General features: G+C 38.2%; 1 protein-coding gene across 1 annotated transcript; it reads left to right on the top strand.

Annotated features, from left to right (window-relative positions):
- Positions 1-41930: 41930 nt before the first annotated feature.
- On the top strand, positions 41931-47499 carry LOC147913295 (defensin beta 4A-like). The gene is made up of 3 exons (XM_087418236.1): positions 41931-41988; positions 46167-46181; positions 47375-47499. Exons 1-3 carry the CDS (start codon positions 41931-41933, stop codon positions 47497-47499), a joined length of 198 nt encoding a protein of 65 aa, XP_087274362.1.
- Positions 47500-72089: the final 24590 nt, after the last annotated feature.

Below are 72089 nucleotides of genomic sequence, written 5' to 3'. Positions count from 1 at the left end.
TACACATTTTTATATTTATTCACACAAACTCATGGTGCATCTGCCAACTTCCCCTCCCTCAGAGGGCCCCTGGGCTCGATGTCATGTGCAAGGCTCTCATTTCAAGATTGCACTTCGGGTTTGTTAGGCAGAGGTCTGCCCTTAGGCTGAGGTATGGGGCATGCCATCCATGTTCTGTGGTTTCACAGATTCCACAAAGAAGCCTACCCAAATATGCACCTCCCAACACATTTGATAGGGAGTAAAATCTCACCACTGGAATTTTATTCCTGCCGACCAAGTCTGTACTTCATAATGGAGTCACGTTAAGTTTTACCAATCTCTTTCTTATCACACGAAAAATTATTTTATGATAGTTTGAAAGAGATCTTATAGTTCATATTTCCAAATGTTAATTTTCTTAAAACCCTTCAATAGTTATCCTTAGCCGAAGACTTAAATCAAAACTTTGATCTGTTTGTCAATATTTAAGCTTTTCCTTGAGTTCCAAAATCCTTATTCTACTTCTAGTTCAAAATTTTCATTTTTGCTCCCAGTACTCAATTTCTCTTTGCTAACAACAACAAAATTTTCTCTTTTTCATCTCCTTGATTGTATTCTTTATATTAATCTAATACCCCTTATCTCTTCCATCCATTTTATCCTTTATTTTATAATCACTAGAAATTTTTAAATGTGATTTTCTTCTCCTGTTTAGTAGACTTTTATCTTCTTCTTTGTTGGGATTTCCATTTTTAATTTTTGTCTGAAATTTTGAGTATTACCACATAAAATATGTTACTGTTTTATTGTCTAAACTCTCCAAAGTTTCTTATTACGACTATCCCATGGGAAGTATACCTTTCTGACTTAAGTAGCAAAAGGGAGGTGGCTTTTCTAAATGACTCATGAACTACTGGGCTCATGCTCTGATCTCAGGCCCACTTTCCCACTTGGGTCCTGGGTCTCCTTTCTCTAGTTTACTCATGGTGATACTGTCACCCGCACTACCTCTTACCCTGTCCAATGAATCTATGAAAATTAAAACAAACAAAGAGCTCTTCTCCCTGACACTATATCATTGATCAGCTAATACTTCTTGTCTTTGCTGAGTTTTTCAGCAAAAAACTTTGGAAGGAGAGTCTCCATGTCCCCACTTCTTCTCGTCCTTCTCTCAAGGGTTGATACCATTCAGATCTGGCTTGTCCCCATGTTTCCTCAAAATGATTCCTGTCAACATGGGATCATAATGCATCCTCCATCTCCCCACTCATCCCTGCCTCGGCCCATTGTTGATCTGACCCCTAATTATGTGGCATTGGGCAGCCACTTTCAGGCATCTGTACCTGTAGGGACAGGCAGTAGACAACTTGTTAAAGTAGAGGACTCAACTGCAAGGTAGATTTTCAGGAGAGAGGCACCTATGGTTGAAGAAGGGGTAGGAATATATGCATAAGTTTTAGGGAGTCAGTAAAGAGAATTGCTTTGACTGTACAAGTATAGGAGATAGGAGTATGACCAAAGATATCAGTCTATACTTTATTTTCTATTATTATTATTAAAAGTTTTGTTACTGGACCAGGGAAGTAAAACATTCACAGCTACTATGTAGAATTAAGTGTAGTTTATTTAAACAGATTACTTTGAGTGCTTACTCTATTTTTGCATCAATATCACTGAACTAAAAGTGATGTCTACTTAGTGCAACATTCAAAAGCTGATCCTAAGATTTGCAAGTAGATCCTTTCTATTGTGACATTGTGTCTCGACAGAAAGAAACAACCTGAAACATATTTAGTTCATTTAAGATGGAGGAGAGGTGGGTCATGAAGGCTGTGATCAATGACAGATTGAGGGTGGCCAGGGGTTGAGTGCGTGTAGGTGCTCACACAGAAACACTCTGGATAAAGCAAGTTAATGAGTTCTCATCAGACTCTCAAAAACCGGATCACGGCTGGGCGAAAATATCAAAGAATTTATTCATTGATACCTCAAACTTGTTCCAAAAATGATTTGATGTTATCTTAGTGTGATGAGGGTTTTCTAAGAGTTGGTGGATCAGTTTGTATCACCAAGAATGGGAAGGAGGAAATCCCTTTCAAGTTTCCTCTCAGACTCATAAATCTGTTTTGATGCTATCTGTATTAGTATAGCCCTGTGAAAGGTACAGGGTTAGAAGTACGTGTGTGTTTACTCTGAGTGTAAAATCAGCAATGTGTACTAACTAAGTTGACATCACTTCCAAATGTAAAAAGGTAGTGTTATCTTTCCCAATCCCATCCTACCATAATCTCTGGGCTGAGGTAGGCCAATGCAAAAAGGATGAGTTGGAAAGATAAGCCAGTGCCATCGATAATCACCGTGTCCTAGGAGATCCCTGTGTTTGGTCAATGTGCTGTTGGCCATTTCCAGAGTGGCAGAGAGAGAAGGTTGGAGAGAGAATCATCAACTCCAAGGCTTTACCTAACATTCAACATAGAAACTTGTGTTTGTTGAGGAGGAGTTTTACTTAGGGACACGATGGCAATATCTGTCAGATTATCTGCGACAGTCCCAATTTAGGCCTGTTGTTCCAGCATAACTATTAATCATAAGATCACTACATTCTAAAAAGTGTCCAAGTTTGGATGATCAATGAGTTGGTCAACTTGCTCAGGGAGCACCAGGCTTTACTTACATGATTTATGCCACATCGTTTTCCGCTTTGATAGGAAAGGGTAATTTAAAATGCTTTTAATACACAACTCCCCTCTCATTCTCTCACTCTCACACTCTGGTTCTCAAACATGCACACAAACACACACTCAGACACACACAGCTTTTTCTCTCACTATAGCTATATTTCTTCATCCAGCTAATACAGTATTTCTTTTCTCAGCCAGAAAGACTGTAAAATAAGCAAAAGACTTGGTAATGGAAAGACAGAGTTGAAATCTAGGTTCCATCACTTCTAGTACCATCTATATTAACTTGCTTAAGGAATGAAAATACCTATCTCACATGGCCAGTGTGTGAACTAAGACATCATTTTTAAGATCCTGGGACACGACAGGAGTTCAAGAAAAATTTGTCCCAGTCCCTGTTATTAAAGTGAAGGATAAAGGAGGTTCAGTATTATTTAATGAAATTATATAAATTTACTAATCTATCATTGCACTTAATAAGTGAAATTAAATAAGTAATTGTGTGTACATACCTACAACTCTGGGTTCTTTTTGAAGACCATCTTTCTTTCATTCCAAACAACATTCAAAATTTCTCTATTAGCCTCTAGTTACATGGGCACAAAAGCACAATTAGGCCTCATTCGAGTTTTAAATCTCAGCGTTTCTCTGAGCCATTTGGCCCTGATGGAAGAAATTAACCTCTTGGGTGATTTCTGGGGCCCAGATGTTGCCTAGAAAGTCCTTCCTGTGGTTGAGGTTGAAACCCCCAGCAGCGATCCTGGTGAAAACCCAATTGTCTGCAAGGACACGTGTTGGTCATCTACTGTCCCCCTAAGTCCCTTTTCCTGAGACACAGGATAGGAGATTGGTACTCTCTCTGTCAATAAATGTGCAGAAGGAGAAACTGGAGCTTTTAAAGGTTATTGCAGGTCACTTCGATATTGAGTAACAGAGCAGACTTTGAATCATGGTGTATCTGACTCCAAAGCTCCTGAATTATTAAGTGAAATTCCTTTTGTCTCTATTCCCCCAAAGACCACAGCTTATTTCAGGGCTTAGATGATTTATTTGATGTCTGCATCTCAAGACCAATCTCTTTTTTGACTCCCCAACATTAGTCTTGACTATTAATATAGGGAGACCATTGCTACATTAGTAGGGAAGTCTGCTTCCCTGTGTTATCTTCTCGTCTTTCCTTGCCTCTGTCATTCATTTCCTCCATCCATCTTTGGGTCCATTCATACACATATTGACTCTTTCATACAAGTACTTATTCATTTAAGTAAATATTTGAGTTCCTTCTCTATGCTAAGCAATGTTCAAGGTGCTGAGAATGTGAGATAATAAAATGGGACCTGATTCTTTAGAAATACAAGGTATAGTGAAAAAGAGATACACATAAACAATATAAAGCAAAATAGAGAAGGAGAAACAGAATAGACAAACAGAAATGTCAATGTTTTACTTCATATACATCTGTGTTGTATGACTCCGTTACTACAAGAATGCATTGATGTAATGTCTGTATTCAGAAATGTTCTGGTCCCCAAAGTCTCACCTTGTTGTGATCTATGCAAGAAGTCAGCATGGCAAGAGCTTGCCTCGAATGGGTTGAATCTTTCTTTTATATGGGTAGCAAAAAAAAAATAGAGTATTAAAGGAAAGAAGATTCCTTCCATTTACCAAGGTCCTTCTCCTTTTATAGCTTCTAAAAGGAAGGGTTTTCTTTGTATTCCTAAGGGGAAGCTGACCGGCAATAGATTCAGAAACATGCAATACAGGTGTATGATTTCATGGATGATTTACTAGAAAAATTCTATATTTTAATGTTTTTTTTCAAAAAAAAAAAGCAGCAAACCTTAGAGTCATAAGCAGAAGTGAGCTCAACTAGAAAATGCACAATTATTATAAGGCTCTTCCTTTTTGACTGGCAAAAACTCGTATCTATAACCATGTGTCATGGATGAAATACTATCCAATTACACCTTACCCTAACTGAAGACCCTTATTAAGAATAGCAGCTTTTCTCTCTAGCTGAACTTTTCAAATCTTTCTGAGATCACCTGCCTGCATTGACGTGCACTGAAGGAAAAAAAAACATCAGACATGGCCAGTTCTTCCTCTAATCTTGAGAATTCATTTCCCATCGTGAGGCTACTATTTCTTCTCTTTCTCCTCCTAGTATATCTTATCAATATGGCATCAGGTAAGCTGTGGATCCAACTGGGATGATGACATGGTGGATGACCTTAGAGCCTAGAGTAGGGCCAAGTGGATTCATATCCAATGATGCACTGAAATATGTAACAACTGAAAATTATCACAGGTGGAAAAGCATAGCATGTACCACATGCTCCATTTTACAAATAAGAAAAGAGAAGCTTAAAGAAATTAAGAAGATTTTGCCAAGATTGATTTTAACTAGTTGGTAGTAAACCTATAATTAGTAATGGTGATAGGTAACATTTACAGAGGGATTTACAGTTTACAAATCATTTCCATGCAAACAGAAGCATCACTATTAATAAAAGAAAATAATATTGACCATTTCTTATTTACTAAACACAACAAAAAACTTTTAACATACTCCCCCATGCATACTCCAATATTTATGGGGTAGGTTTTTTAGCCGTGTCTTACAGATGAGGCTAAGAAATGAAGTAATTTGTTCAAAGTCAGGCAGATTGTATACAGTGAACCCTTTGACTCAAGCCCAAGTGGGTTTGGATCCAAAGACCATGATTTTATTAAATATGCAACAATCCCAAAAAATGAATTTACTCATTGAATTATATATAAACAATGAATATTTTTATATGAATAAGATCCACGCAATATTTGGAACATATGTATGTTAGACGATATGTTGTTTATCTGAAGTGCAAATTTAACTGAATGGCCTGCATTTTACCTGGCAAGCCTCTGCACGTGTCAGCACGTGCCAGGTTGCACTGAGGGGACAATCACATCCAAATCCTGGCATCTTAGAAGAGCAAAATTTTAATTCTTCCTCAACTGACACTAGTCCATCATGGCCACAGGGCTGCTCTGCTCACCACAGCTGCTCAGACCCAGCAGATGGAGCAGCCACCAGAGTGAATGTTGCTTGTCGCTATGTCAAAGGAAAGAGCTCTGAGGAGTCTCACATTGGCAATTAAGGGCTCCATCCCTGACATGACATATCACTTCTGCTCAATATACAAAACCAAGCAAGTCTTATGGCCCCAACCCATCACACAAAAGGTAAATCCTACTTTGTTTCAAGAAAACAGAGAGCCAGACCTATTTGATGAACAGTCTAATGAAGATAGACAGATAGATATAGATGCAGATGTAGACGTTGATATGGATATGGAGATAGATATAGATATATATGTCGATATGGAATAGATAATATATGTGCAAATATATATGAATTATATATATAATTATTTTTATCTTACATTTTTATGAAAAATTAAGCGAACATGTGGCTCCCAATGATTTGTGTTTAATTACGAACTCCTGTTTATGTGTTCTATTCCTGTGTCGTCAATAACAAGGAAGAATTAATTCAAAAATTGTCTTCCTTGTTGATCATTGATTCATCTGAAGCCTCATATGAAAAGAGTGCTCTTCTCTGTTGACTGTGACTATCTCCATAGGTTTAATTTCTATTTCTAAGCAAAATAATTCTTCACAGAATTCTAAACTCTTAGAAGATGTCTCAAAAGTCCCTGATATGATTTTTTGGCAGGTCCATGTGCACATTCTTATTTTGCAATAATTTATTGACAATAGTTTACTGCCTGAGTGCCTATGGTTCCTGGTTTGGTGCACCAGTCAGGAAGGTAGTATCCGTGCAGATGTGCCAGGAATGCTGACAATGGACAGGCAGAAAGGTCTCAGTGCTGCCTCCACCCAGAGATCCCCCTTTCTCCCAGTGCCCAGGTCACTGCTGCTGTGACTGCCATTATCACAGCCAACTGTGGTCCCTCCCAGCATCCTCAGCCCCAAGGTGCCCAGGCTGATCCAGGGATGTGACTGTTTGCGCAGCTGAGCCAACTGACCCCACACACACTGCCCTCAGTGTCCGTGAGCCTGAGCCCACCACACACCTTGAGCATATCTGCTTTGCCCAGATGTAGGCTCCCTTGTTCCACTTGATTTCACTCACAAAACATGAGTTGAAAGAAAAAACTATTAGGAATATCAGTGGTGGCAAGAGAGCATTAAACCAAGCACAACGCCCTTCTGAAAGCAGGTCCATGCGTGACTGTCACAACCAGTGAAGCTGGCCCTGGCCACAAGAGATGGGAACCAGTAAAAACTGCTTTTGTTAGTTAACAGTGAGGACTCTGTGCTGAGGAACGTTGTTCTGCAAGCTGTAGATAAGAAAGTCCTCACTGTTCAAAAGTGAATCTACAGCAATGGGACACCCCACTCTTTTGTGGGGAGCTGAGCCACTTTGCCACAGAGACACTGCCTCAATTTCCTACTCAGTTACAGGTACAAGGAGTTAAGGACACAACATTTATCTTCGTTTAAGGAACAGGACCACGAACCTCCCTCTCAGCCCAGGCTTGATGGGAACCATTTTATACACAGTTTTGTTTTGCTTTGAGCCTGGGCAAACTACTAACTCGTTTAGATTTTACCTAAACTCAACCCTTCCCTGAATCCTATAATAACTCTGATTTTCAGGGAGGCATCCCATGGTTTCACTCGTGGTCTCCTTGCTGAAGCGAGATAATAACCCTACCTTTAATGGATAAAGGTGTCCGTAGACTTTGTCTCCAGGATGAACATAGCCACAAAAGTCACCCTTAGACCATGCCAATGGAAAAGAAGCAGCTGCAACCATAGGAATTCCTGATGGAAACTCAGCCCCATGTCTTTAGACAACTGTGCTGATGCTACCTACTCCTACCAGTAGTCTTCCCCAGTGACACCTGGGTGATACATTCCACAGTGATTTTCAGATTTCTGGCCAATTTTGCATTCTCATCTAACATGGCCTTCTCAAATACACTAAGGTCTAAGCCGGGAAACAGTTTACTGAAAAAAATGCTATTATCCAAAGGAGATGAAAACACTAACACAAACAGATATCTGCACCCACTTGATCATTGCAGCATTATTCACAGTAGCCAAGATATATAAATAAGTGTCCATGGATGGATGAATGGATAAGAAGATATGGTACATATACACAATGGAATACTACTTAGACATAAAAAAGAAGGAAATCTTGCCATTTTTGACAACGTGGATGGACGTTGAGTGCATTAGTTTGAGTCAAATAATTCAGAGAGAGAATAACCAATACCATATGATCTCACTTATATGTGGAATCTAAAACAAAAACCACAATCAAAAACTGAACTTAAAAATACAGAGAACCCATTGATGGTTGCCAGAAGTGGGTGGTGGGAGAAATGGTTGAAGAGAATCAAAATGTACAAACTTCCAGTTATAAAATAAATAAGTCTTGGTAATATAACATAGAGCATGGTGACTGTGGTTAATAGTACTGGACTGTGTATTTGAGAGTTGCTAAGAGAGTAGGTCTTAAAAGTTCTCATCCCAGGAAAAAAAATTACAACTGTGTGCTGATGGATATTAACTAGAATTACTGTGGTGTTCACTTCACAACATATAGCAATATTGAATCATTAATTAGTACATCTGAAACAAATAGAACTTTATCCATCAATTATACCACTAAATTCTATTGGTCATGCTCTAGAGGTGGAAAAAAATTGCAGGAAAATTCACCCTGTTCTATGGGTGAACTTGCAGATGAGAATGTATTACTTTTATGAAAATAATTTTAACCAGTAAGAGGCGGGATTGATATCAAACATAGAAAAAGATGGGAACAACTAATTTACTTCAGCTTACTTCAAATCCTAACCAAAGTGCGGTATTTCTTTAAGAATGCTTGCTCTAAAGTGACATAACAACCTAACTAGACGTGTGAATCTAGATTGAAAACGAACTAGGAATAAAATCAACACCTAAGAAGCACATTCTTGGAACAGGTGGGAAAATGTGAATATTGACCAGATAGTAAATTATATGAAGGAATTATAGTCATTTGTTAATGTATGTAAATGGTATTGTGATTTATATGCAAATTTTTCCTTCTTCTTAAGAGACGCATGCTGAGATAATTAGGGTGAAGTGCCGTGTAGTTTTCCTTTTCCTTTGAAACATGAAAGAAATATAGCAAATACGTATATATTTTTAAAAAGTTTAATTTAGGCAGAGAATACACACTTGGCCCTGAGTATCCGTGAATGCAGAACCTTGGAGACACAGGGACAACTAAGGGACACAAGCACCATGGATTTTGGTATCTGTGGAGGGTTCTGGAACCAATCCCTCATGGATACAGAGGGACGACTGTTTAGGTGATCTTTCATATTCAGTTTTTCCCTATGCTAACTTCCCCTGGAAGAAACAGTTTTAGGGTCAGGATTGATGACCATGGTCCTCAATGCAAACCTGCTTACCACACAGGGAAACAAAGTGACCACAAGGGATATGACTTACTGGTGATTACACCTAGAGCCTTGGCTGGGAACTCCCTCAGAACTTCCTACAGCCCCCTGGCCCAGCCCTCCTCTTCATACCCCATCAGAAACTTCCTCCTGTGGAAAGTCAGCACTGGTCTTGCCTACACAATAGCATCAACAGCTGCCTTTTGAAAACATCTCTGCCCTGCTGCAAACCATGGGTCTTGAAAATATGACATTTAAATGAAGACATAAAGTAGACCATGACTAGATTCCACTTCTTTCTCCAGTGTTTTATTGTAACACTTATCAAAACTGACCCTGGAAAATAGACTTTTTCCATCAAAGTCCATAAATAACTAAATATATTATCTACAGATAATTACAATATATATAAATAGGTGTTTGTCTCTCTCAAACTTCATTTAGAGCTAAAGAAAAAGGAACTGTGATTAATGCAATTTATATTCCCTCAGAAAAACCCTCGCCCCTGAGCACTGGGCACATTCCATTCCCGGTGATCACCATTTGCTTTGCTGGGTCTCAGAGGAATGGTGAGGGTCCAAGTGGCACCAGGAGACTTCAAACAAGCCTGAAGCCCTGTGGGCTCCTTCAGAACTGGGACCCACCGACAGCAAGGAAAGAGTGTGGTGGACTTGGAGGTCCACTCATTGCTTCATCACAAGATCCAAATGGCAGGTTAGATCCCTAACGTTGACATCTCTGAAAAGCAAATAAACCACCTTCTGTCAAAGCACAGAAGTTATGTAGCTCTGAAGGTAGCTTGAATCACTGAGTAAACTGAGGCTACAAGTGTTGTCCTGTCTTTGTCATTCCTAGATTCTCAGGAGATGCGTCTACTCACAAGTTCATCCTCCCATTCTTTCTCTGATGAAGAGAAACCAAGCCCCTATCTGTCTCATCATCTGTCACATTGGGATGATGGTAAATTTTAGGAGACTTGTCACATGAATGTTAATATCTCGTGATATTCTAGGGAGAGTCAGACTCATTACATCCATCTTCCCTTAGTCCTCAAAGCCCTCTTTTTGCTGTGAAAAACCGTGACTACCTCTAGAGATGCTGGTTCTGAGCAAGACTGTCCCCAGTCTTAGGAAAAACAAAGTTGGCAAATTGAAAGTTTCACAAGGCAGGCAAGTGATTGTCAGGAAGTCTGTCCCCAGATGGAGACAGGCCTGGACCATCACCCCATCCATGCACCACTCCAACTGAGCAAGACAGGAAGAAGTTTCTGGTCCTAAAGGCAGGAGAGGTTTATCTGGGATTTTTCAAGTCCTAATTTATGTAAAGTTGAGTCGGTATGCTTCGTCCTATAAAGGTCATTCCCATGACACATAGGTAAGATGTTCAAGTTAATCCCTGTGATTACCAAAGTTTCAGCCAATTCTAACTTCTGGCAGTAACCTGGAACCTTTATAAGGTGCAAAGCTCAGGTTCATCTTCAGTTTCAGCCTGCTGTTAAGCTCACCAGCCATCAGCATGAGGATCCTGTATCTCCTCCTCGCAGTGCTCATTGTCTTCCTGTTGCCTGTTCCAGGCAAGGTGGGCCAGGGGAACAGAGAGGTGAACAAATGGAAAAGTAGATGAATCTCTTTCTCCCCTCTCTCTCCTTCTCTCTTTCTCCATCTCTTTCTCCCTCTCCTCCTTTTCTCTCCCTCTCCTTCTCTTTCTCCCTCTCTCTCCCTGTTTTATTCCTTCTCTCTCTCCATCCATCTCTCTCTTCCTTTCCATCTCTCTTTCCCACTCCATCTCTCTCATTTTCACGCTCTCTCTCTCCTTCTCTTTCTTCTGTCTTTTACACACATTCTTCAGTCAAATAGAGTATATGGATGGCTTATGAGAACCAGGCACCATATCCTTCCATGTGGAAGGACTTGAAGAATCTTACTGCAGATTTCACAACCTTTTCTCAGCCAATCTGTACAGCCAGATAGCTTTCAAATCTCCTCTCCTTGCTGCTCTTCATGCTAAAACTGCTGCATAACAGAGGATGCCTCTGTTAGGTGACTTTTCTTTTCTCATATAAGCAAGACATTTGATTTTGTCCAAGGACAGAAGTGCAGATGTCACTTTATAAATCTTCTCCTTAAAGGCTGGAGTCTTTGAGTAATGGAGAATCCCAGAGAATAACAAAGCCCAGCCTGCACTTTGGGCTCTGCCCTTGGGGAGCACCCCGTGCCTCTGTCTCTGCAGCTCCGAGGTCCTTGAGGACACAACCATGAGAGCCCTACTCGCGGTTCACAGCTGGGAGACAGACCATCCAGAGCAGTTTTTAAAATTGGATGCCTAACTTTTATTTTATTCTTGACATTACGGAAATAGAATAAAATGGCTGAAGGAAGGAAGGAGAGATGGACAGAGGGATGAAAAGATGGAGAGAGAGAGAAAATGTGAGGCTGGGACCTGAGATAGTTGTTAATTAGAAATTATATTGAAAAATCCTTATTTTATTAATTGTGTTTACAACTATATTGCAACACTTAGAACAGTAGAAGAGAGGGAGGGAAGGAGGAGGGAAAATGACTTAGGAAGACAGGAATACACGGAAGATGAGAAGGCAGAAATGATGGTAGGAAGCAGTGAAGGAGGGGTGAAGGACATGTGAGAGCCAGACCACATCTGAGATGTCTCAGATATTTGAAACAATACTACACAAAGTTTTTTTACCTTTGTGATTTTCCATTATAGGTTACTTAGATATTAAGTTCTCATTAAACAATTCCTACTCTTTAATCTGTATTTTTTTCCCATCTCAGCTGAAATACATAATTGATTAAATGACTTGGAAAACATAACAATAAAGATAGACACCAGCTGGCTGTTTCTGATTCTGAAACCACTGGCCTGTGTGTGAGAACCGACTTCGCACAGCTTTGAGGAGATTGTCTCCCAAGGGGGACCTGAACTAGCACAGAGCCCTTGGCAAACCCCAGTCACTGGGCCACGGAGCACAGCGTTCTGGTTCTAGAAACACGAGGCCCCACTGGAACCCCCATGGTGTCAGTCCCTGTCTGAAAACTGCATGTCTTACTATCCGACAAAATAACCATGCTCTTGGAAAGGAAAGCTCTGAGGATTTCCTTGAGGGGACGCAGTGCGTCTTTCTGACTCTGTGCTTTGATTTCTGATGCTCTTTTGTCTTTTTTATTTTCCGTTTAGGTTCTACAGAAGGCATAGGAAATTTTGTTAGCTGCCATCTGCATGGAGGCAGATGCATGGTCCATCCATGGTTTGGGTGCGGTCCAGGGAGGCGACAGATTGGCACCTGTGGCTGGCCACAGTCAAGATGCTGGAGAAGAAATTAATAAGATAGCAGAGAAACTGCTGTGACAGATGTAGTGTCAAAAACTGTTGAATTTGCAAACACATGTAAAATTTAAACCGGAATAAACCACTTTGTTCAAAGACAAATAATCTTGCCTTCTGATCATTGTGGTTTTTGTGTATTGCTTGATCGCATAGGCTGATCTCCAAAATCTTTGAGGATTCCCTTTAAGCCCTCCATACTTACCCTGGGGCCCACCAAGTGGGACTCTCCTGTGCTCTTCAGGTCACCTGACCCTCCCCAAATACTGCCTGTGCTGTCTTGAACGTGGCTGTTTGCTCTCCCTGCCCTCACCTGCTCCCATCACCCCTCACACATGGGCCTCATTCATCTAGTCCCCACTGGAACACCACCTTCTTCCTTCAGGAAACAATAACTGATCCACACAGGAAGCAGACATTCCATCCTACATGTTCCCGATATAGTCACTTCCTGTGGTTTGAGCTTTTCCCTCAGCCCTGCCTCGTGCACATGGAGGTATACTTCTCATTCTCCTTTTGTCTGTATGACCTCTATGGGTATGGACTTTGTCTTATTCCTTTACATGCTGGTCATTAAGGGGAGACATTGCTTCATAAATTACTGTCAGTTGGATGGCAAAGCTGAGTTGGATAAAGTGTTTCTCTCCATGTGACATCATACGAGGCAAGTACGTGTTGTGGAAAAACAAGTCCTTCTGACAGCAGGATTAAATGAAGACAATATAGCATGAAACATGGGGAGAGGGGACGGAACACCAAAAGAAAGAGACCATAGGTGGCCAGGGAACAAGGGGGATGCTGCCCTTGCCCTGCTGTCTCTTCCTTGGAGGGTTTTGTACTTAATGTTCAAGTTGGTTTGGGGTAGCCTGTATATGTAAGTAGTTGTCTGTGTCTTTACATTAACTCTTCGTTCAATGTGCCTATAATTTACTTCCGGGCAAATGCTCCATGTAGCCAAAATAATTCCTTGGGTTTCCTAAAGGCTCCAGATTGAAAAGAGAAATCAGATCTTGTTTGAATAAAAATACTTTTATCCAGATAGAGACACCTGATAATGGGGTCAAGACTGGGGTGAGGAGAGCAAAGCACTTGGCGTTGGTGTAAAATTTAACAGGCTGCCAAAAAATTCTGTGATTAAGATAAATAATATAATGCAATATTTTTAATTAAAATTAATGCAAAAAACCCATAATCAATAAAACATTAACATTGTAGTTAAGGACAGGATCTGATCCTATAATTGCACAACTCCAATTCACTGGCCTCACCCAAACCTCAGTCTTGTTTTGATTTAATCATTTACTTTTAATAATTTATGACATTTTTATTTATGATAGATGTGTCACTCTCTTGGTGCCTGGAGTATACGTGTTTGACTGCATAGATGAGATGAAGTTTAACACAGTAAATGTGTTACTGAGTGACATCGTAACAATGTCACTCACTCTGTGTTCTAGGGGGATGGAACAATTCCTTCAAGGAGAAACAGCTCTTTTATTTAAGAAAGCACCTTAATAGCTATTTCGGTCTTGAAAGGCAAGACACATGTGTACACTTGTAAACGAGAGACGAAAGCAAATAAGAGCAAAGTAGCTATACCTTTCTAAAAATAAAAGGACTTTTTGTTTTCCCACATAGAATCAGAGATTAAAAACGAAAGGAATTTTTAGTTTCAAAAGGAACATGTGTGTCTATAATATGACAAGACATGGCCTGGAGAGAATAATAATGAAGAATGATCGGAAATCTTTGGCAACATTGTGTTGACCTAAACAAATAAAACAGCCAGTTATTTCACCAGCAAAATAGGTTTATCAGGGAATATTAGAAGAATTGTAATTCTGGATAAACAAGCCATAAAAAAGCCATAGGCAAGTCCAGCAAACAAAATGGAGAAATATTACTTTATACAGAAAAAGGAAGAATTTGAGAGGGATTGTTTTGAACAAAAGGCCACTGGTGGAAACCGGGAGTTCAGGGTAGTGAGGGTTATCATGACTCAGTTGCTGGGGTAGCCCATTTCTTGTTGGGGTGCAGTGTACATCTCTTCCTGTTGGGGTCTGTAACTGACAGTTCTTCCTGTAATCGAGGTTTTCAGTAGTGTGTCAGAAATCCCCATTTTGGCCCACCAGCCTCATTTTCTTTTTTTTTTTTTATTCTTGAGTTCACATTGGTTTATAAAATTACAGAAATTTCAGATGTATACCATTACATTTTGACTTCTGGACAGACTGCATCATGTTCACCACCAAAAAGTCTTATTGCCATCCCCCAACTTCATCTTAAATGAGGTTTCCTTTATTCTGTTTCACAAGTCCATTCTGATTTCCAATTTTATTTTTTAACACTTATCTGTAGTAAGCATATATCATTACCTTCAAATTTTCACAAAATCTTGTTTTACTCAATGTCCTTGTGATTGTGAAATCTTGGGAAATGGGGCAGAGCCTCAGTTATACGTGGTGCAAAGCTATGAACCAAGAGGGTGGTGGCCACAGGAAGTGAGGTGGAATTGGACAGAGAAGGTTGTGGAGAAGCTGGAAGTATGTGATTGGACAAAATATTGTCAGCATAGGCACCAACTGGGATTCCTGAGAAACATTTGGATATTTGCCTGAATTTCTATGGGATGGGAGCTGGAGTTGTTTAATTTGGATATTAAAAAAACAGGATGACCTTCAGAATTTGGGACATTGGCAGACTACTTTCCAACCAAGTCAACTTGCATCTTGCTCAACTCTTTAAACCAGCTAGCTTGTGACTTAAAAGAAGAAAATCTACCTCTCTTATTGCTCTGAAGTATCATGAGAAAAAAAGAAGAGAAAGTATGTTAAACACTGCAGCTGGTTTATCGTTTTTATTGAGCTCATGTGGCTAACTCTAACAAAATTAACACGTGATCTTTTTTCCGACTATGTTTAAGCTGAATGAGGAGACTCTAAGGAAGAGGGTTTTTCTGTGATAAGTCTTGGTACAGTTTTCTTTGTCTATATCCTGTTTGTGGTTTCCAGAGCTTTTTCAATAAATGAATTAATATCCTTCATTAGTGTTAGAACACCTCCACCCATTATGGCTTCAAGAATTCCTGCTGTCTGTCTACTGTCCCCTCTCTTCCTGGGAATAGAATTACATATATATGACACCTTTTCACTGTGCCCTCACATGTTATTTCATACTATTTTCTGAATTTTCCATTATTTTATCTCTCTGTGCTTCTGGATATTTTCCATTGATCTGCGTTCTAATCCTCAGATCTCTTCCTGCTGTAGTCAATGTGCTTTTAAAACCATCCATTGTGATTTTTATTTCAGATATGGTATTTTAAGTTTTAGAATTACCATTTGATATTTTTTAATTCCCCAGGAGGACCTATACAAAAATGGATATTGTCAGCTATTTTGCAGATTCCCCAGCCCTCTTGGCATTATTAGATTTTCCATCCTAATACTTCCCCCTTAATGAATCTAAGATGAAGGAGTACTTGCTTTAAAGGGGATAATTTCAAGTGAAGCACTTGATCAAAGAAAGATAATGACAAACCACTGAAGAAATATGGAAAAGATCTAACTGTAGGGCAATTTGGGTGGTGACAAATCAGGGAACCTTAGCACTTGTTGCAAAAAAAGACCTGTGATATAACCTTACATGTTGTTTCTTATTTTTTGTCTCACAGATGGACAACATAGAATAAAGATGTGTCTGTTTTTATTAATGCTCAATCACTAGGGTTGACAGACCTAGTATGTAAAACTACAGGACACCAGTTAAATGTGAATTTCTGATAAACAATCACTAATTTTTTTGGCATAAAATATCCTATACAATATTTGAGACATAGATATTCTAAAAGATTATTGATGATTTATCTGAAATTTAAATTTAACTAGACATCCTGTATTTTACCTGACTACTCTGTAAATCGTTGGAATGTTTCTCTTTAAAGACAATGTTTTCATCAAAGTATTTATTTATTTCACAATTGAGTTTATTTTTACTGGTTGTGGTAGTAGAATAATGGTCTCCCAAATACATCCATGTCCTAATTCCTAGAACCTGTGAATATGTAATCTTACATGGTGCAGTGGACTAAATGTTTATATCCCTCTCCCCCCATTAAATTCATATTTTGAAAACCTAATTCCCAACATGATAGTATTAGGAAGTGGGTGCCTTTTGGAGGTGGTTAGTTCATGAGGGTGGGACCATCATGAGTGGGATTAGTGCTCTTATTAATAGGACTCTATAAAGCTAGCTTGTCCCTTCTTCCCTGTAGGGTTACAGTGAGAAGACACAGTCCATGAGGAAGCAGACTCTCACCAGACACCTGACCTGCCAGTGTCTTCTTCTTGGACTTCTCAGCCTCCAGAACTATGAGAAATAAATTTCTGTTGTTTATCAGCCACCTAGTCTATGGTATGTATTTTATAATAGCCTGAATGGACTAAGAAACATCTCAAATGAAAATTAAAGTAACAGATGGAATAAGATTGCTTCTCAGCTGAACTTAAAATAGGGAGAGTATCTGGTTGAGCCCAATGTAATCACAAGGAACCTTGAATGTGGAAGAGGAAGACAGAAGAGTCAGTGTCAGAGTGATGTGATATGAGACAGAGTCAACCATCCACTGCTGGCTTTGAAGATGGAAGAAAAGGTCAGAAGCCAAAGAATGTGGGCAGCTTCCAAAGCTTGAAAAGGGAAAAACACAAATCCTCCCTTAGATCTTCCAGAAAAAACATAGTGCTGCCAAAACCTTGATATTAGCCCAGTGGGAACCATTGTGGACTTTTGATCTTACAACTGCAAGGTAATAAAGGTGTGTTGTTTAAAGCCACTAAGCTTGTGACAATTTGTTATAGCAGCAAGAGGAAACTAATATGCTATTAGTTTAAAACAATGCACTGAGAATAAAAGTAACAGCAGAAGAGATGCAAAACTGCATTGTTTAATGGAGGAAAAAATGATAAAAGCTGTCAACGTTGCACTCAACATTACATAGCTTTTTTCATAGAAATGCTGAGGGTTGATATGTCAACTTTCCCTCCCTTAGTGGGGACCTTGAGATCCCTATTACAAGAAGGATCTATGTAGTTCAGATTTGTAGTTTGGATTTATTGTGAACAGGTCCATCCTTGGGTGGAGGTGGAGGGCTTGCTATTGTGCTCTGTGATTTCACATCTCTGGGAAGATCTTTACTTCAAAATGCATTTCCACATAGAATTGACAAGGAATAAATTTATGCTATTGAAGGCTTATTCTTATGGTTCAAGGTTTAATTCTTTGTTAACCCATCACATACCCCCCAAGAGCTGTCTTAAGAAAACAAAGCAAAGTGCAGCCACACAAAACATTGAGATGCCTTTAATACCTACACGTGACACTTGAGTTCTGAGCATGACTTATCGTAAACCATGAATAACCTGACATCACAAAGGTACATTCCTAGAATCCTCATTTACATAAGAAGTCTCATGCACTCTAAGAGGATGACAATCTGTTTAGTTACTTTAACTCAACATTCTCTTTCTCTGAAGACAAGAAATGAGATAGCATCCTAACACATCATCTCTATAGTATTTAGTTAATGGTAAATTTATGAGGATGTTCACATGAATTTTAATACTACAGGAAAACTCAAGAGTCATAGGGTCATTTACCTGTTGAATGTTACTCACTTTTTCTCTCTTCTGTCAGCACCCAAAATTATCCTATTCTCTCCAAACACCAAGAGAACCTATGGAGATTCTTGGTCTAAATTCTGATTCATGTCCGTGCCTGAATATGCCCCGGGCACATTGAATTGAAAACCATTTTGGCCTCATTATGTCTCCTGCCTCTTGGAGGAGGACAGGAAATTGGGAGCATAAAAGTACCACAGTGAGAACAGATTAAACTCAGGCTACATGTTCTAAGATTGCTACTAAATGGAGACAAATTCAACCTAGCTCCACCCCAACCACATCCACTACATGAAGGAATTCATTTGTGGATAAGCTTTCTTTATCCCTAATGGAAGTGGCATAGCAATTTCTGAGGCATATGCCCCTAAGCTCAGTGTTATATGTTCTAAGAACAACTCATGAGAGCCAGGAAGAAAGATGCTACATTTTCACTGTTCTATGATCTTACCAGAATTGGAAACATAACTTCTGCAAGTAACCATGGTGACTTATCTTTACAAAAACTGGAAAAAAAAATCACCTTTCTCTTCATCCTTGGCTAGTCACTGAGTTTGTCAGCCAGCAGCTATGAGGCTCCATTATGTTTTCTTCACTTTGCCATTTTTATTCTTGTTCCTGCTCCAGGTAGGATGGATCTGAGAAATAAGAGGCTTGAAATAATTTAAGGGTAAACTGAAGTTTCTTACTCATTCTTTCTCTAGGCTAAATAGAATATTTGAGCTCCTCCTTAAAATTAAACACCCTTTTTGGGTCTGCCTGGTGGCACAATGGTTAAGTTTGCATGCTCTGCTTTGGTGGCCTGAAGTTTGCAAGTTCAGATCCCGGGCTCAGACCTATGCACCACTTATCAAGCCATGCTGTGGCAGGCATCCCACATATAAAGTAGAGGAAGATGGGCATGGGTGTTAGCCCAGGGCCAATATTCCCCAGCAACAAAGGAGGATTGGCAACAGGTGTTAGCTCAGGGCTAATCTTCCTCACACACAAACACACACACACACACACACACATTAAACACCCTCTCTTTAACATTGAAGGTGTATAAGATGTTAGAGAAGTTTTCAGAGATTTGTTTTTTCTTAACCCAACCTAACAAACTAAATAACTGTTGAAATCCCACGGCTTTTTCATGGCAATAAACTGTAATACCTATACTTGAGGTGGAAATTAAGTACCTTTCTAAATAGAAATAAGAGAATTCACATTATTCCAGGAATAGAAATTCAGGCTATCCATTTATAATTAAAGGGTGGAGTCTTTGGCCACCTAAGAAACTCATAACATGACTAGCCTCCCATCTTACACTTTGGAAACCTTTCCCATGTGTGTCCCTTGAAGTCTCTTCATTTTGGAAATCATCTGGAGTATATTGTTCTCTCTTGGGTTTGCAGGTGAACTTGAGCTTCATTTACTTCATTGCATTCTTTCACTTTGTCTTGGCATTTACAGTAATTGAAGTATAAAAAAAAAAGAAGAGGAACTGAAAAAGAGATAAAGAAAAAGGGAGGAAGGAAGGAAAGAAGGGTGTGAGGGAAGAGAAGAGAGAAGGAATTTGAGAAAACTGCATAAATAAGAAATATTATTGTCGGGCCGGCCCCGTGGCTTGGTGGTTAAGTGAGCGCACTCCACTGCTGGCGACCCGGGTTCGGATACCGGGCTCGCACCGACGTGCTGCTTCTCTGGCCATGCTGAGGCCGCGTCCCACATACAGCAACTAGAAGGATGTGCAGCTATGACACACAACTATCTACTGGGGCTTTGGGGGAAAAATAAATAAATAAAATCTTAAAAAAAAAAAAAAAAAGAAATATTATTGTCAATCTCTTGTCCGTGTGACTGTATTATTAAGTTCACATGATAGCATTCAGATGATTAAATGTTTATAAAACAATGAAGATTTCTTCCCACTTATACTCAAATACTCAATTAACCAGATGATATGGGAGAAAGAAAAACAAACAAATGGACACTTGTTTGCCTTTTTTTAATTAAGACCTGTGTTTGCTAAGTGTTGACTTTCAGTAGCCTCTAGGTGACTTTCCTGCAGTGGAGACAGATTTGCACGAAATTGTCCAGAAGCTTCTACCTGACCTCGGTCACAGACGAGAACCTTTAGCAATCTGTTTCTTCCAGAACAAGCATCTGGTTCCATTGAAAGAAAATCTTCTACAAGAATTCAGAGTCCCATGTCAAAATCATCTGGATCGTGTAGTCCCATCCTTGGCAAAGAAGCACTTCCCTCAAGGATTTACAAAGAAGGATAATGACTCATGTTTGAGTCTTCCTGAAATGGAGCTGGAACTTCTCTTTGTGCTCTCCTTTCTTTCCAGACTTCTCCAAAAGAGTCCTATTTCCTTTATTTTGCATTGGGAGCAAGGGCTTTTGTTTTCTCTTGAGATTCCCTCATAACTGAGAAAAGATCAGCAGGTGTCTCCTACCCACACAACAAAGCTGTAGAGAGGGAAATAGGAATAAAGAAACCCAGCTGCCGAGACCACTGTGCAGAGAGAAACTGCTCCTGTGAGATAAACTTATAAAATATAAACCCAATTAAATACCTTTGTTCCAAATCAGAGAACCTGACCTCTTGTAATTCTGGCTGCTGTGCAGTGTTTCACTCAGGGCAGTCAAAGCGATCCCTAATGATTCCTCGTTTATCTCCGAATTAAACACGCTTCACACTAGCATTCAACTGCTCCACAGCACACCACAACTTACTTTGTGGGGTTACCATTTAAGCTCCAGGCAAATTGGACCCCTGATATCTCGTACGTGCCCTCCTTTCCTATCACCTACGCATTGCTCTTGCTATTCCAGCTGCTTCGCATGTCATTTCCTAGGGTCATCTAGATCACTACAAACCTGACCCGTCCCTCAAGACCCAGCTCAGATCCCATGCCCTTCATGAAACCATTCCCAATTCACCAATAAATAAATTCTCTTCACCCTCTGGGCAGAACGTAGTTCTGTTCCTTTTAATGGATGCCACTTATTCTACCTTGATTGTGTTCCTGAGTTTGTTTTAGATATTCCAGTTAGTTGCAAGGTTTTTGTAGATGAGGACTATTTATATTTCAACAAATTACCATAGAATTACATAAAATTGAATTGGACACATTACAGTATAATTATTTAGTTTTTTTTTGTTTTCTGAATACAAATGTAGTAGACCTCAAACAAATGTTGAGAAGAAAACCCCATAATGAAGACACAATAAAATAAAAGTATGTCATGGGACTCTGAAAGAGGGCAACAAAGTCAAGAGGAAAGAGTTGAGAACGTGCCTTGCTCTCTCTCAGTTGAGAGAATTTAATAGTAACAAGAACCACATTGACACAGTTTTACATATTTGGCTGTTTCTATTTACACAGCTTTTTAATATATATATCACATATATAATATAATCAAATCTAATACAATAGAATATATTCTGACACAGAAATGCCTCATCTGGGTGGACCTATGTAATCAAATTGTTACTCTCCTGGAGCCCAGGCAACAAATGTCCTCGATTGGTCAGCTGAGAGAAAATACAGCATAGAAAATGAGAGAATTACTTTTATCATCAGAGAGATTTGCCTTAGAAGTCACTTGCCTACTCAGAGAACTTAGATAAACATTTGACCCTAAAATTTATTTCCTTGCCTGCAATATGGAATAATAATGGCTCTATAACGGGTCAAAAGGAAAAAAAAATACTGAAAAGTAAACAGAATTTAAAGTTCAGATCCTCAGTCACACCAGCCACATTTCAAGTTCTCAATAGCCACGTGTGGCCAATGGCTGCCATATTGGACGTCACAGATGTAGAATGTTTCCATCATTGTACAAAGTGCTACGGGACAGCATTGGTACCATTAGTCTCATTGCAATATTCACCCAATGAGACAAAATAGTGAGGCAGAGTTACATAACATAAGGAAAATGGAGACTTAGCCCTGTTTTAGAGAAAGGCCTGCACTGCGGTCTTAAATATTTATAACTAAGCAGCTTTCCCTATTTGGGGAAGAGTTTCCTGGAATAAACGGTTTTGATTCTCTAAGCTACATTACTGAGATGTTTCCTTATGTCCTTCTATTGCTTTTCTTGTTATTGTTAAGGTATTCATTTCTTATACTCTGCTGTCTTATTTTACTACTTAAAAACTACATGCTGTGAGTGTAAAGGGTGCAGAACCAAAGATCCAAAACTTCAATTTGTTTAATGAGCTATATCCAAAATAATGAAAAACTGCCAACATCGTCGAAGATTGTACACATTTTTATATTTATTCATACAACAGCTCGTGGTGCATCTGCCAACTTCCCTTTACTCAGATGGTTCCTGGGCTCAATGTCATGTGAAAGGCTCTCATTTCAAGAGTGCACTTTCGGGTTTATTTGGCAAAGGTCAGCTCTTAGGCTGAGGTGCAGGACCTGCCATCCATGTTCTGTGGTTTCACAGGTTCCACAGAGGCATTTGGCCAAAACTGCACCTCCCAACGCATTTGATAGGGACTAAAATATCACTATTGGAATTTTATTCCTGTGGCCCAAGGCTTCATTGTCTGACAGTATTGCCTTAATTTTTACCCATATCTTCCTTATCCACATGAAAAATTCATTTTCATAGGTTGAAAGAGATCTTGCAATTCATATTTCCAAATGCTAATTTTCTTAAAACCCTTCAATAGTTTCCCTTAGCCCAAGAATTAAATCAAAACTTTGACTTGTTTCCCAAGATTCAAGCTTTTCCTTGAGTTCCAAAATCCTTATTCTACTTCTCCTGGTTTATATTTTTCATTTTTGCTCCCAGTTCTGATTTTCTGTTCATTAACAACAACAAGCGTTTTCTTCTTTTCATCTGATTTGTTGTATTTTTTATCTTAATAATACCTCTTATCTCTTCCATCCTTTTTATTCTTTATTTTTAGTTTTTTTTATTATTACTCAAACTTTTTAAAAATGATTTAGTTCCAGTGTTTACTAGATTCTTATCATGTTCTTTATTGAGATTTCAATTTTTAATTGTTTTCTAAAATTTTAAGTTTTACCCTGTAAAATCTGTTAATGTTTTATTGTCAAAACATTCCTAAGTGTCTTACTATGACTCTAACATGGGAAGAATACCTTTCTGATTTGAGTAGCAAAAAGAAGGTGGCTTTTATGAGGGATTCATGATCTACTCGGCTCATGCTCTGGTCTAAGGCCAAACTTTCGTCTTGGTTCCTGAATGTCCTTTCTCTAGCTTACTCATGGCGACACTCTCTACTGCTTTATCTCTTATCTCCCTCCACTGCATCTATAAAAACTGAAACCAAACAAACAGCACTTCTCTAACACTATGTCATTGATGAAGTAATACTTCTTTTCTTCACTTAATTTTCCAGCAAAACCCTTTGGAAGGAATGTCTACACAGTCCCCACTTCTCTCATCCTACTCTCAGAGGTGGAACCATTCAAATCTGGCTTGTCCCTAATCTGTCCCTAAATTATTCCTGTCCATAGGAGATCATAATGCATCCTGAATCTCCCCACTCAGCCCTCCCTCTGCCCATGGTTGATCTGACCCCTAATTACAAGGCAATGGGCAGCTGCTCTCAGGCATCCCTGCCTGAATAGACAGGTAGTAGACAACCTGTTAAGGTAGAGGAAATAACTGCAAGGTCAGTTTCATGAGAGAGCCACCTGTGGTTGAAGAATGGGTGGGAATATATGTACAATATTCAGGGGGCCAGTAGAGAAAATTGCTTTCAGTGCATAAGTATAGGAGATAGGAATGTAGACCACACTTTCAGTTTATACTTTCTTTACTATTATTATTATTATGTATTATTATTTTTATCAAAGGTACTATTAGTCAGGGAAGTAAAATTCTCACAGCTACTGTATAGAAGTAAGTGTGGTTTATTTAATCAGATTGCTAAAAGTGCTTACTCTATTTTTATGTCCATATCAGCAAACTATAATAGAGTTCTACTTAGTGTAAGATTCAAATGCTGACCCTGAGATTCAAAAGCAGATCCATTTTATTACTAAGTTGTGTCTGGACAAAGAGAAAATGTCAGAAACATATTTAGTTGATTTAAGATGGAAGAGAGCTGGCTAGGGGAAGGGTAGATCAATGGCAGACTGAGGGTGGGGAGGAGTGAGTGGGTGTAGGTGCTCACACAGAAACACTCTAGGATAAAGCAAGTTACTGAATTCTCACCAGACCCTCAAAACCCAGAAGGTCATAGCTGGGCCAAAATATTAAAGAAGTTATTTGTTAATACCTCAAGCTTGTTCTGAAAATGATTTCATGTTATCTTAGCGTGATGAGTATTTTCTAAGAGTTGGTGGATCAGTTTGTACCATCAAGAATGGGAAGCAGGAAAACCCTCTTGGATTTCCTCCTAGGTTCATAAATCGGTCATAGCGTTATCTTATGTTAGTATAGGATTGTGAATGGTACATGGTTAGAAGAGTGTGTTTACCCTTAGTGTAAAATCAGCAGTGTGTACTAATTAAGTTGATGAGACTTCCAAATGTAAGAAGGTAGTGCTACCTTTCCCAGTCCCAGCCTGTCATAATCTCTGGGCTGAGAGAGGAAAATGGGCAAAGAAGAGTTGGAAAGATAAGCGAGTGCCGTTGATAATCACGTGTCCTAGGAGACCCTTGTGCTCAGACTATGTGCTGTTGGACATTTCCAGAGTGGCAGTGGAGAGAGCTTTGGAGAGAATGACAACTCCAAGGCTTTGCCTAACCTTCAGCAAAGAAACTTGTGCTTGCTGAGGAGGAGGTTTTCTTAGGAACAGGATGGCAATATCTCTCAGATTGTCTGAGACAGTCCCAGTCGATGCCTGTTGTTCTAGCATAACTATTAATAATAAGTCCCTTACATTCTCAAAAGTATCCCAGTCTGGATGGTAAATGCTTTGGTCAACTTGCTCAGGGAGCACCAGCCGTTACTCATATGATTTATACCACATCTTTTCCTTCTTTGATAAGAAAGGGTAATTTAGAATACTTATAATACACAACTCCCCACTCATTCTCTTACATACAGTCTGGTTCCCACACATGCACATAAACCCGCACGTGCACACACACACACACACATACACACACTTGTTTATCTCACTATGGCTGTATTCCTTCATCCAGACAAAGCCATCTTTCTTTTTGCAGCAGGAAAGACTGTAAAGTAAGTAAATCTTTAGACAATGGAAAAACAGTGTTCAAATCTAGGTTCCATCACTAGTTGTACAACGTGCATTTACTTACTTAAAGAATGAGAATCCCTATCTCACATGGCAATTGTGTCAACTAAGATATGGTTTTTAAGATTCCTGGGACGTGAAAGGAGGTCAAGAAAAATTTGTCCCAGTCCCTCTTACTGAAGCGAAGCTTAAAGGAGGCTCAATGTTATTTAATTAAATTATGTAAACTTATTAAGGTATGGTTGCATTCAATAATTGAAATTCAATGGGGAATTGTGTGTACATACTTACAATTCTAGGCTATTTTTAAGACCGTCTTTTTTTCATTCCAAACAATATTCAAAGTTTTTCTGCCAGCCTCTAGTTCCATGGGCTCAAAAGAGCACACTTTGGTCTCATTCGAGTTTTAAATTTCAGTGTTTTCTTAACCATTCAGCCTTGATGGAAGAAACTACCCTCTGGTGTGATTTCTGGGACCCAGATGTTGCCGAGAGAGATCTTCCCACAGTTGACGCTGAAACCCCCAGCAGTGATCCCAGTTAAAACACAGCTCTCTGCATAGAGAGGTATTGGTCAGCCACTGACTTCTCCTAAATCTCTTTTCCTGAGACAGAGCATAGGAGATTGGTGCTCTCTCCATCATCAAATGTACAGAAGGAGAAGCTAGAGCTTTAAACGGTTACTTCAAGATCACTCGGCTAATGAGTGACAGAGCAGAGACTTTGAACTAAGGTCTAACTGACTCTAGAGCCCTTTCTTGATTAAGTGAAATTCTTTTGTCTCTATTCCCCCAAAAACCACAGCTTATTTCTGGGCTTGGATGATTTCTTTGATGTCTGCATCTCAGGAACAATCTAACTTTTCACTCCCCAACATTAGTATTGATTATTAATTGGGGGTAAGTATTATTAGATCAATAGGGAAATCTGCTTCTCTGTGTCCTCTTCTCTTCCTTCCTCTTTTTCTTCCTTCTTTCCTTCTCTCTGTTGTGTATTTCCTCCATCCATCCGTTTATTCACTTATACATGTATTGGTTCTTCCATATAAGTACTTATTCATTTAAAAAATATTTCAGTTCCTTCTCTATGCAAGGCAATGTTCAAGGTGCTCAGAATGTGAGAGAATAAAACATGACCTAATTCTTTAGAAATTCAAGGTATAGTGAAAAAGAGAGACATATAAACAACATAAAGCAAAACTGAGAAGGAGAGAGGGTAGAAATGTCAATGTTTTACCCCCTATACGTCTGTGTTATAAACTCCTTTATCACAGGAATGCATCGACGTAATACCAGTATTCAGAAAAGCCTGCCCCCCAAAGTCTCACCTGGTTGCAATCTAGGCAAGATCTCTCTGTGGTGAGAGCTTGCCAATACTGGATTGAATCTTTCTTTTAAATGGGTAGCAAAACAAATGGAAACTTAATGAGTGTCAAAAAGGAGAGAAGATCATTTCCACTTACAAAAGTCCTTCTTTGTTAACTTCTATAAAGAAGGATTTTCTTTGTATTCCTTTGGCAAAGCTGGCAGGAAATAGAGTCAGAGACATACAGTAAAGGTAAATGAATAAAATGGATGATTTGCGAGAAAAACTCATTTTTTTAGTGATATTTGTCTCAAAGAAAAAAAGGGCTCCAAACCTCAGAGTCATAAAGAGAAGTAAGAACTTAATAGAAAATGCTGACTTTCTATAAGTCTCTTCCTTTTTGACTGGTGCAAACTTGGATCTGTAACCATGTGTCCATGGATGAAGCACTCTCAAATTACACCCAGGCCCTAACTTGAGCACGTTTATTATCAATGAGAGACTTTTATCTCTCCCTAAACTTTTCAAATATTTCCCAGATCACCTCCCACCACTGATGTGCCCTGAAGAAAGAACCACTGTCAGACAATGCTAGTTCTTCCTAGAATCCAGACAATTCATTTCCCATCATTAGGTTACTGTTCCTTCTCTTTTTCTTCCTTGTATGTCTTATCCAGACGGCATCAGGTAAGCTGTGGATCCAACTGGTAGGATGACATGGTGGATGACCTTGGAGTCTAGAGTAGAGCCAAGTGGATTCATATCCAATGATGCACTGAAATATATATCAACTGAAAAATATCACAGGTGAAAGAAGCATTGTGTGAGCAACATACTCCACTTTACAGAGAAGAAAAGAGAAGCTTAAAGAAATTAAAAAGATTTTTCAAAGATTGACCTTAAATAGTTGGTGATAAACCCATAATTAGTAATTATTAAAGATAATATTTATAGGTGGATTTACAATTTAAAAATCATTTCCATGCAGGGCCGGCCCAGTGGCTTAGCAGTTAAGTGTGCACGCTCTGCTGCTGGCAGCCCGGGTTTGGATCCCGGGCGCTCACCGACGCACTGCTTCTCCAGCCGTGCTGAGGCCGTGTCCCATGTACAGCAACTAGAAGAATGTGCATCTATGACATACAACTCTCTACTGGGGCTTTGGGGGAAAAATATAAATAAATAAAATTATAAAAAAAAATCATTTCCATGCAAACAACACTAATAGTAATAGCAAATGATATCAACCAATTCCTCTTTACCAAAGACCACAACAAAACTTTCAGAATCTAAAGGAAAAGGGCAGAGGGAGATTCTCTCTCTTCTCCCAACAGTTTTGGCGTAATCACCAGGAGCCACACTGGCTGGCAAGTTGCCTTCTCTGGCTGGAAGACCTGCCTTCTCCCTGGACTACTGCAGATGATGAGATACGGGAACGCCTGACAAAAGCCGGCAAAAAGGTAAGACTTCTTACCATATCAGCCTCCCGGAATCTCTATCTGCGGAGTCCGGCAGAAGGAAATGGTGAGAATTTTTTCTCTTTCTAAATTTAGATTGGCAGGAGAAAATATTTGGGAAACTAGTTTCTTGTGCTTTTAGTGACTCTTGGTTTAAATTTGGTAGAGTACTCTTGGTTTTGATCTTGATCCCTTTTCCTCCCAGAGTAGTCTCTGTCTTGTTCTGTGTCCTGAGAAAACTTGGCTTTGTGACCAGTGAGAATCTTCTCCTTGGTCTCCACCATACGGAAGGTGCATTTACCGGGGTGCCCCTTGGTGGCCAGTCGAGAAGACTGGGGTTCCGAACTGTCTCTTTGTCTGGCTGCGCCAAGCTCTCGGAGGAGTTTGTCATAAAGGGCCCAGTCCATAAGGGCTTTTGTCGTCTTAACCTTCGTTGCTTGTTAGTGCTAGAAAAATCCCATTCCAGTATCACCTGACCCGTGTCACAGATTAGCGGGTCTGTGACTGGAGGCGTCCCACACTGTTGTGGGAGACCGGAGACTACACCATCCTTACCGCCTGTGCAACGAAGGTCTTTACTTTCTCTGAATATCTTTGGGAGTGAATTCTGTGGATCATGGGGGCTACATCATCTGCGCCCTCACCAGGGATGCCTCTTGCGTCCATGGTAAAGATTTATTCTAAGCGTGGAAAGTTACCTCCGGGTCTTTCCTTAAAAAGGCTTATTGGTTCGAGTCACTATTGGAATAAATATACAAATGAAGATCCTACTCGTCAATGGCCAGACGACGGATCCTTTGAATTAGAAAAACTTCTAAACTGGGGGGGAAAAAAAATGTTTTGAGAGCTCTCACATAATTATTTATTTGGTACCTAAGAAAAGGTCAGAAAAAGGAAGGAAAAAATTTGACTAGCCTTAAGACCTTGACTCAGGTTACAATTGAATTGAGAACATGTAAAAGTGTAAGTGTTGATAAGATTATAAAGGTTGGAATGTTTGAGCTAATCTTATATAAAGAGGTTACATCAACTTTGCCTGAGTATGTTTTAAAATGTCTGACTGGGAATGCTTCTCTCGTCCAAAATTAGGAGACCAAGACCTATTGATAGAAATCTTAATGATAACTATGTTTAAAGGTATAAGAGGTGATGAAATTTACATAAAATTTTGTAGAAAAAAAACTGACGTTATTTCTATTACAGAACTGGTTAACAAAAATAGTAATTTAAATGATGGCTAATTTTATCTAATGTCTTATGAAGTCTTGTAGGCAATCTAAATAATTATTGGGAATAAGTAACTAAATAGTTGTGAAAAAGATGAATGTTGGGTGAACTTTAAACAATAATTATGTGTTATGGTGGTTACAGCTTCCAAACTCTTTTTGGTGACTTTTAGAGTTTTGCTAAATTTTATGATAAAAATTCACTGAGTATCATCATTTCCAAATAAGATATTAGACATTGATTGCTAAATGTACATTTGTCTACTTTTTGCTTTTCATTACAGGAAAACTAAAAGGTGTTTTGGGTCTATTGGTAAACATGTGTTTTATTAAAAGATTGTACTATAAAGTAACATATTTCTAAAAGTTATGAAGTGTTAATAAATTTTCCAAGCCACAAGATACTAATGTAAAGAAAGTTTATAATTGTTTACTTAGTTTTTACTTACAAATTAAGGTTTCTAAGGGTTAAAATTTCTAATTAGTATATGTGATTGAAGCTACAAAATATTAAGAAAAATATGTCTGTGTACAAGGAAAGTAAGATGTATAAAGGTACAAAGAATGGAAATGTTTTGTTTGGTTGATTAAGAAAGATAAATTTATCCTCAAGTACTAGGAGGGAAAAGAAAGACATGGGACAAATTCTGAATGTAAAAAGAAAGTTATAGAAGGTTTGTGGAAGAGGAATTCTGGAAAAGGAGTTTTTGCATGGTCAAATTGGCCAAGATTGAAATGAGTTTAATTAAGTAAATGAGTTTTAATAGCAGAAGTAAGCTGGTGCAAAATTAAAATTTGGTCTTATTTCTCTTAAAAGGATAATTTGCTTAAACTTGATAAAGAGGTTATAAAAGATTTTTCTTTACCTTTGGGTAAGTCTACCTAAAAGAAAAAAAAAAAACTGTTAAAATAATTTCCTACGTTCAAAAGACTGAGGTCTCTCTATTAAGGCTTTTTGGACTGTTAATGCTCTGTTTGCTTTGATTGTTTATATTTTTGACAAGCTCCACCAAAATTCATATCTTAAAATAAGTCTTTTTTTCTTTGAGAATTTTCAAAGGGCCCTGGAACTTCTCAAAGAAATTTGCTTTCTTCCTATAAGGGGAAAGATACTAAACTTATTAGGCTTATTCAGTATGTTAAATTACATGGAAAACATTGTCAGACAAGTGACGATAAGCCTGCTTAAGTGGTATTTTGTGGGTTAATGTTATTGATATAGGCGTTTTAAAATTGTATAACATTACTGAAATTCTGATCTGTCCTGGTTATCAGTAATAATTCTGGTTATTATTATTTTAAAATGTCGTATGTCACAAAATTAACCAAATTTCTTTGTCAATTGCCATTTTGAGGTCTTGTTGTTTACAGACTTATTTCATTGCTCTAATGCTTTTGCAAAATATGTTTTAACTTCAGAAAAATTCATGGAAAGGACTCTGACATTTACACTGGAGTACAGGTTTCTGACAAACTTTCTGATCATAAAATTGAACTGGGTAAAAAATTATAAAAATCTGATGGAGAGACTGATAACTTCATGAAGCTGCTAACAAAAAGATTGGGATCAAGAATGGATTACACAGGACTGAACCAACTGATAAGGATGATTATAATTTTTATGATTTTTCATTTGAAGTATTGCTGAATTTTTAATGTTTTGTTTTTTCAGATTTAAGGAAAATTTTTTCTCTTTTCTCCTGAGCTAGCTATGACATAACAATTTGGTAAATGATACTTTTGTAAGCAAAATTGAAATATTTATCTTTTTCTCTCTATCTGATCCCTCGAATTTGGAAACTCTTAGTGAGTGAGTATTGTTGTTTTCATGGCAATATAGTTATTTGCATAAGTTCAGTAAGAATCTGTTCTCCTTATAACAGGACACAATTGGAAACTCTGGTTATATTACCAAGGTTGTGACTGGAACATCATATTTGCGATATAACCATACAGCTTTTGAGGAATGAAGATTGGCCTTTATGGAATAAAGCCACGTGGAAGTATTGGCCTGGTACCTTATGTTCCAAGCAGCACTTACCAGGATAAGTAAAGAATGTCACTTATCTGGCAGGTACAAGGAACCTCGAAATATTTTGGGGGAACCTCGGAAGAGAGGAATTCACCCAAATCTGTAGGTATTGCAGGCGAAGTCTGATGACAAAATCCTTGGCTTGGCTTTCCTGGCCTCGAGAAGCCTTTGAAGTTCAATCTGAAATTCCTTATAAAAAGTTCCAGCAAAGCAGATTTAAAAGAGCTTATGTGATCAACTGCTATTCTTGCTGTACTTATGTAAATAATTGGGACAACTCTATTGGAACTAGACTTATTTTGCAAACTAGTTAGTTTTAATTGGCTATCTTAATAAAAATGAGGGTGATTTTAGAGAGAAAAATTATATTTCAGTAAAAACTATAGTATACATTTGGGGATATTAGATCCTAGTTTTGTTAATTGTCTTTTGAGGTTTTTGTTTTATATCTGTTGACTAGGCTGGATCCTGATTTCTTCTAGTCTCCTGAAATATCTGGCTACAGATCTCCAAACTAACGTTTTTGATTTTTTCCATCATTTTCATTTGGAATCACTGAGAACTGAACCTGCCCTTTTTCCTGAAGCCTTACAAACTGAAGCTGATGGACTTGATATAAACTTAAGAGATGACCTGATGACACTATCAGAGACATTTTAAACTGCAAAAGATACTTTGACGCTGACATCTAAAAATCATCTTAACTGGCTGTCCTCTGACCTCAGAAACTGGTTTACAATTTGCTCCAACCATTAACCTTGTTTTTCTTTTGTTTCCATAGAAATGCTTCTATTAAATAATTGATTGCTTGTTTCCACAATATAGGCGTAACCTTGAGAGCCCACCTGCATCACCACCTTCTGAAATGAACTTAATTGAACTGATCTACTATCAGGACTAAGAAATGTGTTCAGTGAGATGAAACAATCTACCAACTCAGCTTCTGGACTATGAAACTTCTTTAAGTTTCAAAAGGACTGTGAAACTTTTAGTTTCAAAGGCGGGACTGTGGGAGATCAAGATTTGGCCACCCTGAAATATATCTCTTTACCTTGATTGTTTTCTCTGAAGGACATTTGACCTCCCCCACTAACTGCCTAAAGAATTTGACATGGTGGCTCCTTCCTGGAACAGATCTTCTATCATGATGGCTGTAAAGATAATGTAGGATAGAGGTTATAATAGGAAAGGCACCAAGCCTCTTTTATCAAAAACTTTGTCTCTCCCTGACCACATTATCTATAGATGACCCTGAAAAGAATTGTCCTCCTGCCCTCTGAAGTCCCAGGCCACTACCCACCCCCAACACGCTCCTCGCCTTTAGCTGCAATACTTAAGCAAGCAGCTTAGACAGAGGGACGAGTTGCTCATTTCTGAGTTTCTCCCATGTATACATGTTATTAAACTTGGTATTATTTTCTCCTGCTAACCTGTCTTGTTGATTATTTGGCCAGCCATAAGAACCTTAAGGAAAAGGGCAGAGGGAGATTCTCCCTCTTCCCCCGACAATACTATGCCATACTTATTCCTCGTAACAATATTTATGGGGTAGATATTTTTGACCTGGTCTTACAGATGAAGCTAAAAAGTTAAGTAACTTGTTCAAAGCCAGGCTGATTGTATACAGCGAACCATTTGACTCAAGCCCAAGTGTGTTTGGATCCAAAGACCATGCTTTTATTAAATATATAACAATCCCAGAAAATAAATTTACTCATTGAATTATATATAAACAATGAATATTTTTTTTTTTTTTTTTTTTTTTTTTGTGAGGCGATCAGCCCTGTGCTAACATCCACCAATCCTCCTCTTTTTTTGCTGAGGAAGACGGCCCTGGGCTAACATCTGTGCCCATCTTCCTCCACTTTATATGGGACGCCGCCACAGCATGGCTTGCCAAGCAGTGCGTCGGTGCGCGCCCAGGATCCGAACCAGCGAACCCCGGGCCGCAGCAGCAGAGCGCGCGCACTTAACCGCTTGCGCCACCGGGCCGGCCCCAACAATGAATATTTTTATATGAGTATGATCCATTCAGAACTTGGAACATACTTATGCTAAAAGATTATATATTGTTTATCTGAAATTCAAATTTAACTGAGTGGCATGCATCTTCGGCAATCCTATGGGTATGTCAGCACATGCCAGGTTGTACTGTGCTGACAACCACAGCCAACTTGTGGCACCTTAAAAGAGTAAAGGTTCAATTCTTGCTCAAGTCATAGAGCCCATCATAGCCACAGGGCTGCTCTGCTCACCACAGCTGCTCAGACCCAGTAGATGGAGCAGCCACCACGGTGAACGTTGCTGGTCACTGTGTCAAAAGAAAGAGATCTGAAGAGTCTCATGTTTGCAATTAAGGGCTTCAGCCCTGAAATGACACGTCATTTCTGCCCAAAACTCCTTAGCCAATCAAGTCTTATGGCCCCACCCCATCACACAATAGGTAAATCCATCTTTGTTTCAAGAAAACAGAGAGCCAGACCTATTTGTTGAACAGCCTAATGAAGATAGATATAGATGCAGACGTAGATGTGTGGATGTGGATATAGATATGGATGTAGATGTAAATATGGAATAGAAAATATAAATGTAAATATATATGACTTACCAGTGTAGCTATTTTTATCTTTCCTTCTTATGAAAAATTAGCAGAATCTGCACCACCCAAAGGAAAACTATTGTTGTGCTGGAGCAAGGATTAGAAGCCAGGTCTCATAATTCCTGGTTGAGTGCACTTTCCAGGAGAACATAATGCCTTTACAAGCCATCACCTCTGATGGACACTCTTGTTATTCATTGCGTCCTCATGGCTGTTTTTTCTTCTCTCTCTTCCTCTCTTGACTTTAGACAGTATTCAGGTTCTCTCTAGTCTCATGTTGCTTTCTGAGTTGCTATCATCGACCTTCTTAATCTCTTATCACTTTCTTTCCAGCTTAACTCACAAGAGCATGAGAAGATTGGTGCTCACTACGTCCCATGGCTTTGGCATTTAAAATATCACAATTTGTGAAACAACTCTCCTTGCATGGGATATAGGTGACACAGGATTCAGGAAAGAATCCTCAGTCCAATATTTATTGTCTACTTTCTGCTCTATACTTTTAAGATTTGCTCTTTTGAAGAAGAGGAAGATATTTTAGGAAGCTTTTATGAAGAGCATGTAAAGTGAAGTATATCCCTGATCTCATGGCACTTTATTTTGTCATTTCCCTTGCTGTGCATGGTCAACAGGTATACGAAAGATGCTTAAGATAACTTATTATCAGGGAAATGCAAATCAAAACCACAATGTGATATCACTTCACACCTGTTAGGATGGCTATTATAAAAAAATAAAATATCACAGATGTTTGCAAAGACTTGGAGAAAAGGGAATATTTTACTCTGAGATCAATTTACTCTGAGAATGTAATTTGATACAGTCATTATGGAAAACATGATCCAGCTTCCACAAAAACTGAAAACAGAAAAACCATATGATCTAGTAATCCTTCTTCTGAGAGTACACCCAAAGAAAATGAAACCAGAATCTCAAGGTGATATCTGCAATCCCATGTTCATTGAGGTATTATGTACTATAGCCAAAACATGGAAACAACCTAAGTCTCCCTTGATGGATGAATGTATAAAGAAAATGTATATCTATACAATGGAATATTATTTAGGCTTAAAAATTGAGATCCTGCCATTTTGACAATATGGCTGCACCTGGAGGACATTATACTAAGTGAAATGAGACGGTCGGAAAAAGGAAAAAAAAACTGCCTACTGTCACTTATATGTGGAATCTTAAAGAGGTGAATACAGAGAAGCAAAGTGTAGAACAGTGGTTACCAGTTGCAAGGAGGTGGGGAAATTGGGAGATGTTGGTTAAAGGGTACAAAGTTGTAGTTATGCAGAATGAATAAGTCTAGAAATCTAATGTATAGCATTACGAATATAGTTAATAACACTTACTGAATACTGGAAATTTACTAAGCGCGTAGATTTCAGCTGTTCCCATTAAACACACAAAAGATGGTAACAATGTAAGGAAAAGATATTTAATGAGCTTGACTATAGTAATCATTTCACTATGTATAGGTTGTCAAATCATCATTTTGTACACTTTAAACATATATAATTTTTATTATATAATAGAATAAAATAAACAGATTTGAGAAGTATCAAACAGTGTTAACAAATGCAGATTTCCAAACTTAATGAAAAATATGTTCTGAATCATTAAGGGGTGCTTTTATGGTCAAATTCGTATTCAGGTTTTTTCCAGCTTTATCAAGTGCATGCTAGTGAGGAATTTAGCTTGCTTCAGGGTATTATTTCTTTTCCTATGAAAAATATGAGTTAAACTTAAAAAGATACTCTAAAATAATACAAAGACATTTTTCACAGATATAGAAAAAAAAAATCCTAAAATGTGTACGGAACCTTGAAAGACCCTGAACAGCCAAAGCAAACTTGAGCAAGAAGGACAAAACTGGAACATCACACTTCCTGATTTCAAATTACATTACAGAGCTATAAACAAAAAAGAATGGTTCTGACATGTACACAGACACATAGACCAATGGAACAGAAACAAGAGCCCAGATATAAGACCACGCGTATATGGTCAACTGATCTTCGACAACAGTGCCAAGAATGCACAATGGGAAAAGATTGCCTCTTCAACAAATGCTGTTGGGAAAACTGGATTTCCACATGCTGAAGAATGAAATTGCACCTTTATCTTACACCATACACAAAAATCAACTCAAAAAAGATTACAGACTTAAAGATAAGACCCCAAACCATGAAACTCCTAGAAGAAAACACAGGAGAAAAGCTCTTTCACAACGGTCTTGGCAATGACGTTTTTGAATTTAATGCCAAAAGCACAGGCAACAAAATCAAAGATAAATAAGTGGGACTACCTCTGACTGAAACGTGTCTACACAGCAAACACTGAACAAACAGGAAAGGTCATGCTCATTTAATTCTCCAATCTTCACCCAAGGCTGAGAGGATGACAGTAGCAGCACAGGAGGCTGCCCTTGACAGAGCATTAGACTATCTGGGGCTGTGAGAGAAGGTCTGGGCATGTTCTCAGAACCCCTGGTAAGGGTGTGGGGATTGTTAGGAGCATGGTCTTTGAGGAGAGGCTCATTTTGTTCCAAGTTACATCTGTTCCCCTTGGTGGCTTGTGGCTTTGGACAGGACTTTTAACCCATCAAGCTCCCAGGATCAATTTTGTAAAATTGGATAACGCCTTTCTGGCCAGTGTGTTTATGAGAATTAAATGAGATAATTTGTATAAAACTGGCCATAAGCATTGCCAGCTGCTGAGCACAGCTCAGTGCAAAATAAAAATGTGGGATACCTCATTCAAAGGGCAGGAAAAGAGAAGTGTTGTTAAAAGGCACAGAGATATAAAGCTTTCTTTAAAAAACATTTTATTATTTACAAAGTGTAATAGGAATAATAGTTATACAGAAATAACGTACATTTGCATATCGCAAAAAGAATTCTCAGTGCCCAGATTTTAATATAATAAATAATAAACTTGACAAATGGGATATCTTGATTGATCATAAATTTTTTCCGGATCATTTTTCTGCAAATTCATTTTAGATCATGAGAATTTATACTTTATGCAACTTCATTTTTACTGTGAAAAGACTCTGCTGATGCAGCTGTTCTTGGAGTTGAGTGTTCTGTAAACTAGGACAACATTGGGAGACATTATTTGGAAATATAAATTTTGTACATCCAGAGCTGGTGATTCTGTTTTTATTTCAAACTTTTTTTGCAGTCTATAGAGCTGGTGATTCCTGTGAGACAATTTTTACAAAATGATTGAATTCTTTACAACCATCCGTTTCCGGTAAGTTTGAATTTAATTTTAAATGTAAATTTATGCAATGGAATTTTGATGTTTTTTCTGACATTTCCTGTAACTCATGGAGGCCCACAAGAAAATGAAGGTGGTTTCATGATTTATATTTAATTAAGAACTCCTGTTTATGCATTCGACTGCTGTCATCAATAACAAGGAGAAATTAATAGAAAATTTCTCTTCCTTGTTGATCACTGATTCATCTGGAGCTTCATATGTAAAGACTGCTCTTCTCTGTTGAATGTAACTATCTTTGAATATTTAATTTCTATTTCTAATCCTGATAACACCTTAAAGAATTCAGAACTCTTGGAAGATGTCTAAAAAGTGCCTGGGATGCTTTCTTGCAATGTCCAAGTGCACGTTCTTATTTTGCAATAATTTATTGACAATAGTTTACTGCCAGAGTGCCTACAGTTCCTGATCCAGAGCACCAGGCCTGTAGGTTATATCCATGCTGATGTGCCAGGAATGGCTCTGAGGATGGACGGGCACAGATGTCTCCACATGGAGACTATCCTGTCTCCCACCTCCCAGGCCACTGCTGCTGTGGTTGTGATCATCTCTGTCAGTACTGATCAAACCCCTGTCCCTCAGCCCCGAGGTGCCCAGGCTGATCCAAGGATGTGGGTGTCTGGACAGCTGGCCCAACGGTCCCCACACACACTGCCCTCGCTGTCCGTGTGCCTGAGCCCAAGAACCCTGAGCATCTGCTCTGCCCAGCTGCAGGCTGCCTTGTTCCCCTGGACTTCACTCACAAAACACAAGCTCAAAGAAAAAGCTATTAGGAATGTCAGTCATGGCAGCAGAGCATTAAACCAAGTACTGGGCCCTTCTGAGAGCAGGTCCCTGTGCGATTGCCACAACCTGTGAAGCGTGTCCTGGCCACAAGAGATGGGAACCAGTAAAAACTGCTTTTGTTAATTAACATTGAGGACTCCATGCTGAGAAACCTTGTTTTGTAAAGTTGTAGATGAGAAAGATTTCACTGTTCAAAATTGTATCTATAGGAATGGGACACGCCACTCTTTCCTGGGGAACTGAGCCACTTTGCCACAGAGACACTGTCTCAATTTTGTACTCGGTTATGGGTAAAAGGGGTTTGGGGACACAGCAATTCTTTTTCTTTAAGGAACAAGGCTATAAGTTTCCCTCTCAGCCCAGGCTTGATGGTAATCATTTGATACACAGTCTTGCTTTGCTTTGAGCCTGTAAAAACTACTAATTCATTTGTATTTTATCTAAACTCAACACTTCCCTGAAACCTATAGTATCTACATCTCTGGATTTCTGTGAGGCATCCCATGGTTTCACTGGCATGCATTCTCCTGTTGAAGCAAGATGATAACCCTACCTTTGATGGATATAGGTGCCCCTAGGCTTTGTCTCCAGGAAAAAACATAGTCATAAAGGATTCACCCTTAGAACATGCCCATGGAAAAGAAGAAGCTGCAATCTCAGGAATTTATGTTGGGAAAACTCAGCCCTATGTCCTTAGGCAACCATGCTGATGCTAACTACAGCTTTGGATAGTCTTCCCCAGTGACACATGGGTGATATGTTCCACAATGATTTTCATATTTCTGGTGAATTTTACATTCTTATCTAACAGGGCCTTCATAAATGCACTGAGATCTGAAAAGCGCAAGAAGTATACAGAAAAAAATGCTATTATCCAAAGGAAATGTAAACACTAACTCAAAAAGATATCTGCACCCCATGACAATTGCAGCATTGTTCACAGTAGCCAAGATACAGAAACAACCTAAGTGTCCATGGATGGATGAATGGATAAAGAAGGTGTTGTATATATTGCCAATGGAATACCACTAAGCTGTAAAAAAAGAAGGAAATCTTGCCATTTGTGACAACATGGATGGACTGTGAGGGCATTGTTCTATGTGAAATAAGTCAGACAAAGAATGACAAATACAGTCTTTTCTCACTTATATGTGGAATGTAAAACAAAAAGAAAAATCGAGAACTCAACTCAGAAATACAGAGAACAGACTGATGGATGCCAGAGGTGGGGGGTGGGAGAAATGGTTGAAGAGGGTCAAAAGGCACAAACTTCTAGTTATAAAATAAATAAGTCACAGGGATGTAATGTACAGCATGGTCACTGTAGTTAATAATAATGAATTGTGTATATGAAAGTTGCTAAGAGAGGAGGTCTTAAAATTTGTCCTCATGAGAAAAAAAATACGTAACTATCTGGTAATGGATGTTAACTAGACTTACTAGTGTGATCATTTCACAACATATACAAACATTGAATCATTTTATTGTACACCTGAAACTAACAGAATTTGTCTGTCAATAATATTTATAAAAAATATTATTGGTAGTTTTCTGGAGTTGGAAAATGATTGTGGGAAAATTAACCCTCATCTGTGGGTGAACTTTCAAATGACGATGTATTACTTCTATAGCAATAATTTTAACCAGTAAGAATCGGGATTGCTATCAAACATTGAAAAGGATGGAGACTGCTAACTTACTTCAACTTCTTCAAAGTGCCTTGCCAAAGTGTGGTATTTCTGTAACAATGCTTACCCAAAAGAGACCTAACAACCTAACTCAATGTGTGAATCTATTTCAAAAATGAACTAGGAATAAAATCAACAGCTATAAAGGACATTCATGGAGCAAGTGGGGAAATGTGCATACTGACTAGATACTAAATGATATTATGTAATTATTGTCATTTTTAAATATATGTAAACGGCATTTTGACATATGTGGGAACTTTTGCTTCTTCCTAAGAAAGCATGCTGAGATAATTGGGTTGAAGTGCCATAATGCTTTCTTCTTCCTTTAAAAGGTGAAAGAAATACAGCAAATATATTTATATATTTTTTAAAAACGATTTTTAAGCAGAGTGTATACAGTTGGCCCCCTGTATCCGTGGATGTGCAACCGTGGATTCAGAGGGCTGGCTAAGGGATTTAAGCACCCATGGATTTTGGTATCTGTGGTCGGCTCTGGAACCAATCCCCCGTGATACCAAGTGATGTCTATTTACGCTATCTTTCACATTCAGTTTTTCCCTATGCTTACTTCCCCTGGAAGACACAGTTTTAAGGTCAGGATTGATGAACATGCTCCTCAATGCAAGTCTGCTTGCCACACAGGGAAACAAAGTCATGACAAGGAACATGACCCACTGGTGAGTACACCTAGAGCCTTGGATGGGAAACCCTTTAGAACTTCCTCCAGCATCCTGGCCCAGCCCTCCTCCTCACACCCCATCAGAAACTTCCTCCTGTGGAAAGTCCTCACTGGTCTTGCCTACACAATAGCATCAATAGCTGTCATTTAAAAATTCTCTTCCCTGCTACAAGCCACGGATATTGAAAATATGACATTGAAATGAAGAAATACGGTAGACCATGACTAAATTCTGCTTCTTTCTCCAGTGTTGTATTATAGCACTTATCAAAACTGACGCTGTCTTACAGGGGTTTTTTGCTACAAAGATCTTAAATAACTAAATATGTTATCTACAGATAATTATAATATATATATATAAATGGATGTAAATCTCTCTCAAATGTCATTTAGAGCTAAAGAGAAAGGAATCACGATTAATTCAATTAATTTTCCCTCAGAAAACCCTCCTCTCTGTGCACTGGGCACAGGGCTCTGTCAATTCCCACTGTATGTTTTGCTGGGTTTCAGAGGAGTGGCGAGGGTCTGAGTGACACTGGGAAACCTCACACAAGCCTGAAGTTCTATGGGCTCCTTCAAAACTGGGATCCGCAGACAACAGGGAAAGAGTGTGGAGGACTTGGAGGTCCACTCAGTGCTTCAGCATAAGATCCAAATGGCAAGCTAGATCTTTAACTTTGACATCTCTGGAAAGGAAATCAACTCCCGGCTCTCAAAGCACGGGAGTTATGTAGCCCTGAATGCTGCCTGAGTTACTGAGTAAAGTGAGGCTACAAGTGTTGTCCTTGCTTTCTGTTTCCTAGACTCTGAGGAGACGCATCTAGTCACAAGTTCATCCTCCCATTCTTTCTCTGATGAAGATTAATAGAACACCTATCTTTCTCATCATCAGTCACATTGGCATGATGATAAATTTTAGGAGACTTTTCTCATGAATGTTACCATCTCGTGATAAACTGGGGAGGATCAGGCCCACAATGTCCATCTTCCCTTAGTGCCCAAAGCCCTCCTTGTGCTGTGAAAAACCATGACTGCCTCTAGGAATGTTGGGTTTAAGCAAGCCCTGCTTCATCCCCAGACCTGAATATGTCCAGGTGTGATGGACTTAGATGAACTAGTTCCTAGTTTGGCCTGAGACTGTCCTCAGACTCAGGAAAAACAAAGATAGCAGATTCAAAGCTCTACAGGGCAGGCAAATGAGTGCTGGGAAATCTGTCCCCACAAGTAGACAAGCCTGGCCCCTCACCCCAGCGATGCCACACCTCAACTGAGCACGACAGGAAGAAGTTCCTGGTGACAAAGGCAGGAGAGATTTTTCTGGGAGTTTAAACATCCTAATTTGAGTGTGAGTGACAGCGTGTGCTTTCTGCTCCAAAGGCTATTCCAAAGCCACACCAGGTAAGATGTTCAAGTTAATCCTGTAATTACTAACACTGTAGCCAATAATAAATTCTACTGGTAACTTGAAACCTTTATAAGGTACAAATCTCAGCTTCCTCTCCATTGTCAGCTTGCTGTTAAGCTCGCCAGCCATCAACATGAGGATCATTTATCTCCTCTTTGGATTCCTCTTTGTCTTCCTGTTGCCTGGTCCAGGTAACATGGACCAGGGGAACCGAGGGCAGAACAAATGGAAAGAATAGGACAGAGTCTCTCTCTCTCCTTCTTGCTCTCCTTCTCTGACTCCTTTCTCTTCTTTCTCTCCTTCTCCTTCTCCTTCTCCCTATCTCCATCCCTTCTCCCTCTTCTGTGTTTTACATACATTCTTAGACCAAATAGATTGTATGGATGGCTTATGAGAAGCAAGTACCCTGTCCTTTAATATGAAAGAACTTCAAGAAGCTTACTGCGCAGTTCACAACCTTTTCTCAGAGAACCTGAAGGAGCCAGATAGCTTGTAAATCTCATCTCCTTGATGCTCTACATGCTAAAACTGCTGGATAACAGAGGACAATTCTGTTAGGTGACTCTTCTTTTTTCATAAAAGCAAGAAATTTGATGTTCTTCAAGGACAGAAGTGCAGAATGTCACTGTATAAATATCTATAGTTCAAGGCTTGAGGCTCTGGGTAATGGAGAATCCCAGAGAATAACAAAGCCCAGCCTGCACTTTGGAATCTACCCTTGGAGTTCACCCCTGTGCCTCTGTCTTTGCGGCCAGGAGATCCTCCACAGCACACCCCTGAGAGCCCTACTCTCAGTTCACAGCTGGGAGACAGTCTCTTTTAAAATTGGATGCCTAAAATAAAATAAAATTTTATTTTATCCTTGGCATTATGGATCTAGAATAAAAATAATGAAGGAAGGAAGGAGAGAGGAAGAAAGAAGTGGAGAGAGGGATGGAGAGATGGAGGGAGAGAGGAAATGTGAGGCTGGGACCTGAGATAGCAGTTAATTAGAAATTATATTGAAAACCTTCTTTTTATCAATTTTGTTTACAGCTATATTCCAACACTTAGAACGGTAGCAGCAAGAGAGGGAAGGAGGGAAAATGAATTAGGAAGACAGGACTACAAGGAAGATGAGAAGGCAGAAATGATGATGGAAGGAAACAATGAAGGGGGCTGAAGGATATATGAGGCTGTGAATGCAAATAATCCATAATAAATCTATAAATCAAAATTTGAGTCAGTTTATTATGAGCCAGACCTGAGGAAGCATTTCACAGGTTACATAATTTTAGGTTGTTGTATAAACATTATACACGTGCTTTTACATAACTCATTATACTCACATTGTCTACAATTATAAAAGATTCATTTAAGACATTTACCTGCTTTTTCATGTGCTTTAGCAGATGCAGTTAAAATATATAATCCCATTCTATTTTGAAGGGGAGCCCTTGCCTTAAAGAAACTTCAGTATTTAATAAGGCTATTCCTGTTTGACTGTTGTTGAGGACTTGTTGAGTAAATTTAGTTAGGTCTTCTATACATGATCATGACATCTTCTACCCCAAGGAAGAAACAAATATAGCTTCTAGGTGGCCATACCAGTGGAACACTGAAGGAACCCACCTGGCCTTAAAGAGAAGAAGATTGGCAACTGGTGTTAGCTCAGTGTGAATCCTTCCCTGCTTCCAAGGGAAGCTCAGGGTGCAGTGTTGTTGCCATCCAGACAGTAGCCAAGGCCAGAGATGTGTTGCACATGGTGATTGAGTTCCATTAGGAACCTCCTACTAAATCCCTGGTCCTCGAAAACTGTCTGTTCCAAATCGATCACTTTATTTAACTTTGATAGTATTCTGAAACCTTAAATGGAACAATTATATAATAGGTATACAGTTAAAGCATTACAAAGGTTTAAATGAGGAGATATAAGTTTGGGAATACAGGTCTGCTCTGGAGTTTTGGGAAAGCTGTCTACAACAGATGCCTTCTACCTCTCATCCTTGTTTGGAGATATTTGCATTGGTCACTTGAAGTCAGGTATCGGAAATAGGAGCTGAAACCCACTCAGGCGAAGAAATTTTTCTTTTTTTTTTTAAATGAGAAACGTCAATTCACGAGACTATGCCTTGTGATTTTCCAGCACATGAATTGGTTAAAAGTACCTGGTATGGTCCTTTCCAACAGGGCTGCAGAAAGTCTTTTATTTGATGCCTCTTCCAATAAATAATTCTTCCAGGTTATAGTCCATGTCCTTAAGGTCTTTGTCCCCAAGAAGCTCACTGTGAGAAGAATCAGCTACCAACCTCTCATTTCTTTTAAATGTCTCAATGAGACCTCGCCAGTAATTAAGATACCTCATTTAAGCAAAGTTGGTTCATACATTTCTTCATCTAATTGCATAGGCCATCCAGTTATCATCTCAAAATGGGATAGCCAATATTACCAAAGGGTATAGATCTAAGCTTGAGGAGCACTAGCAGAATAACTTTTGGCCAGGAGAGATTAAATGCTTCTGAAAGCTTTGTCAATTGAGTTTTGATCATGCCATTAGTTAAAATGATGTATTATTGGCCAAACATCACAAATAAATTTAATTATTTTTCCAGTGAAAGGAGTTCCTTGGTCACTGTGTAACTTGGTAGAAATTCCCCAAGCAGGAATTATCCTTTCCAATAATAATTTACCTAAAGCCATTGTTCTTCTGCAAAGAAAGGCTTCAACCCAATATGAGAACATATAGGTCATGATCAAGATATATTTGTATGCTTGAGATGGTGGCATTTGGACAAAGTCCAATTGCCATAACTCAAAGTGTCCCTTAGGAAGGGGAAAGTGGCATTATGATCCATGAAATAGTTTCCCTAGATTATATTTTGTGCATATAGCTTGAGTATAGGCTTTATGAGCAACTGTGGGGAAAAGTTTCCAAACATATTGTTTTCTCCCTTTTGTTGCCACCTTTATTTCTTTTCTTCCCTGGAAATTTCTTGAGCCTATAGAATGAAATGATTTTTGGTTTGGCAGTGTTAATAGAAAGTGGCAGGCATTCTTGAGGCTGGACAGCCTATCCAGCTTGATAATGTCCTTGCTTATCATTTAAGTAAGACACATCTATAAACAGAATTATATTACAGAATGCAGTCATTGTCTTTCCTCTTGTGATGTTGGAAGCAAGGTCAAAATAGTGAATAACATTTACCTACTCAATATAACCTAAGAAGGTTTATCATCATTTACTTGACCATGCTTCCCGTGCAATTTAGCATACCAAACAAACCTAATTAGTATCTCTCTCTTTATAGGAAGAGAGAACAAATTTATTTGAGAAGTCCCAGGGGCCCTCTGACAATTCTCAGAGAAATTTTTCCTTTTTCTTTTTTCCTAAGTCCATAGAAAGACTTCATTTAGGATCTGAATTTGGAGGAACTTGTCAAAAATATCAAAAGGTTTTAAAACATTTGGTCAAACATGATCAAGGGAGTGGTGATCTTGTCACTGGGAAGCAACGGTCGCTGTGAAACAGTGCTTAGTTATCCATTCAATCAAAGTCATAACTGAAACAGTCAAAAACCTTCATAGAGAGGCCTCTGTCTTTTTGAACATAGGAAATTATTTCAACAAAACACAGATTTTCTGTCTTTTAGGTAGACTTACTCGAAGGTAAAGAAAACTCTTTTATAAGCTCTTTCTCCTCTAAAATCAAGAGCAGACTAAAAGTTTAAGAAAACTATCCCTTTTAAGAGAGAAAGCCAAATTCTAATTTTTGTACCAGCTGACTTCTGATATTAAAACTTATTTATACAATTAAATTGATTTTAATCTTAGCCAATTTGACCATGTACAAAACTCCTCATGGTTTTACATCCATCAACCTTCTGTAACTTTTGTTTTACATTTAGAATTTGTGCCTTGCCTTCCTTTTTCCATTCCAATACTTTAGGATGAATTTATCTTTCTTTACAAAACAAACAAAAATATTTCCATTCTTTATAATATCTTTACTGAAAACATACATCTTACTTTCCTTGAATACAAAGATGCTTTCCTTATTAATTTTAGTTGTTTCAATCACATATACTGATTAGAATTTTTAAGCCTTACAGACCTTAACTTTTAGTAAAAACTAAGAAGTAAGTAATTATAAACAGGATGCTTAGTTTTATTTTAACTTATGGAAAAAGGCCTGGAAAGAAAACTCCTATCAGACTCTGAACATCAGCTTCCCGTTTGGCTCAATTTCTGATCATAAATTGCTAAATCCTTTGAAATATCTTATCAGGTTTCAGTCAGGACAAACAGTAACTACCTGGAGTTACTGAACAGTTTCAGTCATCCTTAAAGTAGCAGTTTCCCAGAAAAACTCTCAAGGTCTCATTATCTCTAGGAGTAGATTATGGGGGTTTCTTTAAAGTCAGGATCTAGTATATTTTTTCTTTAAGTACCTTGTATAACTTACTTTTCACTGGCTTTTTTGCAATAAAACTTTCAATGAGGTTATTTTGGAATTTTGAAGTTTTTGCTTTTAAGTGCACTTCTTTAAATGATCTTATCTAACCATAATTTTCATTTTAATGGCCAATGTAATTCCCCTGAGGCTGGTGGCAGCTTGGCAGGACCCTTAGCTGCCTGAGTGCAATCCACATTTCTCTCTGACCCGCAATCGCATTTTGTCTGACCATATTTTGGGACCTCCAATCTGACAATTATTAAGCCAAGCCCTCAGGACATGAAACAAGCTTGCTAAAATATTTGAGAATAAAGAGAATGAAGGAAGGAAGGATAGAGGATGGGAGAGATGGAAAGAGGGGTGGAGAGATGGAGGGAGAGAGAAAATGTGAGGCTGGTAATTGAGATAGCTGTTAATTAGAAATTATATTGAAAACCTTCACTTTATCACTTTTGTTTAGAGCTATATTTCAACACTCAGAGTAGTAGTAGAAGGGAGGGAAGGAGAAGTGAAAATGAGACAGGGCAACAGGAAAATGAAGAAGACGGAAATGACAGAACGAAGCAATGAAGGGAGTGAGGGAATGATGTGTGAGACCCAGAGCACATCTGAGATAATTCTCCGATATTAGAAAAAAATATTACAGAAGGTTTTTTTAACCATTGTTATTTTCCACTGTGTTACTTAGATATTAATTTCTCATTAAATAATTCCTACCCTTTAAGCTGCATTTTATTCTCCCTTCTGACCTGAGATACTTCATTGATTAAATGATTTCAAAAAGAAAACAATAAAAATAGACACCAGCTGTAACCATTGGCCTGTGTGTGGGAACCAACTTAGCACAGTGTTGAGGAGATTTTTTCCCTTGGAGGAGCTGAACTTGCACAGACCCCTCAGCAAATCTCAGTCACTAGGCCACAGAGCACAGCATTCTGGTTCTAGAAATGCAATGCCACACTGGAACCTCTGTGGCCTGTCTTTGCCTGAAAACTGCACGTCTTACTACCTGACAGAATAACCACAGCCTTGAGGAGGAAAGCCCTGAGGATTTGCTCAAGGGGATGCAGTGCATCTTTCTGACTCGGTGCTTTGGTTTCTGACACTCTTTTGTCTTTTTAATTTTCCTTTTAGCTTATATTAAGGCATAGGAAATCTTATTAGGTGCCTTAGGAATGGAGGCTTCTACTTGTTACATAGGTGCCTTTCAGGGATGAAACAAATTGGCACCTGTGGATTCCCTGGGGCAGTATGCTGCAGTAGAAAGTAACAAGAAAGTGGAGAAACTGCTGTGACAGATGTGGAGTCAGAAACTGCTCCCTTCACAAAGACATGTAAAATTTAAACCATTAAACTGCTTTATTCAAAGACAAAGAACCTCATCTTCTGGTCATTGTGGTTGTTGAGCTGTGTTTGATCAAACAGGCTGTTCTCCAAAATCCTTGAGGATGCCCCTTTAAGCTTCCCATGAAGACCATCAGGGCCAACATGATGGGACCCTCTTGTGCCCTTCACGGTTATGGTCACCTGACTTTCTCCAATTATGGCCTGTGGTGTCCTATAAGGTGCACTCTGCTCTTCCTGCCCTCACCAGCCCCCATCACTCATCATTCATGCACCTCCTTCCTCCAGTCCCCACAGGAACACCACGTCCTGCCTTCAGGAAACCATAAGTGATCCTCACAAGGAGGAGCACCTCCTCCTTTTTGTTAGCCACTTCCTCACTTCCTATGGTTTGGGCTTCTTTTTCAGCCCTGCCTTGTGCACATGAGCACAAACTTCCCATTCTCTTTGGGGCTGTAGAACCTCTATGGTGCAGACTCTGTATTACTCATTTATGTCCTGGTCTTTGAGGGGAGACACTGCTTCATAAATTACTATCAGTTGGATGACAAAGCTGAGTTGGATGAAACATTTCTCTCCATGTGGATATAATGCAATGCAAGTACCTGCTGTGGGAAAACAAGTCCTTACTGAAAGCATGATTAGATGAAGACAATATTGCATGGAACACAGGGAGAGAGGACTGAACACCAAAGAAAGAGACCACAGGTGGCCAGGCAACAATGGGGATGCTGCCCTCTACCTGCTGTCTCTTCCTTGGGAGAGTTTGGTAGTTAAATATAGTGTTTGTTGGGGTAGCCTGTATATGGAAGCAGCTCTTTGTCTCTCTACAATAAGTCTTCACTCAAAGTACCTATAATTTACTTCTTGGTAAATCTCTATAGCTCCAAAATAATCCCTTCGGGATTCCTTGAGAATCCAAAGTGAAAAGAGATATAACACCTTGTTTGAATAAAGGTATCTTTATCCAGAAAGAGACACCTGATAATGGGGCCAAGACTAGGATTAGGAGAGCAAAGGACTTGCCTCACTGGCAAAATGTAAAGGCCTGCCAAAAAATTCTGTAATTGAGAAAAATAATACAATGCAATATTTTTAAATTAAAATAAATGGGAAAAAATCCCATAAACAAACAAAAAAATACACATTTTAAACAAGGACAGGATCTGATCCTCTAATTGACAATTCCAATTCACTGGCCTCGCAGTAACCTCAGTCTTGTCTTGATGTAATCATTTACTTTTAATAATGTATGACATTTTTATTAATGATAGACGTATCACCCTCTTGATGCCTAGAAGTATATGTCTTTGACTGTATAGATGAGATGAAGTTTTTCATAGTAAGTGTGTTACTTACTCATTTCTGTGTTCTAGGGGGATGGCATGATTCGTTAGGGAGAAACTGCTCTTCTATTTAAGAAAATATCTTAATGGAAATTTTGGCTTGAAAGGCAAGATACCTGTGTACATCTGCAAAACACAGATGAAAGCAAGTAAGAGCAAAGTAGCTCTACATTTCTAAAAGTAATAAGACTTTTTGCTTTTCCACCTGGAATCAAAGATTAAAAATGAGAGGAGTTTTTGGTCCCAAAAGGAATATGTGTGTCTATAGTATGATAAGACATGGCCTGGAGAGATTAATAACTAAGAATGGCTGGAAATCTTTAACAAGAGTGTGTTGACATAAACAAATAAAACAGCCAGTTATTTCACCAAAAAAATGGATTTATTAGGGAATAGCAGAAGAATTGTAATTTGGGATAAGCAAGCTATAGCAAAAGCCGTAGGCAAGTCCAGCAGACAAAGGAGAGAAATGTTAATTTATAGAGAAAAAGAGAGAGGTGAGAGGGATTGTTTTGAACAAAAGTCCACTGGTTGAAAGTGAGAGATCAGGGTAGTGATGGATCTCATTGGTTGAGGTGCTGGGGTAGTCCATTTCTTTTGGGGAAGCAATGTACATCTCTTCACGTTGGGGTCTGTATCTGACAGTTCCTCCTGTAACTGTGTGTGAAAGCTCCCCCTTCTGGCTGCTCAACCTCATTTTCTTTTTTTTTTCTTTCTTTTTTCTTTTTATTTGAGTATCATTCGTTTATAACATTATAGAAATTGCAGTTGTACATCATTTTATGTTGGCTTCTGTAAGGACTGCATCATGTTCACCACCAAAAGTCTAGTTACTAACCCTCAACCTCATTTTAAATCAGGTTCCCTTTATTCTATTTCACAATTGCATTCAGATTTCCAATTTTATTCTTTGCCACTTCTACATAGTAATCACATATCACTACCTTCAAATGTTGACACAATCTTGATTTGCTCAGTGACTATGTGATTGTGAAATCTTGGGAAATAGGCGAGAGCCTCAGTCATACTTGGTACAAAACTATGAAGCAACAGGGCAACGACCACAGGGAGTGTGGTGGAATTGGCCAGAGAAGGCTATGGAAAAGCCGTAAGTAGGTGGTTAGACAAAATATATTGAACATATGCTCCGTGACTCCTGAAAAGCATCTGAATATTTATCTGAATGTATAAGGGATGGGAGATGGAGTTATTTAATTTGGATGTTAAAAAAAGCAGGATAAACTCAGAATTTGGGGTACTGGCAGACTGCTTTCCAACCAAGTCAACCTGCCTCTCACTCTAACTCTTTAAACCTACTAACTTATGACTTAAAAGAAGAAAATCACACCTATCCTGTTGTACTGAAGTATGATGAGAAAAAAAGAGACAGTATGCTAAACACTGCAGCTAGTTCATTTTGTTTATTGAGTTAAACTGGCTAACTCTTACAAAATTAGCACATAATGTTTTTTCAACTATGTCTAAACAAATGATGAGATTCTCCAAGGAACAGGGTTTTTCTGTGATAAGTCTTGGTATAGTTTTCTTTGTCTATATCCTGTTTGTACTTTGCAGAGCTTTTTGGTTACATGGGCTAGCGTATTTCATTGGTTTTAGAACGTCTTCAGCCATTATTCCTTCAAGAATTCTTGCTGTCTGTCTTCTGTCTTCTCTCCTCCTTGGAATAGAATTGCATATAAATGATATCTCTTCACCAAGCCCTTACATGTATTTTAGGCTAGTTTCTGTGTTTTCCATTGTTTTATTTCTCTGTGCTTTGATCTGGAAATTTTCTGTTGATCTGTATTCTAATCCTCAGCTCTCCTCCTGCTATAGCCAATCTACTGTTAAAACCATTGATTGTGATTTTTATTTCAGATATTGTATTTTAAGTTCTAGAGGTACCATTTGATATTTTTTAATTCCTCAAGAGGACCTATACAAAAATGGATATTGTCAGCTACTTTGCATAAATCTCCACCCTCTTGGGATTATAGGATTTTTCTTCCCAACATCTGCCACTTGGGGAATCTAAGACAGAGGCATAGTTGCTTTAAAGAGAATTGCAAGAGAAACACTTGATCACAGAAAGATAATGACAAACAACTGAAGAAATACTGTAAAGATCTAACTATAGGACAATTTGGGGTGGTGACACATCAAGACACGTGAGCACTTCTTTTAAAAAAGACTTGTGGAGACATCAGTAACATGGCTAGTGAACTGTTCCCTTTGTCTCTCCCCTTTTTGAACTACAATTAAGTGGATGTTCATTGGCCAACAGAGGAAGCCCACACAGCACAACAGGATGCCTGAGAGATATACACAGCTATACATCTGAGGAGGGATTGACTGGCCCTCCAGGAAGTTGTGGAGATAGGTGAGCACTCCTTCCGCTCCCCCAGCAGCCCTGTGTACATGCACAAACACTTTCCAGCCTGGCATGAGTGCCCTGGAAGTGGGAACGTGCCCCAGGGTGACCGTAGAAAGAGGCAATGGTGGCCCTTAGCCTGCTCGTGACTGCTTTCCTGGCAGGGGATGCCCACTATGCCCTGCAGCCCAAAGGAGTGGCTCTGGCTTAGTCCCTGTGAGGAAGCCTTGCCCACCAAGCACAGCCCATACAAGCACCTGAATTCTCTCCAGGCTGACACAAGCATCCAGAGTAACCCCACAACTTCCAGCAGACTATATGGGACCAAAAACTCTGCTTCTGCATCCCCCGAGGTGTAGCAGGTAGAATCTGCAACCTAATACTATCACAAGTGCCTTGACAAAAGATTAGTTCATTAAACACCCTGAGAAACTGCAGCAACAATTCAGACCAGAAGGAAAATGACAATATCCGGAAACGCATCCCGAAGGCAGAGAAATTTACACTATAAATGACAGAGAATTCAAAATAGCCATCATAAAGAAACTCAACGAGTTACAAGAGAAAACATAAAGACAGTTCAATGAGTTCAGGAATAAAATGAATCTTTTCACCCAAAATATTGAAACTATAAAATAAAAATCAAACATAAATTCTGGATATGAATAACAAAATTAATGAAATAAAAAATATTCTAGAATCCTTAAAGAATAGAGCTCATGCTATGGAGGAAAGAATTAGTCATTTACAGGAAAAAAATATGGAAATGCTACAGGTGGAGGAGGAGACAGAATTAAGATTTTTAAAAAAAGACAGAATTCTTCAACAAATATCTGACTCAATAAGGAGAAGCAACATAAGGATTATAGGTATTCCAGAGGGACAAGACAGGGAGAAAGGAGCAGAGAGCTTGTTCAAAGAAACAATAGCTGAAAGCTTCCCAGACCTGGAGAAGGAACCAGATTTACAAATGCATGAAGCTAATAGAAAACCTAATTACATCAATGCTAAAAGACTTTCTTGAAGGCATATATTAGTAAATCCGGCAAACATGAAGGACAAAGAAAATATATTAAGGGCAGCAAGGTAGAAGAAAATAATCTACAATTGAACCCCAATCAGGCTTTCAGTGGATTTCTCAGGAGAAACCCTATAGGCCAGGAGAGAATGGAATGATATATTCAAAATACTGAAAGACAAAAACTTTCAGCCAAGAATACTCTATCCAGTGAAACTTTCCTTCAGATACAATGGAGAAATAAAAGCTTTCCCAGATAAACAAATAGGTGAAGTGATTTCATTGCCAATAGACTTCCCATATAAGAAATAATTAAAGATACCTTCACACCAGAAAAAAAAGGCAAAGATCCACAAAGCTTTGAGAAATGAGAAAATAGACAGACAAAATCATAAAACTGTAGCTCTCTGTCAGAACAGGGAACTTAAAAGATAAAGGGCAGGAAAGCATCATAAGTATAAACACTTCAACTTAGTCACAAACTCACAACATTAAAAATAGAATAATTTGTAACAACAATAACTCAGAAGGGGAAGAGGAAGGGGATGCAACCTGCTTAGGTTAATGGAGAAAAGAGGCTCTTAGAAAATGGACTCTTTCATCTACGAGATCTTGTATACAAACCTCACAGTAACTCCTAAACAAAAAATCGGAGCAGAGCCACAATTCATAAAAAGAGAGAAAACTGAGAAAACTCCCTCAGAAAACCACCAGAATGAAATGATAGTCAGAAATATAAAGGAAGAGAAACAGTGGAATCATAGATCAAGCAGACAACAAGAGATAAAATGATAATATTAAGCCCTCCTATATCAATAATCACTCTAAATGTATTTGGATTGAATTTTCCAATCAAAAGACACAGTGTAACTGGATGGATTAAAAAAACAAGACCCAACAATGTGCTGCCTCCAGGAAACACATCTCAGCTCTAAATACAAACATAGGCTTAAAGTGAAGGCATGGAAGACAATACTCCAAGCTAATGGTAAAGAATAGAAAGCAGGTGTTGTCATATTTATATCAGACAAAGCAGACTTAAAGTTAAAAATGGCAATGAGAGACAAAGAGGGGCGGTATATAACAATAACAGAGACATTTCACCAAGAGGACATAGCATTTATTAATATATATGCACCTAACACGGGGCACCAAAATACATACAGCAACTATTAACAAACCTAAAAGGAGACATTAACAGCAACACAATAATAGTAGGGGACCTCAACACCCCATTTACATCAATGAATAGATCATCCAGACAAAAAGTCAACAAGGAAATAGTAGATTTAAATGAAACACTTGATCAGATAGACTTAACAGATATATACAGAGCATTCCGTCAAAAAACAGCAGAATACACATTCTTTTCAAGTGTACACAGATCATTCTCAAACATAGACAACATGTTGAGAAAGAAGGCAAGTCTCAATAAACTTCACAAGATTGAAATCATCTTAAGCATCTTTTCTGACCAGAACGCTGTGAAACTAGAAATCAACTACAAGAAAAAAACTGGCAAAGTCAGAAATATGTGGAGACTAAACAACATGCTACTGAACAACAACTGGATCAATGAAGAAATCAAAGGAGAAATTAAAAAATACGTGGATACAAATGAATATGAAAATACAACATACCAATTCATATGGGATGCAGCAAAAGCAATCAAAAGAGGGAAATTCATAGCAATACAGGCCCACCTCAACAAACAAGAAAAATCCCAAATAATTAATCTTAAACAGCACCTAACAGAACTGGAAAAAGAAGAACAAACAAGCTCAAAGTCAGCAAAAGGAGGGAAATAGAAATCAGACCAGAAATTAATGAAATAGAGACTAAAAAAACAGTAGAAAGGATTAACAAAACTAAGAGCTGGTTCTTTGAGAAGATAAACAAAATTGACAAACCATTAGCCAGACTCACCAAGAAAAAAAGAGAGAAGGCTCAAATAAATAAAATTAGAAATGAAAGAGGAGAAATTACAACAGATACTGCAGAAATACAAAGGATTATAAGAGAATACTATGAAAAACTATATGTCCACATATTGGAAAACCTAGAAGAAATAGATAAATTCTTAGACTCATACAACCTCCCAAAACTGAATAAATAGAGAAACTGAATAGACCAATCACAAGTAAAGAGATTGAAACAGTAATCAAAAACCTCCCAAAAAACAAAAGTAGAAGACCAGATGGCTTCTCTGGAGAATTTTACCAAACATTCAAAGAAAATTTAATACTTATCCTTCTCAAACTATTCCAGGAAATTGAAGAAGATGGAATGCTTTCTAACTCATTCTATGAGGCCAACATAACCCTGATAGCAAAACCAGATAAGGATAATACAAAGAAGGAAAATTACAGACCAACATCGCTGATGAATATGAATGTAAAAATCCTCAACAAAATATTGGCAAACTGAATACAGCAAGACATTAAAAGGATCATGCACCACGATCAAGTGGGATTTATACCAGAGACACAAAACTGGTTCAACATCTGCAAATCAACCAATGTGATACACCACATTAACAAAATGAGGAATAAGAATCACACAATCATCTCAATAGATACAGAGAAAGCATTTGACAAGAACCAACATCGCTTTATGATAAAAACCCTCAATAAAATGAGTATAGCAGGAAAGTACTTCAACATAATAAAGGCCATATATGACAAACCCACAGCCAACATCATACTCAATGGTGAAAAACTGAATGCTATCCGTTGAGAACAGGAACAACACAAGGGTGCCCACTCTCACCACTCCTATTCAACACAGTACTGGAGATTTTGTCCAGAGCATTGGGCAAGAAAAAGAAATACAAGGAATCAAACTGGAAAGGAAGAAATGAAACTCTCGCTGTTTTCAGATGACATGATTCTATATATAGAAAACCCTAAAGAATCCATCAGAAAACTATTAGAAATAATCAACAACTACAGCAAAGTTGCAGGGTACAAAATCAACTTACAAAAATCAGTTGCATTTCCATAAACTAACAACGAACTAGCAGAAAGAGAAATCAAGTATACAATCCCATTTACAGTCACAACAAAAGGAATAAAGTAGCTACGGATAAACTTAACCAAAGAGGTGAAAGACCTAAACACTGATAACTCTAAGACATTCAAATTGAAAAAGACATAAAGAAATGGAAAGATATTCCATACTGATGGGTCAGAAGAATCAACATAGTTAAAACGTGCGTACTACCTAAAGCTAGCTACAGATTCATTGCAATCCCTATTAGAATCCCAATGACTTTCGTCATGGAAAAAGAACAAAGAATCCTAAAATTTATATGGAAGAAAAGACCCTGAACAGCCAAACCAATCCTGAGAAAAAAGAACAAAGCTGGAGACATCACAATCCCTGACTTCAAAATATACTACAAAGCTATGGTAAGCAAAACATCATGGTACTGGCACAAAAACAGACACACAGATCAATGGAACAGAATTGAAAGCCCAGAAATAAGACCACACATCTATGGACTGTTAATCTTAGACAAAGAAGTCAAGAACATGCAATGAGAAAGGAAATCCTCTTCAATAAATGGTGCTGGGAAAACTGGACAGCCACAGGCAAAAGAATGAATGTAGACCATTATATTCCACTATACACAAAAATTAACTCAAAATTGATGAAAGACTTGAATGTCAGACTTGAAACCATAAAACTCTTATAAAAAAATATAGGCAGTACACTATTTGACATTGGTCTTAGCAGCATCTTTTCAAATACCATGTCTACTCCAGCAAGGGAAACAAAAGAAAAAGTTAACCAATAGGATTACATCAGACTAAAAAGCTTTCACAAAGCACTGGAAACTATGAACAAAATGAAAAGACAATCCACCAACTGGGAGAAAATATTTGTAAATCATTTATCAAGCAAGGGGTTGATCTCCAAAATATACAAAAAACTCATACAACTGAACGGCAAAAGCACAAATAACCCAATCAAAAATGGACAGAGGATATGAACAGATATTTTTCCAAAAAGGTATACAGATGGCTAACAGACACATGAAACAATTTTCAACATCACTAATTATTAGGGAAATCCAAATCAAATCTACAATGAGATATCACCTTACACTGGTCTGAATAGCTATAATTACCAAGACAAAAAACAACAAATGTTGGAGAGGATGTGGAGAAAAGGGAACCCTCCCACACTGCTGGTGGGAATGCAAACTGGGGTAGCCACTATGGAAAACAGTATGGAGATTTCTCAAAGAATAAAAAATAGAAATACCGTATGCTCCAGCTCTCCCACTACTGGGTATTTATCCAAGGAACTTGAAATCAATGATCCAAAGAGGCTTATGCACCCCTATGTTCACTGCAGCATTATTCACAATAACCAAGACATGGAAGCAAACCAAGTGCCCTTCTAAAGATGAATAGATAAAGAAGTTGTGGTATATATATGCAATGGAATACTACACAGTCATAGAAAAAACAAAATTGTCCCATTTACAACAACATGGATGGACCTTGAGGGTATGATGTTAAGTGAAATAAGCCAGACAGAGAAAGAAAAATACTGCACGATTTCATTCATATGTGGAAGATAACAAACACGGATAAAGGGAACAGATTAGTTGTTACCAGAGGGAAGGGGATTGCGGGGAGGAGTGAGAGGGGTAAAGGGGCACATATGTACAGTGACAGACAAAAATTACACTACTAGTGGTGAGCATGATGAAGTCTATTCAGAAATTGATACATACTAATGTACACTCGGAAATTACACAATGTTGTAAATCATTGAGATCTCAATAAATTTACTGGGAAAAAAGCCTTGATTTAAAAATAAATAAATAAAAAAAGACCTGTGATATAAACGTAAATGTGTTTTCTTTTTTTATATTTGTTCTCAGAGATGGGCAACTTAGAATAAACATGTGTATGTTTTTATTAATGCTAAATCACGAGGGTTGACAGACTTTATAAGTAAAAATACAGGATACCCGGTCAAATATGAATTTCTGATAAAAAATCACTAATTGATTTTGGCTTAATATATCCTATAAAATGTTTAGGATGTACATATTCTATTAGATTATTCACGTTTTTTCCGAAATTTATGTCTCACTAGACATTCTCTATTTTCTCTGACAACCCTGTAAAGCATTGTAATGTTTCTTGTTAAAGACAGTGTTTTGACCAAAGTATTTATTTATTACATAATTGATTTTTATTATATTCTAAGTGTTGTAGGCAGAATAATGGTCCCCCCAACAAGTCCATGTCCTAACCCCTGGAATCTGTGAATATGTTATCTTATATAGTGCAATAGACTAAATGTTTTTACCCCCACCCCCTTGAAATTCACATCTTGAAAACCTACAGCCCAATGTGATAGAGTTAGGAGGTAGTGCCTTTGGGAGGTGAGGCTGGAGCCATCATGAATGAGATTAGTGCCTTCTAAAAAGGACCCTAGAATGCTAGCTTGTGCCTTCTCTCATGTGGGATTACAGTGAGAAGATGGCAGTCCATAAGGAAGCAGAGTCTCACAAGACACCTGATCCTCTAGTGTCTTGATTTTAGAATTCACAGCCTCCAGAGCTCCTCAACTGAACTTAAAATAGAAAGATTATCTCACTGGGCCCAATGTGGAAGTAACTTTACATGTGGAAGAGGGAGGCAGAACAGTCAGTGTTAGAGTGATATGATGTGAGACAGACTCAACCAGCCACTGCTGGCTTGGAAGGTGGAGAAAGGGGCCATAAGCCAAGGAATATGGGCAGCTTTTAAAGGTTGAAAAGGGAAAAAGACAGATTATCCCTTAGATCTTCCAGAAGGAACACAGTCCTGCCAACACATTGATATTAGCCCAGTGAGATGACTTTTGGAATTATCATCCTCAGAACCGAAAGAAAATAAATGTGTTTTTTTTTTTTTTTTTGAAGACACTGTGATTGTGGCAATTTGTTATAGCAGCAATAGGAAACTACTGTGCTGGTAGTTTAAAATCAAACACTGAGCTTAAAATGTTTTTAAAAATGATCAAAACTGTCAACATTTTACTTAAATTTACATATCTTTTTTCCTAGAAATGCTGAGGGTAGATATGTCAACTTTCCCTCCCTTAGTGGGGACCCTGAGATCCCTATTACAAGAGGGATCCATTTAGTTCAGATTTGTAGTTTGGATTTATTGTGAACAGGTCCAGCCTTGGGTGGAGGTGGAGGGCTTGCTGTCTGTGTTCTATGATTTCACATCTCCAGGAAGATCCCTACCTCAAAAAGCATTTCCTCATAGAGTAGACAAGGAAATAAATTGATACCATTGAAGGTTTCTTCTTGTGATTCAAGGTTCAAGTCTTTATTATTCCATCACATATCACCATAGGGACTGTCTTAAGAAAAACAAAGCAAGCTGTAGCCACAGAAACCAATGAGTTGCCTTCAACGCCTTCAAGTGTCACCTGAGTTTTGGACATGAATGATCATAAACTATGAATAACTTGATGTCACAAAGGTACATACCTAGAATCCTGGAAGTGTCACAGACTCTAAGAGAGTGACAACCGATTCAGTTATTTTAGCCCAACATTCTCTTTCTCTGAAGACAAGAAATGAGAATTCATCTCAACTCATCATCTCTATAGTATTTAGTTAATGGTAATTTTAAGAGGTTGTTCACATGGATTTTAATATTACATTAAAATTCAAGCATTATGTGGTCATTTAATTTCTGAAAGTGACCCACATTTTCTCTCTTCTCTCAGCGCCAAAAATTAAGCTATTCTGTTCTATCCAAACTCCAAGAGCACCTATGGAGAGTCTTGGTCTGACCAAGTCCAGATTCATGTCCAGGCTTGGATATGACCCAAGCATATTGAATTGAAAACCATTTTGGCCTCTTTCTGTTTCCTGTCTCTTTGGGGAAGGCAAAAAACAGGAAGCATAAGAGTACCAAAATTGGCAAAGATTAAACCTAGGCTACATGTTGTAACATTTCTACCAAATGGAGACCCCATCCATATCCATGACCAGAAGGAAATCATTTGTGGACAAGTTTTCTCTACCCCAAATGGAAGCAGGATCAATTTCTGAGCCATATGCCCCTAAGCTCAGTGTTAAATGTTCTAAGAGCAAGTTGTGAGAGCCAGGAGGAAAGATGATACATTTTCATCATTATGTAATTTTACTAGAATTGAAAACACCACTTCTTCAAGTAACCATGTTGCCTTAATCTTCATCAAAGTTGAAAAAAAACCCACCTTGCTCTTCATCCTTGGCTAGTCCCTGAGTCCGTAAGCCATCAGCTATGAGGCTCCATTATCGTTTCTTCACATCGCCATTTTTATTCTCGTTCCTGCTCCAGGTAGGATGGATCTGAGAAAAAGAGGCTTGAAATAATTTGAGGATAAACTGAGTTTTCTTACTCATTCTTTCTCGAGACTAAATAAATTATTTGAACTGCTCATAAAATAAAGCACCTTCTCTTTAACGTTAAAGGTATAGACATTAAAGGACTTTTCAGACTTTTGGTTTTTCTTAACCTAATTTAACAAACTGTTAAAATTATACTGCTTTTTCACGGCAAGAGACTGCAATATCTATGCGTGAAGCATAAGTTAAGAGCCATTCTAAATAGGAATAGGACAATTAATTTTATTCCAAGAATAAAAATTTAGGAAATGCTTTTATAATTATATCCGTTTATAATTAAACGGTGGAGAATATGGCCACCTAGAGAAACACATAATATGACTAAGGCTCCCATCCTGCATTTTGGAAACCTTTGCCGTATAAGTCCCTGTAGTCTCTTCTCACTGGAAATTATCTGGAGTATATTGTTCTCTCTTGGGTTTGCAGGTGAACTTGAGCTTCATTTATTTGGTTGCCTTCCTTTATTTTGTCCTGGCATTTACAGTAATTGTAGTAAAAAAAGAAAAAGAAAAAGAAAAAAAGGAGAAGGAACTGAAAAAGAGATAAAAAAAAAAGGAAGGATGGAAGGGGTGGGAGGGAAGAAGAGAGAGAAGGAACTTGAGAAAACTGCAAAATAAGAAATATTGTTGTAAATCTCTTGTTCCTATAACTGTATTATTGAGCTCATGTGTTAGCACACAGATGGTTAAATGTTGATAAAACAGTAAGGGTTTCTTCCCCTCTAAGCTCAAAATTAACCAGATGTTTTGGGAAAAAGTACAAACAAATGGACTCCTATTCACCTTTTCTGAATGGAGATCTGCCGACCTGTGTTTGGTAACTGCTGACTTTCAGCAGCCTCTAGTTGACATTCTTGCAGTGGGGACAGATGTTCAGGAAACCTTTGACAAGCTTCTATGTGAACTCACCTAGTGGCCCAAGTCAGTCACACACAAATCAGAAGATTTAGCAATCTGTTTCTTCAAGAGTAAGTATCTGGACCCCTAGACAGAAAATTTTCTACAAGAAATCAAATACCATGTCAAAATCATCCAGATCACGTAGCCCCCTCCTTGGAAAAGAAGCTCTTCCCCCAAGGTTTACAAAGAAGGATAACGACTCATGTTTTGAGTCCTCCTGAAATGGTGCTGGAACTTCTCTTGTGCTCTTTTTTCTTTCCAGTCTTCTCCAGAAGAGTCCTATTTCCTTTATCTTGCATTAGGAGCAGGGGCTTTTGTTTTACATTCAGGTGCCCTCCTAAGTGGGAAGAGACTGGCAGGTGTCTCCTACCCACACAAAAAAGCTGCAGAAGAGGGAAATAGCAACAAAGAAAGCCAGCTGCTGAGGGAGCAGCTGTTCCCCTAAGAAATATTTATGAAATATAAACCCAATTATATCACTTTGTTCCAAATCAGAGAACTTGACCTCTTGTAATTCTGGCTATCATGTGGTGTTTCACTCAGGGCAGTCAAGGAGATCCCTAACGATTTCTCATTTACCTCTTAGTTAAGTACTCCTGATGCTAGCATTCAACAGCTCCATAGCGCACCACAACTTACTTTGTGGGGTTACCATTTAAGCTCCAGACAAACTGGAACCCTGTTTTCCCATACATGCCCTCTTTTCCTTTCATCTATGCATTGCTCTTGCTATTCCAGCTGCTTCACATGTCACCTCCTACAGCCAACTAGGTCACTACAAATCTGACCCATCCATCAAGACCCAGCTCAGATCCCTTGACCTTCATGAAACCATTCCCAACACACCAAGGAATAAATTCTCTCCACTCTCTGAGCATCACATGGTTCTGCTCCTTTTAATGGATGCCTCTTACTTGACCTTGATTATGTTCCTGTGTTTGTTTTAGATATTCCATTTAGCTTCAAGGACTTCGTAGACAAGGGTCTTTTTTATTTCAAGGAATTTCCATAGAATTATGTGAAATTGAATTGGACAAATTCCAGTATAATTGTTTAGTTTTTTTTTTTTTCTGAATACAGATATAGTATAACTCAAATAAATGTTGGGAGGAAACATCGTAATGAAGATACAATTAAATAAAAATATTCCCTGGGACTGAGGAAGAGGGCAACAGAGCTCACGAGGAAAGAGAGAAGAGAATGGACATTGGTCTCTCTCACTTGAGGGAATTTAACTGTAACAAGATCCACATCTATGCAATTTTTATGTATTGGCCGTATATTTTTACACAGCTCTTTAATATATATTTTACTAATATAATGTAATATGATATAGTATGATATGATATGATATGATATATGATATGATGTATTATATTCCAACACAATTAGACTAGAAACACCTTGCCTACGTCGACGTATGTAATCAAAGGGTTGCTCTCCTGTTGCCCGGGCAGCAAGTGTCCTTCATTGGTCAGCTGAGAGAAAATACAGCACAGAAAACAGGGGAATTACTTTTTATCATCAGATAGATTTGCGTTGGAAGAAGCTTAGATACTCAGTGAAATTAGATGAAGATTTTACTCTAAAACTTATTACCTCACCTGCATATGGAATAATAATGTCTCTATAATGGGTCAAAAGGAAAAAAATAATGCTGAAAAGTAAATAGAATATAAAATTCCGATCCTCAGTCACACCAGCCACAATTCAGGTGCTCCATAGACACGTGTGGTCAATGGCTACCATAGTGGACATCACAGATTTCCATCATTGCAGAAAGTCCTATGGATAGCACTGATCCCACTGATCTCATTGCAATATTCCCCCAATGAGACAACATAATGGGACAGAGTTACATATCGTAAAGACGATGGAAACTTTGTGCTGTTTTTGAGAAAGGCCTGCATTGTGGCCTTAAATATTTATACTTAAGTAGCAGCTTACTTTCCCTATTTGGTGTAGAGTATCCTAGAATAAATGGTTTTGATTCTCTAAGCAACATCACTCCATTTTTTTATGACCTTCTGTCGGTTTCGTTGTTGCTATTAGGGTATTTATTTCTTAAACTCTGCAGTGTTATTTTACTACTTAAAAACTGTATGCTGTGAGCATAAAGGTTACAGCACCAAAGATCCAAAACCTACATTTGTTTAATGAGCCATATACAAAATAATGAATAACTGCCAACATTGTTGAAGATTGTACACATTTTTATATTTATTCACACAAAAGCTCATGGTACATCTGCCAACTTCCCCTCCCTCAGAGTGTCCCTGGGCTCAATGTCTTGTGAAAGGCTCTCATTTCAAGAGTGCACTATGAGGTTTATTTGGCAAAGATCGGCCCTTATGCTGAGGTGCCGGGCGTGCTATCCATGGTCTGTGGTTTCATGGGTTCCACGAAGACGCTGGCCCAAATATGCACCTCCCATCACATTTGAAAGGGAGTAAAATGTCACCACTGGAATTATATTCCTGTTGCCCAAGACTTCATTGTCTGATGGGGTCACATTGAGTTTTACCAATCTCTTCCTCATCCACATGAGAAATTATTTTGTGATAGCTTGAAAGAGATCTTACAGTTCATATTTTCAAATAGTAATTTTCTTAAAACACTTGAACAGTTTTCCTGAGCCCAGGAATTAAACCAAAACTTTGATCTGTTTGCCAACATTCAGTCAAGTTTCTCTTTGACTTCCAAAATCCTTATTCTACTTCTTCTAGTTGCAATTTTTCATTTTTGCTCCCAGTTCTGAATTTCTGTCCTTTAATAACAACAAGTTGTTTCTCCATTTTCATCTCATTTGTTGTATTCTTCGTCTTAATCTATCTCATAATCTTCCATTCTTTTTATTCTTTATTTTTAGTTTGTTTCATTATCACTCAAAATTTTTAAACGTGATTTTATTCTACTGTGTACTAGACCCTTATAACGTTTGTTGGAATTTCAATTTTTAATTGTTTTCTAAAATTTTACATTTTACAGTATAAAATCTCTGAGCGTTTTCTTGTCAAAAAAGTCCTAAGTATCTTATTACGACTCTTGCATGGGAGGGACACCTTTCTGATTTCAGGAGGAGGAAGAGCTGGTTTTTCTAAGTGATCCATGAACTACGGGGCTCATGCTCCAGTCTAGGACCAGCCTTTCCACTTGGGTCCTGGATCTCCTTTCTCTAGCTTACTCATGGCGAGACGCTCACCTGCTCTTCCATATACCCCCGTCCACTGAATCTGTAAAGAGTAAAAACAAACCCCTCTTCTTTGACACTCTATTGTTGATCAGCTAATACTTCTTGTCTTTTCTTTGTTTTTCAGCAAAACACTTTGGAAGGAGTGTCTACACAGTTCCCACTTCCTCTCAACGCTTCTCTCAGGAAGTTGATATGACTCAAATCAGGCTTGTCCCCCATGTCTCCCCAAAATGATTCTTGTCAATAAAGGTTATAATGCATCCTGCATCACCCTATTCAGCCACCCATGCTCCCTTTGTTGATCTGACCCCTAATTACGTGGTAATGGGCAGCTGTTTTCAGGCAATCCTGCCTAAAGGGACTGGAAGCAGACAGCCTGTTAAGGTGCAGGAACCAACTGCAAGGTAGATTTCAGAAGAGAGCCATCTGTGATTGAAGAATGGGTGGGAATATGAGCATAAGATTTAGGGAGTCGATAAGGAAGATTGCTTTCACTGTACAAGTATAGGAGATAGGAATATGACCAAAGCTTTAAAGCTATACATCCATTCTATTATTACTGTTATTATTTATTAGTAGTAGTAGTAGTATTAATATCATAATTATTAAAGATAGGGTTACTGGGCAAGGAAAGTAAAACCCTCACAACTACCATGTAGAATTAATTGTGGTTTATTTAAACAGATTACAAGTGCTTACTCTATTCTTGTATCAATATCACTGAACTAAAATAGATGTCTACTTAGTGCAAGATTCAAATGCTGATCCTAAGATCCAAAAACAGATCCGTTCTATTGCTAGGTTGTATGTGCACAGAGAGAAAAAGTGACAAAACATATTTAGTTCATTTAAGATGGAAGAGAGGTGGGTTGGGGAAGGTGAGATCAAAGACAGACTGAGGGTGAGAAGGGGAGAGTGGGTGTAGGTGCTCACACAGAAAAACTCTAGGATAAGCCAAGGAGTTCTCACCAGACCCTCAAAACCTAAAAGATCATGGCTGGGCCAAAATATTAAAGAAGTCATTCGTTGACACCTCTACCTTATTCCAAAAAGGAGTTGATGTTATCTTAGTGTGATGAGGGCTTTCTAAGAGTTGGTGCATCAGTTTGTACCACCAGGAATGGGAAGCAGGAGCACCATCTTGGGTTTCCTCCCAGATTCACAAATCTGTGATAATGCTGTCTATATTTGTATAGCCTGGTGACTGGTACATGGTTAGAAGTAAAAGTGTGTTTACCCTTAGCATAAAATCAGCAGTGTGTACTAATTAAGTTGATGTGACTTCCAAATGTAAGAATGTAGTGCTATCATTCCCAGTCCCATCCTGCCATAATCCATGTGCTGAGAGAGGAAAATGGGCAAAGGACGAGTTGGAAAGATGAGCTAGTGCCATTGACAATCAGAGTGTTCTGAAATACCCTCGTGTTCAGTCAATGTGCTGTTGGCCATTTCTAGAGTGGCAGTGGAGAGAGTATTGGAGAGAGAATCATCAAATTCCATGGATTTCCTGAACCCTAAGCAAAGAAACTCATGCTTGTCAAGAAGTAGGTTTTCTTAGGGACAGAATGGCAAAATCTCTCAGGTTGTCTGAGACAATCCAGTTTATGCCTGTTTTTCCAGTATGACTATTAATAATAAGTACCTTACATTCTAAAAAGCATCCCAGTTTGGCTGATCAATGACTTGGTCAACTTGTTCAGGGAACACCAACCTTTAGTCACATAATTTCTGTCATGTCCTTTCCCTCCTAGATAGGGAAGTGTAATTTAGAATACTTTTAATACACTATTCCCCACTCATTCTCTCATTCTGACACCCTGGCTCTCAAACATGCACATACACAAACACACGTGTATCTCGCTGCAGCTTTATTCCTTCATCCAGCAAAAGCTATCTTTATTTTCTCAGCAGGAAAGCCTGCAAAATAAGTAAAAGTTTTGGTAATGGATAGACAGAGTTCAAATTTAGGCTCTATCACTACTTGTCCAACTTATATTAACTTGTTTAAAGAATGAAAATTGCTATCTCACATGGCAAGCGGGTGAACTAATATATCATTTTTAAGATTCCTGAGACATTATAGGAGGTCAAGAAAACTTTGTCCCAGTCCATCTTACCGGAGTCAAGGTAAAAGGAGGCTCAGTATTATTTAATTAAATTACACAAATTTATTAAGCTATGGTTGCATGTAATAAGTGAAATTCAATGAGGAGTTGGTGTACATACCTACAATTCAAGGTTCTCTTTTAAAACCATCTTTCTTTCATTCCTAAAATAGCGAAAGTTTCTCTATCAGCCTCTAGTACCATGGGCTCAAGATGCACAATTTGACCTCATTCAAGTACTAAATTTCAATGTTGTTCTGAGCCATTCCAGCCCTTGATGGAAGAAACTAACCTCGTGTGTCATTACCGGGACCCAGAAGTTGCCCAAAAAGTCCTTCTCATAGTTTGGGTTGAAACCCCCAGCAGTGATCCTGGTTAAAACCCGTAGAGAGGTGTTTGTCAGCCACTGAGCCTTCTAAGTCCTCTTCCTGAGACAAGGCATAGGAGATGGGTGTTCTCTCCATCATCAAATCTACAGAAGGAGAAACTGGAGGTTTAAAAGGTTATTTCAAGATCACTCGGCTAGTGAGTGACATAATAGAGATTGGAACCAAGGTCCATCTGACTCCAAAGCTCTTTAATTATTAAGTGAAATTCCTTTTGTCTCTATTTCCACAAAGACCACAGCTCGCTTCAGTGCTTGGGTGATTACTTTAATGTCTGCATCTCAGGGGAAATCAACTCTTTTGACTCTCTAACTTAGTATTGATTATTGTTATAATGTGACCATTGTTAGATTAATAGAGAAGTCTGGTTCCCTGTGTCCTCTTCTCTTCCTTCCTCCTTCTCTTCCTCCTTTCCATCTCTCCCTAATTTATTTCCTCCATGAATCCATTTATTCACTCATCCACGTATTAATTCTTCCATGTAAGTACTTATGCATTTAAAGAAATATCTGAGTTCCCTTTCTATGCCACACACTATTCAAGGAGCTGAGCGTGTGAGACAATAAAATAGGACATAATTCTTTAGAAATTCATGATATAGTGAAAGAGGGAGACATAGAGTAAATGATGTAAAACACACCTGAGGTTAGAGGGATGAGGTGAAGAGAAATGCCAAGGTTTTACCTCATATGTTTCTGTGCCATTTAACTCCTTTACTACAAGAATGCATTGATATAATACCAGTACTAAGAAATTCTCTGGCCCCCAAAGTCTCACCTGGTTGTGATCTATGCACGAGTTTGCCTAGAATGGATCAACTCTCTCTTTAAATTGGTAGCAAAAAAAATTATAGACAGCAAAAGAAAGGAGAGAAGATCATTTCTATTTACAAAATTCCTTCTCTTTTTTTTAACTTCTGAAAAGGAGGGTTTTCTTTGTATTCTTAAAGGAGAAGCTGACAGATGAAGAGACATGTAATAGAGGTGAATGAGTAAATGAGTGATCTTGTAGAAAAATTCAATTTTTTAATGATATTTTCCTCAAAAAAATGCAGCAAACCTCAGACTCATAAGCAGAAATGGGAATCAACTAGAAAATGCTGACTTACTGTAAAGCTCTTCCTTTTAGACTGGTAGCAACTTGGATCTGTAACCGTGTGTCCACAGATGAAACACGGACAAATGATACCCAGACCCTAACTGAACATCTTCATTAGGAATAGAAGCTTTTTCCTCTCTAGTTAAACTTTTCAAAAAACTCTTTCCCAGATCACCTGCCTCAACTGATGTGCACTAAGGAAACAGCCACCATCAGAAACAGCCAGGTCTTCCTACAATCCTGAGAATTTGTTTCCCATCATGACGCTACTGTTCTTTTTCTTTCTCCTCCTAGCATGTCTTATCTAGACGGCATCAGGTAAGCTGTGGACCCAACTGGGAGGATGACATGGTGGATGACCTTGGAGCCTGGAGTAGGGCCAAATAGATTCATATCCAATGATGTACTGAAATATGTAACAACTGAATCATATCATAATTGAAAGAAGCACAGCATGTCAACATTCTCCGTTTGACAAATGAGAAAAGAGAAGCTTAAAGAAATTAAAAAGATTTTCCCAAGTTTGACCTTAAGTAGTTGGTAGTAAACCCATAATTAGTAATGGTAATAGATAATATTTACAGGGGACTTTACAATTTGCTAGTCATTTCCATGTGACAATCAACAACAATACTAATAAAAATAGCAAATAATATCGACCACTTATTCTTCACCAAACACCACAGCAAAATCATTTAATGTACTATCCGACACAAACTCCTTGTAACAATATTTATGATGTAGGTATTTTTACCTCCATCTTACAGATGAGGCTAAGAAATGAAATAACTTGTTCAAAGTCAGGCAGATTGTATGTAGTGAAGACTGTGACTCAAGCCCAAGTGAGTTTGGTTCCAAAAACCACGTTTATTAAAATATTTAAGAATACTAGGAAACAAATTTACTCCTTGAATTATATATGCAAAATGAGTATTTTTATATGAGTATGATCCTTGCAATTCTCAGAACATATATGTGCTAAAAGATGATATGTTTTTTATCTGAAATTCAAATTTAACTCAGTGTCCTGCATTTTACCGGGCAACCCTGTGTATATGTCAGCACGTGCCAGGTTGTACTGTGGTGACAACCACACCCAGATCTTGGCATTTTGCAAGAGCAAAGGTTTAATTCTTGCTCAAATGACACAAACCTATCAGGGCCACAGGTGTGCTCAGCTCACCACAGTTTCTCAGATCCAGCAGATGGAGCAGCCACCACTGTGAATGTTGCTGGTCCTTGAGTCAAAGGAAATAACCCTGAGGAGTTTCACATTGGCAATTAAGGGTTCCAGCCCTGAAATGGTACATCACTTCAGCTCAAAATTCACTTACCAAGCAAGTCTTATGGACCCATCTCATCACAGAAAAGGTAAATCCTATTTTGTTTCAAGAAAACAGAGAGCCAGACCTATTTGGTGAATAGCCTAATGGAATTAGATAGACCCATAGACAGAGACGTAGATGTGGATGTTATTGACATGTATATAGATGTAGATGTAGATATGGAATAGAAAATATGAATGTAAAGATATATGAATGACATATACAACTATTTTTATCTTGCCTTCTTATGAAAAATTAGAAGAATCTGTGGTTCCCAAAGGACGATTATAGTTGTGGTGGATCAGGAATTAGAAGCCAGGTCTCCTAATTCCTGGTTGAGTGTTCTTTCCATCACAACATAGTGCCTTTACAAGCCATCAACTCTGATGGAAACTCTTCTTATTCGCTGTTTCCTCGTGGCACTTTGTCATCCTCTCTCTCTTCATCTCTTGACTTTAGACATTATTTAGGTTCTCTCTACTCTCATGTTACTTTCTGAATTACTATAGTCAACCTCTTAATCTCTTATCATTTTCTTTCCAGCTTAACTCACAGGAACATGAGAAGATTGGTGCTCACTACATGCAATGGCTGTGGCATTTAAAATATCACAATTTAGGAAACAAATCTCATTTCATGGGATATGGGAGGCACAGTATTCAAAAGAATCCCCAGTCCATTACTTATTGTCTACTTTGTACTATATACTTGTAAGATTCTTCCCTTTTGAAAAATAAGAAGGCACTTTAGGAAGCTTTTATGAAGAGCATGCGAAATGAAGCATATCCCTAATCTCATGTCACTTCATTTTTTTGTTTCTTTTGCTGTTCATAGTCAACAGGTATATGAGAAGATATTCAACATCACTAATCAGCAGGGAAATGCAAATCAAAACCACAATGAGATATCACTTCACACCTGATTGTTTGACTATAATAAAAAAATAAAAGATTAGATATTTGCCTGGAGAAAAGGGAATCATTGAACACTGTTAATGAGATTGTAAATTGATACAGTCATTATGGAAAACAGTATGCAGTTTCCTCCAAAACTAAAAGTAGAAATACCATGTGATCCAGCAATCCCACTTCTGAGTATGTACCCAAAGAAAAATGAAACCAGGATCTCAAAGAGATATTTGCACTCCAATGTTCATTGCAGTATTATTCACAATAGCCAAGATACGGAAACCACCTAAGCTTCCATCAATGGATGAATGTATAAAGAACATGTATATCTATACAGTGGAACATTATTCAGCATTAAAAAATGAAATCCTTCCACTTGTGACAACATGAATCACCTGGAGGACACTATACTAAGTGAAATAAGACACAAACAGAAAGGATAAAAAATAAACTTGATGCTGTCACTTATATGCGGAATCTAAAAGACTCGAGTACATAGAAGCAGAGAGTAGAATTGTGGTTACCAGGGGCAGGGAGGTGAGGGAATTGGGGAGATTTTGGTTAAAGGGTACAAAGTTGTAGTTATGTAGGATGGATACATCTAGACATCTAATGTATAGCATGATGACTATAGTTATCACGCTACATGATACAGTTAATAATGCTACAATGCAGTTAATAATACTGTATTGAATACTTGAAGTCTCCTAGGAGGCTAGATTTCAGGTTCTCTCTCCACACAGACAAAAGATGGTAACTACGTAAGGAAAATATGTGTTCATTAGCTTCACTGTAGTAAGCATTTCAACTTGTATAGGTATATCAAGTCACAATTTTGTATACTTTAAATATATATAATATTTATTAAAAAATAGAATAAAATACATATATTTGAGAACTATGAAATGCTCTTTGAAGACTATGAAATTGTAATAAATGCAGATTCTGAGGCTGATTGAAAAATATGTTCTGGAGCATTAAGGGGTGCTTTTCTGATTCTATTAAATTCAGTTTTATTTCCAATATTATCAAATGAATGTTAGTGAGGAATTTAGATGTCTCCAAGTTATTATTCCTTTTCCCATGAAACATGTGAATTAAACCTAAGTCGATAGTCTAAAAAAATCCAATGGCATTTTTCACAGATATAGAAAAAACAATGCTAAAATGTGTATGGAATGTTGAAAGACCCCGAATTGCCAAAGCAATCTTGAACAAGAAGAACAAAACTGGAGACATCACACTTTCTGATTTCAATTATATTACAAAGCTGTAAACAAAGAAGTATGCTAGTGGCATAAAAACAGACACATAAACCAATGGAACAGAATCAAGTGCCAAGAAATAAACCCATGCATTATGGTCAAGTGATCTATGAAAACAGTGTCAAAAATATACCATAGGAAGTGAAAGCCTCTTCGACCTACGGTGTTGTGAAAACTGGATCCCCACATGCTGAAGAACGAAATGGACCCCTATCTTACAGCATACACAAAAATCAACTCAAAAAGGATTAAAGACTTAAACATAAGACCTGAAACCATGAAACTCCTAGAAGAAAACACAGGAGACAAGCTCTGACATTGGTCTTGGCAATGATGTTTTTCAGTTGACACCAAGAGCACAAGCAACAAAATCAATAATAAAGTGGGACTCCCTCAGACTGAAACGTTTCTGCACAGCAAAGGAAATGCTGAACAAACTGGAAAGATCCTGCTCCTTTAATGCTCCATTTATCTCCTGAGGCTGAGAGGATGACAGTAGCTGCACAGGAGGCTGTGGTTTGAAAGAGAGTTAGTCTACCCTTGGGCTGTTGTAGAAGGTCTGGGCATGTTTTCAGAACACCCTGGGATGGTGTGAGTTTAGTTACAAACACGGGCTTTTAAGAGAAGCTGATTTTCTTCCAAGTTACATCTCAGCTACTTGGTGGTTTGTGGCTTTGGACATGACCTTTAACCTGTCTAGGTCCCAGAATCTTCTTCTGTAAACTTGGATAATGCCTGCCTAGCCAGTTTGTTTATGAGAATTAGTGAGCTAACTTGTACAAAAGTTGCCATAAGCAAAGCCAGCTGCTGAGAATGGCTCACTGCAAAATAAAAATGTAGGACGTCTTGTCCAAAGAGCAGGAAAAGAAAGTCTTGTTAAAGGCAGTGAGATATAAAACTTTTTTCTTTAACAATACTTAATGCATATGGAATGTAATAGCAATAGCAGTTATACAGGAAAAACACTTACAAATGACAAAAAGATATTTTTGTTATCATAATTTTAGTAGAATAAATAATAGTACTTTAGAATTGGGATATCTGATTGATCATAAAATTTTCTGGCCCACTTTTCTACAAATTTATTTTCAATCATCAAAATTTATAGCTTAAGCAACTTCATTTTTTTTTTTTGTGAGGCAGATCAGCCCTAAGTTAACATCCATGATAATCCTCCTCTTTTTT

The sequence above is a fragment of the Ceratotherium simum genome, chromosome 28 (assembly GCF_057802395.1).
Source record: "Ceratotherium simum simum isolate JZ-2026a chromosome 28, ASM5780239v1, whole genome shotgun sequence".
Taxonomy (NCBI): Eukaryota; Metazoa; Chordata; class Mammalia; order Perissodactyla; family Rhinocerotidae; genus Ceratotherium; species Ceratotherium simum.
The sequence above is the reverse complement of the archived record's forward strand: the minus strand, read 5'-3'. Positions and strand labels throughout refer to the sequence as shown.

Excerpts from the sequence above, each read along its gene's own strand:
- LOC147913295 (XM_087418236.1), top strand. The coding sequence starts at position 41,931 with ATGAGGATCATTTATCTCCTCTTTGGATTCCTCTTTGTCTTCCTGTTG.